The sequence below is a fragment of the Helianthus annuus genome, chromosome 9 (genome assembly GCF_002127325.2).
Source record: "Helianthus annuus cultivar XRQ/B chromosome 9, HanXRQr2.0-SUNRISE, whole genome shotgun sequence".
In the NCBI taxonomy this organism is placed as follows: domain Eukaryota; kingdom Viridiplantae; phylum Streptophyta; class Magnoliopsida; order Asterales; family Asteraceae; genus Helianthus; species Helianthus annuus.
The window spans coordinates 71736600-71808688 of record NC_035441.2 but is presented as its reverse complement, the minus strand read 5'-3'; the positions used below and the strand labels follow the sequence as shown (position 1 = coordinate 71808688).

At 38.7% G+C, this 72089-nt stretch overlaps 4 protein-coding genes and 1 long non-coding RNA gene across 7 annotated transcripts; 2 read left to right on the top strand and 3 right to left on the bottom strand.

The window, feature by feature from the left end:
• Positions 1–15252: 15252 nt before the first annotated feature.
• Positions 15253–15518, bottom strand: LOC118481996. Its single transcript, XR_004866648.1, has 2 exons — positions 15469–15518; positions 15253–15335 (listed from the first exon to the last, which is right to left on the bottom strand). It is a non-coding gene; the product is annotated as an uncharacterized LOC118481996 (long non-coding RNA).
• Positions 15519–26584: 11066 nt separating this feature from the next.
• Positions 26585–32271, top strand: LOC110865983 (beta-xylosidase/alpha-L-arabinofuranosidase 2). The gene is made up of 5 exons (XM_022115328.2): positions 26585–26824; positions 27312–27599; positions 27679–27848; positions 29252–30114; positions 31611–32271. Exons 1-5 carry the CDS (start codon positions 26600–26602, stop codon positions 32162–32164), a joined length of 2100 nt encoding a protein of 699 aa, XP_021971020.1. The 5' UTR covers positions 26585–26599; the 3' UTR covers positions 32165–32271.
• A 466-nt stretch (positions 32272–32737) lies between these two features.
• LOC110945096 (protein mono-ADP-ribosyltransferase PARP4-like) lies at positions 32738–33394 on the top strand. The gene has a single exon (XM_022186733.1). It carries the CDS (start codon positions 32738–32740, stop codon positions 33392–33394), a length of 657 nt encoding a protein of 218 aa, XP_022042425.1.
• Positions 33395–34467: 1073 nt separating this feature from the next.
• On the bottom strand, positions 34468–36638 carry LOC110865985 (F-box/kelch-repeat protein At1g22040). Of its 3 annotated transcripts, none has more exons than XM_022115331.2 (3): positions 36531–36638; positions 34793–36056; positions 34468–34688 (listed from the first exon to the last, which is right to left on the bottom strand). In XM_022115331.2, the coding sequence occupies exon 2, from the start codon at positions 36040–36042 to the stop codon at positions 34822–34824; it is 1221 nt and encodes a 406-aa protein (XP_021971023.1). In that variant the 5' UTR covers positions 36043–36056; positions 36531–36638; the 3' UTR covers positions 34468–34688; positions 34793–34821. The 3 variants fall into 3 exon arrangements, with proteins under 3 accessions (XP_021971023.1, XP_021971024.1, XP_021971022.1); XM_022115332.2 differs by having other exon boundaries at positions 34468–34683; XM_022115330.2 differs by having other exon boundaries at positions 34468–36089.
• Positions 36639–43379: 6741 nt separating this feature from the next.
• On the bottom strand, positions 43380–45704 carry LOC110865986 (pentatricopeptide repeat-containing protein At5g48910). The gene has a single exon (XM_022115334.2). It carries the CDS (start codon positions 45309–45311, stop codon positions 43416–43418), a length of 1896 nt encoding a protein of 631 aa, XP_021971026.1. The 5' UTR covers positions 45312–45704; the 3' UTR covers positions 43380–43415.
• Between the last annotated feature and the right edge of the window lie 26385 nt (positions 45705–72089).

The window sequence follows — 72089 nt, the reverse complement described above, 5'->3', positions numbered from 1 at the left end:
GGTACGTCAGCATAAAAATGCCTGTGAGATACATTGGTTTTGTGAAAACGGAATTCATGACTTATGTTTGAGAAAATGTTTAGTCATGAACCTTGTAATTTGCTTTGTCTTGTAAATCATTTGAAAAACGATAAGATCAGATGATATGTATAAATAAGTGAACACTGTATGGTTAAATGGATAACCATGTAAAATGAGTTTGTATAAGATAAGTCGTTTGTAAATCAATGTCTCGTGAAAAGTGTTTTATTTGTATAAAATGTTATATGTCTCAAATTGAAGTGATTCAAATAACGCTACAATATGTAATACCATACAAACACTTATATATAGGAAGTACCAGCGGAGTATCCACCATGCTTGTATCATATTACACACGCCTCCTTACTTAGATCACTTACTCAAACCAAACCATCAAGATGAAATGTTTAACAATTGTAGAAATGTTTATGTATAGTCAAATGTCTATTGTCAAATGTAAATCATGTCAACAGATACAACCGGTTCACACGGTTCAATGGTTATAAACGGTTCATATAATCAGAGGGATAAGACGGTTCACATAGTCAAATGGTTACAACGGTTCAAAATGTAGTATAATGTGTTCCTATGCCGGATGAGCATATGCAACAGAAATACAATGTAAAGCAATGTACTAAGTATGCACACAATGGGCATACGTAGCATGAAATGTATTGTAAAGTGATGTACTAAGTATGCACACAATGGGCGTACGTAGCATGAGATGTATTGTAAAGTGATGTACTAAGTATGCACATAATGGGCGTACGTAGCATGAGATGTATTGTAAAGTGATGTACTAAGTATGCACACAATGGGCGTACGTAGCATGAGATGTATTGTAAAGTGATGTACTAAGTATGCACACAACGGGCATACGTGGCATATAATCTTTTGAAATCATGTACTATAAATGTACTAATGAACATAGCAAGTATATGATGTGAAAACAGGAAAGCATGAAAGTAACAAGTAGGCACATGTGTTTCACCCCAAAACAGTTTGGAAAACAGTAAAAGAGGGGTTCAATGTACTCACCTGAGATTGCTTTGAAGTCCTTGTGTAATAATCACACAATGCTAGACGTCACGAATATCAAACGGCACCTAGTAGGTGACTATGTTAATATACCGGACCTAAATCGCAGGATCGGATAGGATGCGGGTTCGTAAACCAAACGAGTATGGAGACTCGTGTAATATGGTTTAACAAAGCCCACATACTATAGTGAAACTTAACCTAAGTGCTTACGACCCATTACGACCCGTTTAGGTAGCTTATGCTACCTTAACGCGTCGTTCGCGTAGAACGCGTTTGGAACGCCTAACATCGTGACCATAAGGTATAACCTCGTAAGGTTACAGCTATGATCACCTAATGTGTTTAGTCAGATCCTAATGATCGACCAAATGGGTCGGGTTCGAAAGTATAAGCGATTGTTTAGATCGCTTACCTTACGACCCTATATAAGCACTAAACTAAAAGTGACGAGCTAAGCATGTTAGAACACGCTTAACTAAGTTTAGAAAATAGGTTTGGTATCAAAACAAACGGTTTTGATACTCACGAGTAGTTTGGTTACAAAATACGCAAGAATGCGCATTTTGGCCGAAACTACGACTCGTCACTGAGTCTAGATAACGTGGTAATCAGTAGGTATAGTCACTACGGACTATAACCATCGTGATCACCCTCACGTTATGAAGTTCCAACGAACTTCGTGTTGACCATTGGCTGGTCACGTAGAAAGTCAAAGAAAACTTTGACTTTCGGACTTGAAAAGCGAATAAAAGAACGAAAGAACACTTACGAAGGGTCCCCGAAAGCTAATCTCGATCCAGGAGCTCAGGTATGAAGCAAAGGCCTCAACTTAGAGCTTTAGATCAGATTTTGTGGGTTTTAACACAAATGAGGGGGGGTATTTATAGGAAAAGCAAGACCGTTAGGATCGTTTCTTGAATATCGTGTCACGATCCAAGCCGTACACTTGTCGCAAAGTTGTGGTGGCTCATAATGACCCTTAGCTCCTGAGATTGTGAAAGGGCATTGCCCTTTGGAGTGTTTGAAAGGCCAAGTTCAGCCAAGAAAACAAGTTTCTGCATCTGCAGGGGCCATGCGGCCCGCGTCAGGATATGCACGAAACTCAGGCGGGCCGCCTGGGCATGCCTGATCTGCACAATTTTTCAGAAATGGCAGTTTTGGTCCCTGTTGCATGTTTAAGCCATTTCCGACACTTCTAAGGCCCGTAAGGCCAACTTTAAGGCCCTAAAATGATGCCTAAACATTGTAGACATGAAACATGCTCCAAAATATGTCGGGTGTAGGTTCGTTTGGCCGTACGAATGCGATGTTCGGTTAATTACGACGGAATGCGCATAAGCGCGAAAAACGATCCAAATGACGCAACGAATGGATTGTTCTCATGCCAAACACTAAGGCATAATATAAGGATGCTTACATAAATTTTTGGATGTCCGGATGTATTCAGAACATAAGTTATGCGCGAAAGTGTAAACTTATGCACTTTTAGTCCCTGAATGATCCAAAAGTTTATTTTAGCACACCGAATACCTCAAAGCCTATTTCTAAGCTATGGAGAGGATATTTATGGCATGTTTAACTTATGGAGATGTTCCGGAATGTCTGTTTTAGTACGAATTGGCATACTTTCACAGTTTGTCAAGTTAGTCCCTGTAAGCGAATTAACTTGTTTTTGCCATACCAAAGCCTTCAAAACTTATTTCTAAGTTATGTAAAGGTTATTTAAGGTATGTTAAGTATATGACGGTGTTCCGGAGTGTTTGTCGCATTTAATCTGAGTACGTTTACGCACCAGTTTGCGTATAATTCTCCAGAAAGCGATATAAAGTTTGAAATTGAACAAGAATTGATATGTGCAAAATATACACATATTTATACAAGATCCCAAGTTTGAAATATAATATTTCATCGGCTTGGCATTTTTTTGATGGTCGCGGTGACACAGGTGTCACATAAAATGAGGTTAACGGGCCTTAGACGTGCCTAAAACAACCTTAAAAGCTCACAGGGACCAAATCTGCCATTTCTGAAACTTAGTTTGCTGGTCAGACTTTCAGGCGGGGCGCGTAAGACCTCTTAGGATCTTACGCAGGGCGCGTGAACCTGCCAGACTTGCAAAAAGTTGCTTACATCTTGTTCCAGCTAGTTCCAGGGTTTGCAAATGGTTTTAACAAGTCTATGGGCTTGTTTAAGGGCGCCCATGGTATTCTAAATCAGGGGGTGCACTTGGACGGCTCAGATCAATGCTCGTTTATCGAGGAATGATCTTAACGGTCTTGGAAAAACTGTATAAACCCACAAGCTTTCATTCCAATTCACTCATTGATCAGAATTGTTCTAAGTTGAAGCCTTGGTGCTTCATACCTGAACATCCTAGATCAATTCCATCCTTGCTTGGACCCTTTGTAAGTGTCCTTTCGTGCCTAGTTTAAATTTTTAGCGGTTATAACCGAAAGGTCAATCATTTCGATAAACGCTTTGACTTTTAATCGGTTGAGCCATGGCTCGTAACAACCATGGCTACGTGACCGTAATTAGGTAGATGATTAACCCTTAAAAGAGCGCCTCCTAATTACCACGTTTACTTAGTTTAATTGTCGGGTCAAATTAAAGTCAAACGGGTTAGTTTTAAATAAAATTCATAACTATTAATATAAAAGTTATGAAATCAGTTTTGCCACTCTAATAACTTGGTAAATATTAGTTTAACATGTTTAAACATGATTCAACCCGACAATTCTAAGTATAGGCCAGGTTCGGAGCCGAAAGTCGTGAAAGTTGACTTTTGCTTTGACTTTCAGTTCTGACCCGAATTAGACTTATTTAGATATGCCTTAGGATTCCTTTAGGATCATGTTATAGGATAATGTAACCCTCTGAGGTTATACAACCTGAATCCTTAGTTATCCTATTCATTTGCAAGTTTCCGTTATATGCCGAATTCTTGACCGTTATGCCCTTTGACCTTAAAACGATATTTTTGAAAATGTGAGAGGATAGAAACCTTCACTACTGAATTATAAACTTGTCCATAAAATTTGACATCAGTTTGAGGTCTAGATTAGAAGTTATGCTCAATAGCGTAATTAGAAGCTTCTTTAGTAATTAAATAGCGTAAATTGCATATAGCCTATCTAAACCCAAATTTTATACAAAAATTTGTACCTACTGTATTAAAATAATATTTTAAGATTTTTAGAAATTTTTATTTAATTTTAGGCTGAGCATAACTTAGTGTTCTAAGCTTAATTCGGCTAATGCCGGTTTTTGCCCTTTTGGGCTATAAAATGAGTTTTATAAATCCGATTGACCCCAAACCTTTTTTCTACTGATCTAATATGTTAAATAAATTATTTTGAGCCTTCTGGAATTTTAAAAATATCAGCTTTCTATATAAAACCCGGAAATGGCTCCAAATCGCCTTTTTAAGCGTTTTTAACGCATAAGTATGTGCTAGAACCTATTTAAGCATATGAGGTTGAAACCTACTGATGTATTCAGTAAAATTTTATATTTTAAATAGTAGGAGAATATCTTAATATCAGAATTCCAGTTTTGACCTTTTAAGCATATGTGAAATTACCAAAACACCCCTGCGGTGTCTAGAATGATTAAGATCGATAAATTTCACATAGGATTAATACCCTACTGTTATAACTTAGTAAATTAAGTATATTTACTGATTTAATCAGACCTGTAACTCAGGTTATTATTTAAACCCTTTTTCACCCTTTAAAATGACCAAAATGCCCTTATGAGGCATAAATTGGGTCTAAAACCATTTGGGGCATAATGGAAGGTATCATTCTGATATCACAACATGTTAAAGGCATATTAAATTAGGAAACTTGTTCATGACTCTTATGGTTACTCGTTACGCATGTTTTGCCTTTGGATCGGTTTATGTAACTAGTTTGCATAAAATAACCGAAACGGGTCAAACCTTATCATTTTCACTTCAAAGTCCAGAATGTGTTTAGTTTACCCATATTATACAAGTCTCCAAACTTGTCGGGTCTAAATCACATTCTAATCCGGTCTGCGCTTAAACATGCGTTTTGAACCGTATCCTCCTTTAAAACTAACCGGTCTAAGCATAGGCTTAAATAAGACCCGTTAGGAATCTAATAGGTTAATAAAACCTTCGTTCCTGATTAAGAGCCCCAGTAGAAGTACTTGTGCTTGCTGATTTGATATACGGCTGGGATTGAATTTATATTTAGCTCAGGTAAATAGTTTAACTTATTTTCCCTTATACGGGCTTGGATACGGTATTATAAAAATACTGCTTGGTCGGGTGTAGAAACCTTTTAATCGGAGATGATTAAATTGCATAATCCCGTTTTAATCTGTATTGCTTGATAACAAATAACACTGGGGGTTAAGGACCGTGTCCTGGATATCCTTGGCTCATTTAAAAAGTGAATGGCTGCAACGTAAGCACAAGGTGTAGGCAAAACACCTCCTGTTGCTTATGTAAAACATATACTCACTCGTAAGGGTGTCTTCTTGTGAGATTATATTTGTGGTGTGTCTATTAATTTTGACCGGCTTGTATATGTATAATCACCGACCCTAAATGTTGGACAAACATGTAAATCAGATACAAGATTTTTATTAATAAAATTGTCCCAAGTTATAAAAATGTTTTTGTGCCTTGTGCACTCAAATCAATTTTCTAAACGTTTTCAAAATGAGTCAATTAAATTGTATTTACCAGTGTAAACTGATGTATTTTCCAAAAAGGTTAAGTGACAGGTACTATACGAAATTGGCTGGGAGCTCAGGGCGTTAATAAGGAGTCTTGCCAGTCCTAGATGCCTAAAGTCTGTTGAACAGTTTTTGTTTTCTTTTATTTTGATCCGCCTGTGGATCTTTTACATACCGTTTGTAATACTTTGATATTTTCATTCGGTTGTAATATAATTATCTTTTGCTTCCGCTGTGCATTTAAATTGTGTGGTTTGACTATGATGATATCAACTACGTCACGATACTCCCCACCGGGCTCACCGGTGACACATGGAAATTTGGGGTGTGACATAGCTAGTGTTATGCACAAACACATACCGAATATGCCTTACCTATCGCCTTTTCTGGGCTTAGTGGATATACGAACTCACCTTTCGAGGATGACATACAAGCCTTGAGTCTGAAAATCCTAGAAACTGCTACAACCAAGTCCAAAGGTAGTTGCAAATAAACTGTTTGCACAAGTACAAGTAGTATTTGCTACTCTAATGCAAGACGTATTCAGCATTTTGTGTTTGTGCATAAGACTAGTAGTAGTTGCTAGTAGACTAGCGACTACTACTTGCACTTGTGCAAATGGTTTATGTGCAATACCTCTGGTCTTGCTTGTAGTGGTTTGTAGCGATTTTCAGACTTGAGGATTGTATGACATCCTTGAAAGGTGAGTTGCACTGGCACTTGTGCAAACCGTTAATGTGCCACTACCTTTGGTCTTGCTTAGTATGTGCAATACTATTTGCTAGTCTAATGCAAGTAGTATTTGGTCTTGGTTGTAGCGGTTTCTAGGATATTCAAACTCAAGGCTTGTATGTCATCCTCGAAAGGTGAGTTCGTATATCCACTAAGCCCAAGAAAAGGCGATAGGTAAGGCATATTCGGTATGTGTTTGTGCATAACACTAGCTAACTACTACTTGCACTTGTGGAAACTGTTTATGTGCCACTACCTTTGGTCTTGCTTATAGACGTTTCTAGCGATTTGTAGACTCAAGGCTTGTATGTCATCCTCGAAAGGAGAGCTCGTGTATCCACTAAGCCCAGAAAAGGCGATAGGTAAGACGTATTCGGTACTTTGTGGTTGTGCATATGACTAGTGACTACTACTTGCACTTGTGCAAACGGTTTATGTGCAATACCTCTAGTCTTGCTTGTAGTAGTTTGTAGCGATTTTTAGACTTGAGGTTGTATGTCATGCTTGAATGATGAGCTCGTATATCAACCAAGCCTATATGAGGCGATAGGTGAGGCGTATTTGGTATTTTATGTTTGTGCATAAGACTAGCAAGTTCAGGTAGTAGTTGCTAGTCTTATGCACAACCACAAAATACTGAATACACCTTACCTATCGTCTTTTCTGGGCTTAGTGGATATACGAGCTCACCTTTCGAGGATGACATACAAGCCTTGAGTATGAAAATCGCTACAAACTGTTACAAGCAAGACCAAATGTAGTTGGACATAAACTGTTTGCACAAGTGCAAGTAGTAGTTTCTAGTCTTCTGTACAAACACAAAATACCGAATACGCCTTGCATTAGACTAGCAAATACTACTTGCACTTGTGCGAACAGTTTATGTGCAACTACCTTTGGTCTTGGTTGTAATGGTTTCTATTATTTTCTGACTCAAGGATTGTATGTCATCCTCGAAAGGTGAGTTCGTATACCCACTAAGCCGGTAGGTAAGGCATATATGGTATGTGTTTGTGCATAACACTAGCAACTACTACTTGCACTTCTGCAAACTGTTTATGTGCAACTACCTTTGGTCTTGTGTATAGAGGTTTCTAGCGATTTCCAGACTCCAGGCTTATATGTTATCCTCGAAAGGTGAGCTCGTGTATCCACTAACCCCAGAAAAGGCGATAGGTAAGATGTATTCGGTATTTTGTGTTTGTGCATAAGACTAGCGACTACTACTTGCACTTATGCATACGGTTTATGTGCAATATCTCTGGTCTTACTTGTAGTGGTTGTAGCGATTTTCAGACCTGAGGCTTGTATGATATCCTTGAAAGGTGAGCTCGTATGTCCACCAAGCCCAGAAAAGGCCATAGGTAAGGCGTATTTGGTATTTTGTGTTTGTGCATAAGACAAGCAACTTCAGGTAGTAGTTGGTAGTCTTATACAATAACATAAAATACTGAATACGCCTTACCTATCGCCTTTTCTGGGCTTAGTGGATATACGAGCTCTTTTCGAGCCCCGTGTGGCGTCCCTAAGTCCCTGGGGACAAGCCAAGCCATCCCGCTTCTTTGTGTGGGTCACTGGTTTCGTCCTGCCTTGGACTCATCAGGAGAGCGGCGCCAGCTCTCGACCAGTGGTGCATTCGTCTTTTGCACGACTAGGCACGTACACCTCTTCATTGACACTGACTCAGTCCCCTAATAAAGTCCAGGACTATCCAGTAACCCAAGCGTTCAAGCGCAGCCCATAGCATAGTGATCTTCAAACATTTGGCCCGTGACACTCTCCCACCACCATTTCATGCACGTCCTCGGCGGAGGGTCAACAAAGAAGATGATGACCAACTCTCTGGTCTCTAAGACCAATTCCCTGGTCTCTAAGACCAAACCTCCCTGTCTCTAAGACTAAATTTTTCCCCAGTCTCTAAGACTAACCTCCCTCAGTCTCTAAGACTAAATTATCCCCAGCCTCTAAGACTGTACTCCCTCAGTCTCTAAGACTGAATTATATACATAGCCCTTTTTGAAATGTGTACTTGTGCCTTTTGTTTGTAAAAATGTTTGTTCCTGTAACTGGACGTTTTGTGTATGCAATGTAAGAATGTTTGAAAATGTTTTCGTGAGAGCCCTAGTGATCATAGTCTAGACTCGAGAAAGAATCCTAGTTCGCTATGATCGAGGCTCTGATACCAAGTTGTCACACCCTGGCTTTTGCGGAAGCGTGGTTTGTTTGGTGTGACTTCTTAATACCATAGCAACAATCATAACAATGCTATATGATAAAAACACAAGATGTTCATCCATTAATATAGTTTAGAAAAATACCATAACATGCTTGTCTTGAAACATCAACCCAAAATAAGTTACAAACCATAACTTGTTTAAAACGTGTTCATAAGACACAACAAAAGACTTTAAATAAAACGAGGTTTAGAGACATGTAACCCGTCCAGGAATAGGTTACACCTCTCAAACCCCACAACCCTGGATGACATCTTTTATTCAACGCAGCTAGACACATGCATACCCCGCCAGATCCGCTAGTTCCCTGAAATACATGTAGTTTGAAAAATCAACAAAAAGTTGAGTGAGTTCATGTGTATGTGAGGATGTATAAACCTTTAAAGTATGTCTGTATGTATGAAAATCCCTAGTATATAGCAATTAAGGAAAAAGAGATCACCAATGGGTTGCAAAGCCAATGGTATGTGTGAAAAGGTGCAGGAAGACTCAAACCTAGCAAATTTGTTACCGGGCCTCGGCTGTAAGACACAGTCACCACTATGGGCCGCCCCGGTCTCATGGGTGTGGGCTCGCTACACCCAAATAGATCTATCACTCATGTCCCTCGGTCCTACTACGAGGATTGATGGCCTTAAGTTCCTTAAGCTAATCATACCATGTAATAAACGTTTGTAATAATCGTAACATGTATTTCACACCCGAAGTATAAAACTGCTCGTAACTCAAGCTCTGCCTGCTACACGACAACCTACAACATACTAATATCTATTAGACGAACGGGTCGTGCCTTGGCTTAGGGTTTAATGTTTTTGGGTTGTGTTTCTTGTATCTCCGAATATTATTCCAAGTTATAATTATTTGTTAAAATAATAATTATTTTAACTTTAAATTATATTTAATTTTTGGAATAATTGTGTAAACAATATTTCGCATTAATACTTCTCAAGTATTTTAATTTCCGTATTTCCTTCCCAGGGATGGGGGTATTTATACATGTATATTGTAGTTCCGAAATATTATATTTTTAAGTCTCACTTAAAATATATATAATTTATTTGTCAGAAATAATGTATTCCCAAAATATATATTTTTCCTACAAATAATATATTTTCACTTCTTTTGTTTCCCAAAATAATATTTACCAAAAATTATAGTTGTATAAGTATTTTCCGGAATATTACATAAGTTACGTTTTAGCGTTTGCTTTCACAATATCAAGTGTGTAACTTAAATATTTATTCCTTGTAATTTTTTGGTATTATTTTGGAGTTGTAAATGTCATGGTAATTTGTAAGTTATATTATTTTACCCAAAAATAATATAACTATTCCACAAAGTAAACAAATATTCACACAAGCATCTCGAAATAAAATATATATATATATATATATATATTCTAAATATATATTTATCCATTTTACTTGTAAAAATCAACCTCCGATACTTTGTATTTTTGTAACAAAACCTATGGCGAAGTTTATTTTGAAAAACAAAGTTAAAGCATATTTGTAAACACTTGTTAGAAAAATATTTTCTAAGTGTTGGGATTTTTAGAAAATTTCGCCATATTCTCCTTTGTAAATGGAGGTGTCCATGCTAATAAGCATATCATTTTCTTTTTAAAAATTCATCCAAACAATCAACAACCATACTCTAAACATTATTACACTTACCAAGTGCAAAACTATGCTATTTATAATTCAACATGAACTTGATGTTTTATAAAAACGCGTAGTAACTCGGTGAGATGTTTAGTGGGTTTAGTTACTCTCCAAAATGTGTTTACTTTTGTTAAAATCTCATTCTCGGGATTTTTAGATGTTCACAACTTGTGAACATATTTTACAAAAATATCTATTTACAACATTTTCATGTTTCACTAGTATGATACTTATTTTATTTCCAAAAATAATGTAAGTGCAAGAAAAGTTATGATCTTTCAAAATCTGTCTTTTTAACTTGGTTTATTTAGAAAAACCATTTGTAAACCTTGGATCCATACGTTCATCAACTGACTTTGTTTACTAATATTTCAAGAAATCACATTGTTATCAAGTTCATGTCTAAATATGAAGGTGATCTTTTTATGTAAACCCCTAATCACCTCCTAACTTGTTAACTCATGTTTTCAACCATAATTTAACAAGTTTCATATGATGACTAACATCACACTACCAAGAAATCACCAATTAATCATCAACATAACCAAGACAATATCATTCTAGTAATATTTCATTATGTTTCATCCATTTTTCATTTTATGTTCAAGACTTATGTGCATGATCTTTAGTGTTCTTGTAAATTTCAACATATTATATCTATTAACCACCAAAATATGAAGTAAACATGGTTTAGCAAGAACCTTACAACTAGCTTATAGCTAGGGAAGATCAATGGGGAAAATGAGTGGATAAAAGCTTGTGGTAGAGGTCCTTCAAGATCCGAGTGCTCCACACCTTCTAAATCACCTTGTAGCACCTTGAAGTACACTTGGATTGGTTGAAATTGCAACAAAAAGAATGGTGGTAGTGGGACTATGTTTGGTCGTGACTTTGTAAGAGAGGAAGAGAGTGAGTTTGTTGGTGAATGATGATGAAAATGATGAGTTCTTAGAATCCAAGAGAAGATTGCATGGGGATTATGGAAGGTATTAGAGGATTGTTGTGATCTTGCTGGGGCCATGCTTGACCGTGAACATCCAAAAGGGGGGGGGTTAAATGTAAATTAAAATGATAAGTAGGTGATTTTAGTGGAGGGTGCTAGGTGAAAGTCTTGTGTTTATGTATTATTTGAATTATGTAATATGTTATAATGCTCGGGGACCATGACTAGCTCAGAAAAAGTGAAGCAATGGTTCTAGCAATATTTTAGTGTTCCGGGTAATGTCCGGTTGTCCGGTTAGATACTGTTCCGTTAAAGTGTCTACTTATTCCGTATAGTGTCTTTTATGTACCCTTTTGTGACACTTTTAATTCCCGGCACTTAGGAAAGCATACAGGACTATTTTGCCATATTTTTGCACATTACTAGCATGTTAAAATGCTGAATTTTTGTTAATTAAATGCAGAATTCTGCACTTAGAGTGGGTTTTAGGCACTTTCCGGCACTTAAACTATCACCTAGTGATGCAGTTTTATGGTCCTTACTTCCCTACACTCCATACTAGTGTAGTACCTTGACTCTGGCTCATACTGGGCCTCAAAACATTGTCTGTCTATGTGCTGGTATTGTCAGCATGTTTCTGAGTTATCCGCTCACTGTGCTAACTGTGCTTTGTGCATCAAGTATGTCACTAAAGTTTGTATCTAATAAGTAGTGTGACAGTATGAAATGTGATGCACATGTATGTATGATGCAGAAATCATAAAGCAGTTTATATCAACAGTTGTAATTAAGCACAGTCATTAAGCACAAATTTAATATTACTTAATTGTACGGATACCTGTAATTTTGAGGGTTGTCACACATCTGGGGATTGGCACCCCAGATTATGAGCATGGTTACATCGTCAAAACCGGCAACGATTACTGAGGCAATAGATCTGAGCGTGTCGCTGACCGAGGAAGCCATTAGACTAAACAAGTTTTTAAATTCTGATCAGAAAAAGAAAAAAAACCCATGTTGAGTCATCAGGAGAGAACAAACGGAAATTCTCCAATTTTAAAAAGGGTACCAGCAGCGCCAGCAGGAAGAAGGAGGCAAACCCACCAGTTGAAGCTAAAACTGGTGCTGAAGTTAAGGGAAGAGGATATCTGGGCGTTCTGCCCAAGTGTGATGTATGCCAGCGTCACCATTCCGGCCAGTGCAGATTAAGAAAATGTGAGTCTTGTGGGAAGACTCGTCACTCAAGAGATACATGCTGGGCTGGTGCTGGTGCTGGTCGTGGCAGTTAAAGGGATTATGGAAATGGGAATGGAAACCGTCCGCAAGGAAATGGCGGAAATGGAAATCGTGGAAATGTTGGGAGTCAAGCGGGTAACCGGGGAGCAAAAAACAATCGACGTGGCAATGGGAATGGAAACGGTCGAGGACCAGGATGTTTTAACTGTGGAGACGTGGGGCACTTCAAGCGAGAGTGCCCGAAACTCAACCAAGCTCAGGGAAGAGTCTTCAACATAGGTGCAAGGGAAGCACGCCAGGATCCCAATGTAGTCATTGGTACATTTCCTATCAACCAACGTTATGCATCTGTTCTATTTGACACTGGTGCCGATTATAGTTTCGTATCGCTAGAATTTAAAAGTATGCTTGGATTAACTGCTAGTAATTTAGTTATTCCGTACTCAATTGAACTGGCTAATGGAAAGCTAGTTGAGACGAACGAAGTCATCAGAGGATGCGTAATAGAGCTAGGAGAACACGAGTTTTCGCTGGATCTACTGCCAGTCGACTTTGGAAGCTTCGACGTGGTAGTAGGGATGGATTGGTTGTCCAGCAACCGGGCCGAGATTGTATGTCACGAGAAGACCATTCGCATCCCAATGGCGGATCCCAATGGCGGATGGAGAAACGATTGTGGTACACGGGGAGAAGCGCGATACACCCTTAAGGGTCATTAGCTGTTTGAAGGCTCGAAAATGTTTGAAGAAGGGATGTGTTGCCTTCTTGGCGCACATCGTGGATAACGAGGCCGTTGAGCCAAAGATAGAAGACATTCCAGTCATAAAGGAATATCCTGAAGTCTTTCCAGAAGACTTGCCAGAATTGTCGCCACAAAGACAAGTCGAGTTTCATATTAACTTAGTCCCAGGTGCCGCACCTGTGGCTAAGGCACCCTATCAACTTGCACCGTCAGAGATGCAGGAGTTGTCAACACAACTCCAGGAGCTTTTCGATAAGGGGTTTATCAGACCAAGCTTCTCACCTTGGGGAGCTCCAGTTCTGTTCGTTAAAAAGAAAGATGGTAGTTTTCGCATGTGTATCGACTACCGGGAGCTGAACAAGTTGACAATCAAGAATAGATATCCTTTACTAAGGATTGAACGCCAAAGAGGCAGTGCAGAACGATAACGTTATAACAGTTACTTTCCTCATAAATGACGTTTATGCTAGAGTTTTATTTGATTATGGTGCAGATAAGTCCTTAGAAACCGCTTCGACAATTCTAGATGGATGTTTCATATCCATTAGGAATCACTCTTTTCCGTTGTCCTTGTTACCGATGAAATTGGCTGGGTTTGATATAGTTATAGGCATGGATTGGTTATCTCTTAACCAAGCTCAAATTGCCTGTGATAAGAAGCAAGTTACTATCAAAACCCCTTATGTGAATCAATTACTATTCAAGGAGATACGCAGTATGGATTGCCTGATCAAGTATCTATGCTTAAGGCATCTAAGTGTTTGAAGAAAGGTTGTGTCATTTACATGGCACAGGTGACAGTGGATGTGTCACTAATAAAATAATTAATAAATATTAGTGTAGCATATGTTATTTAAATTATTTAATAAATATTAGACTAGTATACAATGGGTAGATCTACGTAATTTGTGATGAAAGATAGCGATTTTATTCAAAATTTAATGCATGTTCCTTTTTGTTATGTTCATTTGTGTGTTCCTGTTCGTTTGGGCATATTTATGTTCATGAAGGTTCGTTTGCGTTCATTACCTATATTAATGAACGAACACAAATGTACACGTTCATTTCCTTAACGAATAAACACGAGCAGAAAATCTCGTTCGGTAAGTGTTTATGAATAGTTTGTGAACACATAATTTCCTTAACAAACGAACACGAACAAGGTGTTATCCATGATCGGTTGGTTCATTTGTAGCCTAGTAATCACATTTGACACGTTAATTGTTTGAATAAAATATATTTTAGACAAAAGGGTTATACCCGTTTTGACCCTAACCAAGATTTACTCGTCTTGACGACTTGACCCAACCCCATTTTGACCCGTTATCCAACCCGCCCATAGTGCTGCCTATATTAGTTAACAAGGATACAAAGGAAGATAATAAAAAAAAATTGTACCTTAAGTTGCCGTATAACTTCACGCAGTGATTTCACATCTTGCATCTGTTCATTGACAACTACTTTGTTTTTTATGGCTTTGGCACGCTGAGCAAATCTCAATGTACTAAGAGTCTCACTCTTACAGCTGTATCGTAAAAAATTTAAAGATACCAGTTCATGTTAAAGCGCAAATTTGCTTAGGAATTTAAGACGTACAGTTTAATAAAAAGAATAAAAAGAAACTTTCATGATACCTTTGTGCAGGAGATACGGCACATACCATGGCAAGATTTGCATTACCACTAAGAGATTCTTGTAGTAAAAAAGTCAACTTCGAGTCTCGATAAGGAATGTGCCTCTGTTTTCCACTTTGAGAAACCTCAGCTAGAATGTTAATTAAATTTCTGCAAAGGAAACACATAATTTTATTCAGTTATAAGTATATAATCGATTTGAAAATAAAAAAAAAACAAATGTCAGATTCCGTACCCAAGTTGTGAGAGTGAACGATTAATATTCCCGACTTATTTTAACCGCTCTCCGACTGCCCCGGTCAACTTTTGTCTTTCTGACCCGGCAAGGTCAACAAGATTAATTCTACTTGTTTTCAAGGAACTCAAGCCATCCATACTCTATAAAGTTTAAATTTTGATTTTTGAAATCAGAACACACAATACATTAAGGCATCAACAGTTTTTTCATGTATCATACCAAGGTAAATAACTTGAATATTAACTATCGTTAACCATAGTTTTATTGTATTACCTTGCATCTTGATTCGACAACACAAGTGAAAACACTATGTGAACGCGAACGCTCCATTAGGAATCACTCTTTTCCGTTGTCCTTGTTACCAATGAAATTGGCAGGGTTTGATATAGTTATAGGCGTGGATTGGTTATCTCTTAACCAAGCTCAAATTGCCTGTGATAAGAAGCAAGTTACTATTAAAACCCCTTATGGTGAATCAATTACTATTCAAGGAGATACGCAGTATGGATTGCCGATCAAGTATATATGCTTAAGGCATCCAAGTGTTTGAAGAAAGGTTGTGTCATTTACATGGCACAGGTGACAGTGGATGTGTCAAAGCCCAAGATAGAAGACATTTCTGTTATTTCAGAATACTCAGACGTTTTTCCTGAAGAACTACCTGGGTTACCTCCCGACAGACAAGTGGAATTCAGAATTGATATTATACCAGGATCAGCACCAGTCGCACGAGCTCCTTGTCGTTTAGCACCGACCGAAATGAAGGAATTAAGAACTCAGTTAGATGATTTATTGGAAAAAGGTTTTATTCAACCAAGCTCGTCCCCTTGGGGAGTGCCCCTTCTGTTTGTAAAGAAGAAAGATGGTTCAATGCGTCTGTGCATTGATTATCGTGAGCTAAACAAAGTTATAATCAAGAACCACTATCCATTGCCCGTAATCGATGATCTGTTCGATCAGCTGCAAGAGGCAAGTTTCTTCTCAAAGATCGATCTAAGGTCGGGGTATCATCAATTGAAGGTCAGGACCGAAGATGTACACAAGACCGCGTTCAGAACAAGATATGGCCACTACGAGTTATTAGTTTCGGACTTATTAACGCACCTGCAGCATTCATGGATCTCATGAATCGAGTCTGCAAGCTGTATCTAGACAAGTTTGTCATTGTCTTTATCGATGACATACTTATTTACTCCAAGAGTCAAGCTGATCACCAGAAATGTCTCTGGTGCATCCTTAAACTTCTGCAACAAGAGAAGCTCTACGCAAAATTTTCCAAATGTGATTTCTGGCTTCGAGAAGTCCAATTTCTTAGACATGTGGTAAGTGAGCATGGCATCCAGGTGGAGGCTAAAATAGAAGCAATTATGAATTGGCAAGCACCTAAGACGCCCACTAAAATTCGCAGCTTCCTAGGGTTGGCAGGTTATTACAGGCGTTTTATCAAAAACTTTTCAAGGATAGTTGCACGTGTAACTTCCTTAACTCGCAAGAATGTGAAGTTTGATTGGGGTCCCAAACAATAAGAATCTTTCGAGATTCTCAAACAAAAATTGAGCAATGCTCCTGTGGTGACATTGCCTGAAGGAATAGATGAGTTCGTTGTTGTTTGCGATGGCACACATGTATGGGCAGTGTGCTTATGCAAAGAGGTAAGGTGATTGCCTATGCATCACGACAACTAAAGGTACATGAAAAGAACTACACCACCCATGACTTGGAATTGGGTGCTGTTGTATTTACACTCAAATTATGGAGGCACTACCTTTATGGAACTAAGTGTGTAATATACCAGATCACAAAAGCCTCCAACACTTGTTTAACCAGAAAGATCTCAACATGAGGCAACATCGTTGGATGGAAACATTGAACGATTATGATTGTGAAATTCGCTACCATCCGGGCAAAGCGAATGTGGTCGCTGACGCATTAAGCAGGAAAGAAAGGGTCAAACCTATTAGGATCAATGCTAAAAGCATTGAACTAAAGAACAGTTTAAATAAGAAGTTGTTGTCAGCATAAAAAGAAGCCGTAATGGAAGAAAAACTTTCCAGCAAAAAGATTAGGTGCAACTGTTGATCAGTTGTCACCTGGGAATGATGGAATCCTTAGATTGAATGGTCGAATCTGGGTTCCAATTCGTGGAGGACTTAGAGATGTAATCCTCCAAGAACCTCATAATTCTAAATATTCGATTCATCCGGGCAGTGATAAAATGTATCAAGATTTGAAGGCAAACTATTGGTGGATGAGTTTGAAGAAATCTATAGCCACATATATGTGGCTAAATGTCTAACGTGCGCACAGGTTAAAGCCGAGCATCAAAAGTCGTCAGGTTTACTGCAACAACCTGAACTTCCCACTTGGAAATGGGAAATGGTAACTATGGATTTCATCACCAAGTTACCAAAGACGAAACATGGGAATGATATAATATGGGTTATAGTTGACAGACAGACAAAGTCAGCTCATTCATACCCATCAAGGAGACGCATAGCTCTGATAAACTAGCCCAGCTGTATGTGGATGAAATTGTATCTCTCCATGGAGTGACAGTATCTATTATATCTGATAGGGATACTAGATACACTTCTCATTTTTGGAAAAGCTTCCAACAATCTCTAGGCATTCGTTTGAATTTCAGTACTGCTTATCATCCTCAGACGGATGGGCAAAGTGAGTGTACGATTCAAACACTGGAAGACATGCTCCGGGCTTGTGTTATTGACTTAGGTGGAAGCTGGGATGACCATCTTCCCTTGATTGAATTTTCATACAACAACAGTTATCATTCGAGCATCCAAGCTGCGCCTTTCGAGGCATTGTATGGAAGAAAATGCAGAATGCCTGTTTATTGGGCGGAAGTTGGAGAAACCCAACTATCAGGACCTGAGATAGTCCTGGAGATGATGGACAAGATTGTTTAGATCCGTGATCATTTAAAAGCTGCCAGGGATAGGCAGAAGAGCTACGCAGATAAGAGGCGCAAACCTCTAAAATTCGAAGTAGGTGATAAAGTATTACTCAAAGTATCGCCTTGGAAAGGAGTAATGAGATTTGGTAAAAATGGCAAGCTAAGCCCTAGATACATTGGAAAGGAGTAATGAGATTTGGTAAAAACGGGAGTGTGGCCTATAAGCTGAATCTACCTGAAGAGCTTAGTGGAATTCACGATGTGTTCTACATTTGCAATTTAAAGAAATGTCTAGCTGATGAGTCATTAGTAATGTCTCATAAAGACGTGCAAATTGATGAAAGCTTGAAGTTTGTTGAGAAACCTTTATCGATCGAGGATCGACAGGTTAAAAAGCTTCAGAGAAAACATGTGCTAATTGTAAAGGTGAAATGGGATGCCCGTAGAGGTCCTGAATATACATGGGAAGTTGAATCCACGATGTGACAAAAGTACCCTCATTTGTTTTAGTAAATCTCGGGGTTGAGATTTCTTTTAAGGGGGTGAGGATGTAACACCTCGCAAAATCATATACAATATAGTGATGACACGTGTCATAAACCCTAAACGTGTAATAAGTTGACATTAAAGGACTAAAATTGATAAACAGTGAAAAGATGTATGTGGAAGGACTAAAAGTGTCAACATGCCAAACTTGTGCCTCTGATTGACCTCACATAATCTTCGTATTCTTTATTGAGTAAATTGTCGGACGCAAGAAGACGTTTGTGATTAAAATCGAAAGTTTATAAAACACAGGGGTTAAACATGTCAACATGTTAATTCTTACCTCTGAGTAACCTTTTAGCGAACCTGGGGCTTTGTAATGTTTTATTATACTCTCACAAATATCGGATATTGATTTCATGAGGTTTCGGTACATTTATATGGTTAAAATTTCAAATTCCAAGAAGAAGGGTTAAAGTGTCAATATGATAATTCTACTCCTGGGAGACTGTTTTATCGAATTCAGAACTTAACGGTATTTGATTTTATTCCAAGAATAATTGAAACCTGAATTTAAGGGCCTCTAATGCTGAAAATGAAAGATATACGAGTTATGGAAGTACAGGGACTGAACATGTAACATTTAAAACAAAATTTGAATTGGGTTGCCTCGCGTGGCGCGCCAGGATTTCCCTTACCTGGCACGTGGCGCGACGGGGGAGCTTTTCCAGCCAAAACTGGTTGTTGCCAGCATGCAATCTTGCCACCCACACAAGGATCTCTGCAACTTGATACGAAAACAGCAACATGTAAATGGTTTTATAATACCTCTTGGACACTTGGAAGCATCCTAAAACAACACATAACACCTGCCTTGATCTTGTGAGATTGGTTTCCCTATAAATAGAGCTCACTTTGAGCTTTTAGAACATGCACATTCAATTTTCACAAACTCTCTCTCTAAAAGCTTTGTTCTCTAGAATTCCTGGTCAAGAAGGAAGCCCTTCTCAGTTCAAACTTCGTGATAGGACCTTGTGTAAGTGTTCTTAGCCTCTGTAGTTCGGTTTTTATACGTTTAAGGACCGAAAGTAAAAGTTGTCGTAATAACGCTTTAACTTTTAGTTTAAACCTTAACGGTCCAGCCATGGTTCTAAACGAATGTGGCTTTGTGATGGTAAATAAGTAGGTGTTAATCCCTCAAAAGGGCACCTCCTAATTATCACATTTACTTAGTTAATTATCGGGTCAAAGTAATTAACATAAAAAGTCAAACGGTCAGTTTTTAAATAAATTCATATCTGATAATGTAAAAGCTATAAAATAGGTTTTATCACTTTAATAACTTGGTAAATATTATTAGAACATGTCTAGACATGTTCAACCCGATAATTCTGAGTTTAGGCTCGGTTCGCAACCGAAAGTTGCAAAAGTTGACTTTTGCTTTGACTTTTAGTTCTGACCCGAATTAGCTTAGTTTCTTTATGCTTAAGGTTCCTTTGTAACCATATTATATGTTAGTATAACCCTCTGAGATTATATTACATGGTCCCTTAGTAATCTGAGTCTATTTGCTTGTTTCCGTTATTATGCTTAATTTTGACCATTATGCCCTTATAGTCTAAAAATGAGATTTTTAAATATGTAAGCATACAAATAGGTTAAGTACTGATATATTAACATATCTAAATTATTTTGACATAACTTTCTGGTCTCAAGTTAATGTTATGCAAGATATCGTAAAATTTAACTTTTATAAAATTAAATTACGCTTTTATGCATAAATCATGTTTAAACATAAATTTTGACACAAAACTCATTACCTACTGTTAAGATATCATTTTTAGGAATTTTTGGAATATTGGATCAGATATACTGACCTTAACTTAGAGTTCTTATATAAATTCTATAATTGACGATTATGCCCTTTTGCTAATAAAATATGATTTACATATAATTAACATGCCAAACCTTTTCCTACTGATTTAATATGTAAAATAAAATATCTTAACCATTCAAGGCTGGTCAAAAATCTCATAATCACATAAACATCGCAAATATCATCAATTATCGATTTTTACGCTAATTAGGTACATAGTATGGTTTAAAACCATATTTAACACCTAAGACTTGTTACCTACTGAAATTATAAATAAATTTTAATACTTTTACAGTAGGTATAAGTCATGAACTCAGACTTCCAGTTTTGTCCTTAAAAACATATGTGAAATGACCAAAATGCCCCTACGGTGCATAGTTTGGCCATAAATGGTAAACCACACATATGTATGATATCCCACTGATTTAAAATCATAAAATAAATATTTTTACAGAATGCTTTAGACTAGAACATCAGTTTACTTTAAAACCTCTTTTATAAATCTTAAAATGACCAAAATGCCCTTACGAGACTTAATTTGGTTTTAAAATCTTTTTGGGCATATTTGCTGATATCCTACTGATATCATATTATATGTTAAGCATAATAACTTATGGAACTTGTACATGATTCATCCGGCTACCCGTTATGCATATACGCGTATGGTACGGTTTATGTAACTAGTTTGCATAAATTAGCCGAAACGTGTCAAACCTTATCATTTTAACTTCAAAATCCAGAATGTATTTAGTTTACCTATTTTATACAAGTCTCCATACTTGTTGGGTCTAAATCACATTCCAATCTGGTCATCGCTTAATCTAGCGTTTCGTGCCGTAAATCTTTCTTTAAACTAACCGGTCTAAGTTTACAACTTAAATAAGACCCGTTAGTAATCTAATAGGTTAGTAAAACCTTCGTTCCAGATTAGGAGCCCCGGTAAAAGCTACTTGCAATAGTTTGAATAGATTATACGACTGAGTAGACAAAACTTGCATTTTAAGCTCAGGTAAATACTTTTAACTTAGTTTCCCTTATACGGGCTTGGGATATGGCAAAATATTACCGCTTGGTCGGGTGTAAAATCATTTAATCGAATAGTGGTTAAATTTCATAATCCCGTTTTAATCAGTGTTGCTTGATAATAATAAACATTGGGGGTTAACGGCCGTGTCCTGGATATCCTCGGCTCATTTCAATTGTAAATGGCCACGACTTAAGCACGGGGTGTAGGTATACACCTGACAGTTGCATATGTAAAAAGATATACCCACTGGTTGGGGATAACTCTATGTGGGTTTATATTAGTGGTGTGTCGGTTAATCTTGTCCCTGCTTCTATCCCGGGCCCTAAATGTATGACAAACATGTAAATCTGATACAAGATTATCTTTATTTAATTGTCCCAAGTTATAAAAGAATATTTGTGCCTTGTGCATTTAAATCAATTTTCGTAAATACTTTCAAAAGAGTCGGTTAATTGTATTTACTAGTATAAACTGACGTATTTATCAAAAAGGATAAGTGACAGGTGTCACACCCCCAAATTCCACCTGCAGAGTATCACCGCTTGGGAGCGTGACATGACCAGGATCAAGCCACCAATCATATTGAAAATGTAATTAATAAGTAAAAGTAAATGTCATTCAACCCAACCAATATGAAAGGTGCTCAAAACATAAGTATAATAACACTGTTTAGTGGAAGCGTATAAATAAAACCCAACATAAATAAAGTATGAAATGTCATAAAAGTGTTTAGCGAAACATCCACAATCCGTGCCCACAACGACCGCGCCTCCCGTGTAAGCTCCCATAGTACCTAAGGTCCTGCAAGGCATGTAACACAGAGTCAACAACTAGTTGAGCGAGTTCACAGTTGGTAGTTCAGTAATCGTAATAGTATAGTAAGCCTTATGTTCGTTCATTAAACCATGTATCGTATTAGTTCGTATTAGTTCGTATCGCGGCCCTCTAGGCATGTATGCGAAGATTAGGGGAAGTTTCCCAAGTATTCTAGACTAGGTATATTTGTATCGCATCCCACCCGGCATGTGTGCGAAGTTTAGTGTACAGTTCGCAGCCATTCCAGGCATGTGTGCGAAGTTTAGTTCTATTATCGCAGCCAATCCCGGCGTGTGTGCGAAGAGAAGTATATGTATCACTAGTCTAGCAGTATCTTATCAATAACCTTCCTCTCCCGAGGACAATATCACTATGTTCCATTAACTAGGTAAGTACAAGTAAATCATCCAATCCCATTCCCAACCCCGGGAATCCCATGCCTTGGTAAGAGTGTGAACTTACCTTGGTTTGCTCGGTATGCTAAACATAAACCTAAGCATACCACAAGCAAAGTTCTATGTAATTCTAGCATGTAGGCAATAAACATAAACCTTATTACCTAGGATGTTGAGTCTTACACGTGGAGCGATGCGTCGTTGTGGATCGTTGAGAGCACTGTTCTGGTTATAGTCTGGTTTTAATAAAAACGTTTTCCCCTTATTAAACCAAGTTCTCTATAACCAATGGCTCTGATACCAATCTGTCACACCCCCAAATTCCACCTGCGGAGTATCACCGCTTGGGAGCGTGACATAACCAGGATCAAGCCACCATTCATATTGAACATATAATTAATAAGTAAAACTAAATGTCATTCAACCCAACCAATATGAAAGGTGTTCAAAACATAAGTATAATAACACTGTTTAGCGGAAGCGTATAAATAAAACCCAACATAAATAAAGTATGAAATGTCATAAAAGTGTCTAGCGAAACATCCACAATTCATGCCCACAACGACCGCGCCTCCCGTGCAAGCTCCCATAGTACCTAAGGTCCTGCAAGGCATGTAACAGAGAGTCAACAACTAGTTGAGCGAGTTCACAGTTGGTAGTTCAGTAATCGTAATAGTATAGTAAGCCTTATGTTCGTTCATTAAACCATGTATCGTATTAGTTCGTATCGCGGCCCTCTAGGCATGTATGCGAAGATTAGGGGAAGTTTCCCAAGTATTCTAGACTAGGTATATTTGTATCGCAGCCCACCCGGCATGTGTGCGAAGTTTAGTGTACAGTTCGCAGCCATTCCAGGCATGTGTGCGAAGTTTAGTTCTATTATCGCAGCCAATCCCGGCGTGTGTGCGAAGAGAAGTATATGTATCACTAGTCTAGCAGTATCTTATCAATAACCTTCCTCTCCCGAGGACAATATCACTATGTTCCATTAACTAGGTAAGTACAAGTAAATCATCCAATCCCATTCCCAACCCCGGGAATCCCATGCCTTGGTAAGAGTGTGAACCCACCTTGGTTTGCTCGGTATGCTAAGTATGTGCTCACAGTTAATCAATCACGTCCTAAAGTACGTAAGTGTACGAATCAGTTTGCATTCATGAGGATCACGTAATAGCACAATCAATGTTCACAAAGTAGTACATATCACGAAATCAACATCGTACAAGTCATGCAAAGCATCTAACAACAGTTAGTTAACTCAGTTAAGTTTTAACATAAATGGTTTAGTTACAGTGCAGGTTATCCAATCGGCGAAACGCCCCTCCCTGTTTCGTCGTGAACCCTTGTCGACGAAACACCTTTGTTTCGTCGGGTTTGTTTCGTCGCCCAAGGTCTCGGCGAAACACTTTTTGTTTCGCCGTGTTCGTTTCGTCCGGGCCTATTTCGTGGATATATCAGTTACGTCATGAATCAGTTACAATTTACAGAAAACCCTAATCAGCCATCACAACAGGTAGCAATCATACAGGAAACGTTTAGTGTATAATCATCATCTAGTCAACACATGATTCGCAAGTTACCAAAACGTAGGTAGATTCATGACAGTTAACACGTATTTGATCCGTATTACATCAACAAGATTAACAAACATCAAACCGACATGAGCATCATTAAATCTAGTTCCACCCGTCACATAATCACATCAATCTGATCAGTTTATTAGGATCCCCAAATCAATCATCATGTTTCGCATAAAGTTACGTAATCTATCATGCATAACGAATCAAGATTATCCTACACATCTACTCACATCCGATCAGAAATCAAGCATACACAACATGTATAAAGAAATCAAAGAATCGAGAAACCGATTTAACAAGCATGCAACTAACCGAGATGGATGATACGAATGTTTGATCGCTAAAGAGGCTGAGAGGATCACACAGTTGCCGTCACACGGTAGGGAGAGTTCTAGGGTTCTAACTTGCCAAAAAGTGTTACGAATGAAAGTAGAATACTGGGTAAATACCCCGTGTAACGAGTTGGGCCCTTACTAGGCTTCGGCGAGATTGGGCCGGTGAAACACTTTTTGTTTCGTCGAGGAGGTTGTGACGAAACAACCTCTGTTTCGTCGTGGTGAACTTGGCGAGATACACTTGTTTCGTTGAGTTGATTCGTGAAGATTATACAGGACTTAACTAGTTCAAGTGTTTACTAACAGGTTCACATTATATCATTAACACATATACATATAACCATCACAATACGTTTTATCAAATAGCACATAACATATCCGACAATCATAATACGTTCCATTATAACCCAACGTGTATAGTTACAAGTCAAACAAGTCAACAACTAACAGTCAAAGTCAACGTGCAATAAATGCGAAAGTGAAAGTCGGAAACTCGAGTTGTCACATTATCCCCAACTTGAAAGAAATTTCGTCCCGAAATTTAGCGTGCGGTTACTGAGGAAGCTAGGTGTGCGATTACTGAGGAAGCTAGGTAAGTAGTATCGTTTACTGGTTTTCCTGGGGTGTCACAACAGGTACTACTCGTAATTGGCTGGGAGCTTCTGGGCGTTAATTAGAGAATCTTGCAAGTTCTTAATGCCTTAAGTCTGTTGAACAATGTTTTATATTATCTTTTAGATCCGCCTCTGGATCCTATCTTACAACCGTCTGTATATTATTTTATTCGTACTTTACATTTCGGTTTGTAATAGTAATTTCTACCAAGACTTCCGCTGTGCTATAAACTGTGTATATTTGACTATGATGATATCAACTACGTCACGATACTCCCCGCCGTTACCGCGTCTAAAAACAAGGTTGAACCCCGTCTAATGCTTACTCGTGTACTAGCGACTCCACTATCTAATAAACTATTAAAATTGACTCTAGGGCCGGCCCTTTACGCTTTCCACCCTAAGCACGGGCCTAGGGCCACCAAAGAATAATGGCCTTTGTTTTTTAGTAAGTTTTATTATGTAGTACATGTGTTAAGGTTCAAATTAACAAATTAATTGCAAAATAAAACCAGTTTTCTATTTAAAATACGGCTCACTTTATAATTAAAAATTCCAGCTAAGCTAATATGCATAATTGCATACATCGACGTATTAGTTATTCATTATAAAATCCCTCAATTAGAGCCAACATTATCGTTCTTATTTCTCATATGTCTGCTGGCAACGAATTGTTGTCCGTTACGACTTACGGTGATTTTAGTTTATATTCTTAGATGCATGTTCACTTTATTTGTGAAATTATACAAATTTAAAGGCTCCCACTTTTTATTTCGTTTAGAGCCTTCAAAAACAACCTTGATTGACTCCATCTTCATAATAAAGTTTAGTATATCTTTTATCTCGTCTCTACAAACCCGATTAGTTTCATAAATAAATGTTGAAAAACAATTAAAGTATGACATACTATTTACCAATGTCAAAATTGCTATATATATATATATATATTTCAATATTAATGTGTTTTTTCACGCAACATGAATTAGTCAATCCACAAACACTCATGCTAACACGTAACACCACTCCTTACTGCTTAAGATCCCCGATAACATTGGTCTAGCTAGAGGTACAACTCTACCCAACATGCATCAAACACTTCTACAATTCTACCTATATAAATCCAGTTCAACAGCTTCTTGTTATAATCTTCTCCTTTTCTTTTGATCATGGCTTTTCAAGAAAGACCACACCTCTTTATTTTACTTGTAGTTTGCATTTTTCTCTCAAGTTTCTTGTCGGTTTCGGCTCAATATACGCCTAGTTATGCCTGCGATATTGATAGAAATCCGAAGCTAAAGGAATTCGCGTTTTGTAATACTTCGCTCGATGTGAGAACGAGGGTACATGATTTGGTAAAGAGGATGACATTGCACGAAAAGGCGGGGAGTATAGTGAGTGCAGCGGATAAGATTGACCGCCTTGGGATACCGTCCTACGGGTGGTGGTCAGAGGCTTTGCATGGTGTTTCGGACACCGGACCGGCTACTTGGTTCGATAAAAATGTTGTTCCGGGAGCCACTAGTTACCCTCAAGTCATCCTCACTGCAGCCTCATTCAATGAATCTCTATTTTATACCATAGCAAAGGTACATACATACAATTAACTTTCGTTTCATACATCTAAACAGTAGCCAAGTTAATTTCAATACTATTTTATTTAGTTGAACTATTTAACAAGGTTTAGTTGCATATTTGCATCCAAGTTTCACTCTATAGTTGTTGACGAATCGTTCAAACAACCATGTTGACCAATAAAACTGACAATATATAAAAGTAAAAAAAAAAAGTTAATAGCCAATTTTCATTTTTATTAGTGGTTTTTTAAGGTTTCCATAGTTTTTATGATGTTTTCGCATAAGGGGCATGAAGAAATTAAAAGGAGATGTACGTTTAGTCAACCTCTTTACATTATTAACACCGTCACGTCATTAAAAACACACTCAAATAAATTTGTAACCGAAGTTACAGTTTAACCTGTTGAAAAGAGTGTAAAAATCGGCATTTTTCCATGTTTTAAATATGTTTTATTTGCTTGAATATGCTTATGGGTCATCTTAAACTTGATGAACATAGGTTGTTTCGGATGAAGCTAGAGCAATGTACAACACTGGTGTAGCAGGACTAACATATTGGTCACCAAATGTGAACATATACCGAGATCCAAGATGGGGAAGAGGGCAAGAAACACCCGGAGAAGATCCAGTGCTAACGAGCCGATTTGGAGTAGCTTATGTTAAAGGTTTACAAGAAACCGGTGACCACGATAAAGATCGACTCAAACTTGGAGCTTGTTGTAAACATTACACGGCCTATGATCTTGATAACTGGACTAGTGTCGACAGGTTCCATTTCAATGCAATTGTATGTTTATTTTTATAAAGATTATTGATATAATTTCAAAATGTGACATCTCTTTAAATTCTTGTATTATGTCTTGAAGGTGACAAAGCAAGATTTGGAGGATACATATAACCCTCCATTCAAAAGCTGTGTTTTTGATGCAAATGTTGCAAGTATTATGTGTTCTTTCAATAAACTTAATGGCAAACCGACTTGTGGTGATAAAGAGCTTTTGCAAGATACCGTTCGAGGCAAATGGAAGTTAAACGGGTAAACATGGCCGGCCCTGGGGTGGGTGGGAAGGACCACCGGTCAGGGCCCGATATTTTGAGGGGCACATTTTTTTATGAAAAAACCCGATATTTATATGTAAAATAATTTTTTAATCGGGTACATCCATACAAACACCAACATAGGCCCTCTTACAAAACTAGGGAGAGGATCATGAGAAAACTAGATATAAATGAGAAAACTAGAAAACTAACTAAAATTCACTAAAAAGGAAGGGGAGGGAGACTTTTAATGAAGGAGGGGTAAAATTGGAAAAAAAATATATAACTTTTCAAATATTTCCCATTTCTCCATACGTTATCATTTTAAAACAAAAATGGCACCATAAGATCACAAATTTTCTTATCTTTCATTCAAGTATATTCGAGCATATTTTTTATGACATAAAAAAAGATTTAGGTTTTTTTCGGGTTTATGTTTAGGGTTTAGTTTTAGGTTTTTTTTTTTTTTTTTTTTTTTGGGGGGGGGGGGGGGGGTTAGGTTTTTGGGGGGTGTCGGTGGGGGGTGGGTTAAGTGGTTTAGGCTTTCCGTATTAGTGCACATGTGCAGTACAACAAAAAATTAAAAAAAAAAATTTTGAAAATTTTTTTCCATACATAAAAAGTAGCGATTTTTCTTTAAAAATTGTAAAAAAAAAAAAAAAAAATTGGTATTTTTTTAGGTTTTTTAGTTAGTTTTTTTGTTTTCTCATTTAAACTAGTTTTCTCATGATCCATCCCCTACAAAACTATTCTTATAGTTTGGATTAGTTATTAACCCCTTTGGCATTAGGTTTAGACCTTTAGTGAGCCAAATACCCAATTTCGTTAAGGCCTAAGGGCACATTTTTTCGAGGTCGAATAGGGTACATGAATTCTCAGGGCCGGCCTTGCGGGTAAATTTTTTATTCTAGAGATCATGTTTGTAGGAAGTAGGTTGATTAGGACGAGACTAGTGGTGTTTTTAAAACTTCTTGTACTTCAGACAAACTGCTACTCTTGTAGTCTTATAGGCGAACTCGGCAAATTCGTTTGTGTGAACGGATAAGGTGCGGCTGCACCCCATAAACTCTATGGAGTTCTCTTATGGGGGTAGTGAATTGTTTAGAAATTCAAGTTCCAAAAACCACCTAGGGATATTGGTATAGTTCTAAGCCACCTACTAATCTAAATAATTCTTCAATAGAAACAATGTACACTATGTGCAATTAATAAACAAGTAACACATGTTTTGTTATTAACAGATACATTAATTCTGATTGTGATTCATTAGAAGTCATGTTCAAAGACCAAAAATGGGCTAAACACCTAGAAATACCAGTCACTAGTACAAATACTTTTTCATAAGTGCATTGTATACTATATGCATTTATAGACATGTGACACATGCTTTTGTTGTTACAGATACATTAGTTCTGATTGTGATTCATTAGAAGTCATGTTCAATGACCAAAAATGGGAGAAAACACCGGAGCAAGTTGCAGCTGATGCGCTGAACGCAGGGTTGGATCTCAACTGTGGGGATTCACTAAAGAAGTTCACTGAAAAAGCTGTTAAAGACGGTCTAGTGAACGAATCAGCAGTGGATCGGGCTGTTACAAATAACTTTGTGACACTGATGAGGCTCGGCTTCTTTGATGGTAACCCGAGCAAACAAATATTTGGGAAGTTAGGCAAGAAAGACATATGCACCAAGGCTAACCAAGACCTAGCCCGTGAAGCGGCCCGACAAGGCATTGTGTTGCTTAAGAATAGTTTAGGGTCCTTACCCCTTGTTCCTAGTTACATCAAGACTCTAGCGGTAATTGGGCCGAATGCAAATGCAACAAAAACCATGATTGGAAACTATGCAGGAGTTCCATGTAAATACACAACTCCTCTACAAGGGCTATCGGATTCGGTTAAAACCATGTACGAACCTGGGTGCACTGATGTGAAGTGTACATCGACTCACATGTTTGAAAACGCAACGAAGGCGGCTGCAACGGCTGATGCAGTGGTTTTAGTCATGGGAACTGACCTTTCCATAGAGCATGAGGCTTTAGATAGGATCGAAATCGATCTTCCAGGACAACAAAACCTTCTTGTTTCTGAGGTCGCGTATGCTGCTAGAGGACCAGTGATTCTTGTTATAATGTCGGGTGGCGGAATTGATGTCACATTCGCTAAATGTAACCCGAAAATCACTAGCATTTTGTGGGTCGGGTTCCCTGGGCAAGAAGGTGGTGGTGCTCTAGCCGATGTCATTTATGGTCGATATAATCCTGGTAAGTTTGAACACCTTATAATAACACAAAAAAAATATAATGGTAATAATATGAACATCTTATAATAACACAAAAAAATATAATGGTAAGTTTGATAATATGAACACCATTAGCCTGTAAATAAACCGAACGAACACGAACATATGCTTGTTCGTGTTCATTCATTTAACTTTAACCGAACGTGAATACGAACACGGACATATAATCAAACATATTTTTTTGTTCGTGTTCGTTCATTAAGAAATTGGGCATGTTCGTGTTCGTTTATGTTTGTTCATTTAAAGCCTATACGAACAGTTCACGAACATAAACGAACACAAACGCACATAAACAAAAAAGAAAATTTAACTGAACATATATGAATCAACATAAACAAACATAAATTAACATGATTGAACAAACAAAAACGAATACAAATGAACGTAATTGAACAAATATAGGCAAACACAATTTAACATTAGTGAACACAAACAAACAAGTCTAATATATTACAATTCGTCCAAAAACACATCTAAATTAGGGTTCATATATGTAGTTTTTTTTATATAAATATTAAATAAGTGATCAGTTACGATCTAAGAAAAATTCTAAAATTTCATTTTTTATTATTAGAAAACTCAATACTAATTAATTATATTTACATAATAGTTAGAAAACCTAATATTTATATAAATATAATTATTTATGTATTAACTAAAATTTAAACGAACGTAAATAAACGAACATAAATGAACGTTCACGAACATAAACGGGTGTTCATGAAGATAAATGAACGAACACAAGATGTATTCATGTTCGTTCATTTAATTAAACGAACAAAATACTTTGTTCGTGTTTGTTCGTTTATTAAATAAACGAACATAAACGAACTTTCCACCGAACAAGTTCACGAACATTTCATGAACGTTCGGTTTTTACAGACCAAAACACCATATAATAACTGACCAGAACGAAAACACAAAAAAATATAATAAAAGAATTGTCAATAAAAAGTGATATATTATTGATCGCCTAAAAGCTTACGTTACGCCCTTTATACACGTGGATATCTAAGTTTGGTAGGTATTGTTGAGTTTTCGAAATTGAGAACGATAATTAAAAACAGAAATTAAAAACATAAATAAAAGCATAATTAAGATTTATGTGTTTTACACCAAAAAGAAAAAACAACTATCCGGGTGGGGAGTTGAGTAAATGGCAAAGCCATTTGAGTTAAAATGTTATTCCTCTTGAGATGAAGGATTCAAATCTTACTGAAGACGGATTTGATGTAAACTAAGCCGTTAAAAAAAAGAAAAAAAAAAGCCTATTTCAAACGGGCTAAAATTTAGGAACAGGCTTCAATACTAAATTAGAGCCCTAAATGATGGTCAGGCACAGCATTTGGGTTATGCTCTTTTATATGTTTGGGCCTGCTCTACTATGTTTTTTCCGATTTAACTAGGAATCTGCTAACTCTTTTTTACTCGTCGGTTGTTTTTCATGCACTTTTGTAGGTGGAAGATTACCGATGACATGGTACCCACGATCGTACGCAGACAACGTTGCCATGACCAACATGAACATGCGAGCAGACCCATCAACCAGCTATCCAGGCCGAAGCTACCGATTCTATCGAGGTGAGACCGTTTACCCCTTCGGCTACGGGCTAAGCTACTCATTATACGTGCATCACCTTATCAAAGCACCTACACACTTACAAATTCCAATAAACAAAGCCCACACATCCTTTAGCGCGACCGACGGCGTTTGTAACAAGTTAACATTCGACGTCGATATCATTGTAACCAACATTGGAAAAATGAACGGAAGCCATACGGTCTTGCTTTACTCATACCCGCCTCAAGTGATCCACAACTCACCTCATAAACAACTCTTGGATTTCAAGAAAGTGCAATTAGGGCCTTGGAATCACACTTCGGTTAGCTTCAAGATCGATGTTTGCAAGCAGATGAGTGTGGTTGATAAAGATGGGAATAGGAAGGTTGCATTAGGGAGACATGTGCTTCAAATAGGAGACCTTAAACATAACATAAGTCTTAAGGTTTGATGTGATTAAGGGTATGGGATTTTGTTTCAGACGGTGTCGTTTTAGTGGAATGACACCCTTAGCCACAGGATCATGGGTACACGAGAAAATAAGGTTGGTGAATGGTTTATGTGGAAATTGATGATAATCTGTTTATTTATTCGTGACAGTTATACCTATTAACCTGTGTTTATTCATGGGTCACCATTCCAAATAAAACTACCGTCTTTTGTTATTCACGGGTCAAAGTTTATCAACTCCACTTTAATTACTTACTTGGTAGTTAAATAGGTAAAGAGAATATATATTTTTTTTTAAATTAAACTTCAATAAAAAGAGAATAATTGGTAGCTTGTAATGTAAATCGAAGAATAGTAGAAATCACTTATTACAGCAAACACCCACAATATTATTAACAAGGAAACTCTTTTAAAACCTTAATTACAATTCCTACCAGTTAACCTAGACGTGTTAGACTATAACTAGAACACTAATGAAGTAATTACATAACACTTATCTAAACACACTTTCTAACCTAACACGTTTAGGAACCTTAGGTAGTGTTTGGTTAGCAGGAATGAGAGCTTGAATGGAATGGATCATTCCGAAGGAATGAAGAAAAGTGTGTTTGGTTGGTCAATGAAATGGAATAACTCATTACATAAGACATTTCATTTCCTCAAAATCATTCCATCCGCCCCCTATGTTTTCTTTTTATTCCATCCACTCTTACAACCTTCATTAAGAACAGCACAACCTAGTACCGTTGCCACCATCCACCACCGATGCCCACCACTGCCGCCACCACCCGCCACTGTTATCGGTCACATCCGCCTCTGCTTCCACCACCGCTCGTCGCCCACCACCGTTGCTGCCACCACCACTCACCGTCGCCGTCGCCGTCACCAACCACCACCGTTGTCGCCACCGCCACCCACCTCCGACGCCCACCACTTTCGCCACCCACCAGTCACTGCCACATGCCATCGCCTCCGCCGCCACCAACCACCGCCGCTGCCGTCACCCACCCGCCGTCGTTGCCACCCATCGCTGCCTCTACCGCCACCAACCACCACTGATGGTCGCCGCCACCCACCCGTCACCGCCACCCATCGCCGCTGCCACCACCTATCAACACCCACAATCACCGCCACCCATCGTCGCCACCACCACCTATCACCACCCACAGTAACCCCCACCGACCACCACCCACCACCATCACTCACCGCCGTTGTTGGTTGTGTTTTATAACTTTCTTGCTAGCATGTTCTTAAAGGCCCAATCATGTTTAATTGTGCTATACAATATGTTTCTTCACTTTATAAACTATTTGCATTTAACCATTATGTCTTTCTGATTTCATCAGGCCTGGTAATGAATACAGACACACTTTATGTTGATGTACTTTACCACACATGCCTTTAGGGAACCGTTTATTTAATGTCACAATTTCATGTTTCAACACTCTTATCATTTCGACTTTTTTTCGTTTTTTGGTTGTAAACTTTTAGTGTTCGTTTTCTTTTGATAACTTAAAGAATGGTTCTTTTGTTTGTCATGTTGATCAATTTTGTGTGTGCTTAGTACATGGTATCTTTGTTTCTCATGTTGCTTAGTTTTGTGTACTGTTCTTTATGTTTATAGGTTCATTCGGGTTATTAATATATAGTATATAAACGTAACTCGTCCATCGGACGGGTATTAAACTAGTTTAGGTTGTCATGGGTCAGTAACATAGTGGGTAGTTTGGTTGTATGTTAATTGTTTCCCTTATTTACGTTGGAGTTTGTAGTTGGTTTTAGTTATAAAAAATTGTCCTAATCTCCATTCTTTTACCATATTATCCATCAGTGGCGGATTCATTAAGGGAGTATGGTGGGCAATAGCTTTTGTATAATGGTGATTTAACGCTATCATGAAGTAGATAAGTATGAATTAATTTTACAGAAACCAGTTTGACCCGACTTGTCTTGACCCACCTATTTTTAATCCAACCAAGTTGTGCCCCCATCAAACAAATTTCTGCTTTGTTAACCTCAAGTGTCACAATCTAATTCAACGATCTAAGTTGCTTAACCTATGTTTTACCCGACCCATTTTGACCCGCCACTGTATCTCTACCACAGTATAGCAGCTCATTTATCCAAACGGGTCAGCGGAGTTAATAGGTTTACTAGTTGTAAATAGGTTGTATTTAAATTGTAAATAGGTTACAAAATGTATATTTTATTTTATTTTATTTTTAAAGGGTCAACCAGTTTAGTTGAACAAGGTCAACAAGTTAAATTAAACAGGCTCAACAAGTCAGCCATAACAAGAATACACAGGTTAGAAATGACGCTCGTCGACTTAATTCACAAGCCACAGAATGTACCATCCATTTTACAAGTCAAACAAAAGCTTGTGAACTAGTAGTAATATAAGGAAGCTAACAGAAAATAAGTAGTTACTGTTTCCATCATCTTAAATCCCCAATTATAAAGATCATACTGAAGATTTCAAACACTACTCACATGGTGAACTTCTATATAAGAGGCAACCTTCGCTTCAAAAACCAACCACAAGAACCGCATATTAGATTTGTTGTACGTAGGACATAAAATATAGTAGAAGGTAGCTAGAAAGAGAGATGCATTTTGCGGTTCTCACCATACTTATTGGTTTAGAAACGAATCCACTTATATATCAAGACTTTGACAGCCCTCAAGAATGCCAAAACCAAAATTCCGGGAAGCAATCACATTCCAGATATATGACTCAGAAGTCGTCACTGATTCAGAATCTCTTTCATCTAATGATGCAGTCGAATCATCTCGTTTATCAGCCCGCATTACTATAATGTTATCATTATCGTCTTCAGTGACCACATGAAGCTTCCCAAGTAAACCCATGAGCATATATCGTGATTTGTCATGTAAAGGCACGTATCCTACAACCACTTTCCAAGAAGCATCGTGATGATTATAAAGATATACTTTTGCATCTTCAGAAGAAAGTCCACGATAAAGTGCATACAGATCACCATCAACAATCACACTCTGATTGGTGCCGAAGCAGGGGGGCCAACCTTCAGCCATGCCCGTTGGCATATCCATCCATAAATTTGTTTCAGGATCATAAACTTCACCACCACCAACAGAGGAAAACCTCTGAGGAACATATAGTTTTCCTCTGTAAGAAGCCAATCCTATTCTAACCAAGTCATGCGAACCTTCTAAAAACGCAGTTGGGTTTGCTTTTGAACATGGCATGCTTGGTATATCCGACCACAACCCGATTTCGGGATCAAAAACCTCTGCTGACTGTAGCGGGGTTTCACTATAAAGATTATCACCACCAACACGACTAAAGCTAATGCCGCCAACGACAAACAGTTTATTGTTTAACACTCCGGTTTCAAAATAAGCTCTACCAACAGACATGGGGTTTGCTGCACTCCAAGAATTTGAAACCGGGTCGTATTTCCAGACACTGGTCAAACTAGAACATCCAGACACCCCTCCTAGCATGTATAGGCAGCCATCAACAGCTGCAAAAGCACAAGTACGATGCTCGATCTTACAACTTCGATTAGGAATAACAGGTGGCAATCTTTGCCATGTTTTAGAAATGGGGTCCAACGCGTGCAAGAAACGTCCATCAAGCCCCTTATTCATCACAATGTAGACCCATTCCTCCGTGGTGCCTAATTGTTTCCTGATGTTGTATATTTCAGGGCTTGTTACTGCAGCTTTCCAGGAGCGCGATACGGCCTTCAAACTCAAATATCGAATTCTGGGAATTCTAGCAAGAATCTGAAGAGAGGTTTCATCAGGAAGGCCGGGAATCAATCGAGGGTCATCATCCCAAACACGTGATGATGTCTTACGTGGAACATGAAATGATTCAGAGCGTCTCATGAAGATAGCCAGTCCTATGTGTTTATGAACATTGATTTAGTTTGAATCTTCACCAACACAAAAGCAGAGCAAGTAAATCATGATAACTTAACAACAACAGTATGATTAAAATAATTCCAAATTATGAAAAAACCCTAAGAATTCAACCAGATATGATATGCCTGAATCATCAGCAACATAAAAGCAACTAATTCATGATACGAGTAAGATTAACATAAGTCCAATCTGAACCAAATTGTGAGTTTGCAACTAAAAACCCTAGGAATTAATAAACACGAATTGTCACAAAGGCAACTAATTTATGATACATAATAGCAGCAGTAAGATCAACATGAGTCTAAATCATGAGTTCGCAACTAAAACCCTAGAAATTAGACAACATTGCTCAAATCAAGATTCAACAAAAATCAACGACAATTGAAACGTCTGGAGCTATGAAAACGAACTCAAATAAACAATTAAATCGGAAAATAAAGCAACACAATTACCTGGTTTTCAGAGATAAATCGGAGATGTATGGTTCCTCAAAAAGAGATAGTTAGGTACTTACAGAAATAGTCCTTCAAAAGTGATGGTTTAGAAGAATAGTCTTTTGAGTGTTTTTTAGGAGAAAAATATTCGGATAGTCCCTGTGGATTGTCTATTTTTCACCTTTAGTCTCTAACTTTCTAAAATTACACTTGTAGTCCCAAAGGTTTTGAATTTTGTTCCCGGATAGTCCCTGACGTGAATGGGGGTTAGTTTTTTATGTTAGGTGCGTTTGAAATGACAAAAATACCCTTACAGTCAAATTAATACCTAAAAAATAAAAAAAATATAATTAATATTTTAAAATTTATGTGGGACTCACCACCCACCCTCCCAATTCATCAACAGAATGTTCTCTCACCAACCAACCAAAGTGAAAAATAAGATTCATATGCCCTTCTCAACAGAATGGATGTGACCATCTAGCAGTAATAATAATAATTGTTAAAGCAATAAGTTAAATTTTGAGATTATATTATTTGAATTGAATGGAAAGGATGCATTTTTTTCATAAAACCGACAACCATCACTTTGGTTGGTTGGTGACAGAACAAACTGGGCAGAGAACATTCAATTCAAATATGGCTCCAGATCCACGGCTCATCTTGCTCCTGAACCAGAAACAAACAATTAAAAGATCGATTGGGTCATGGGGATAGAAAAGATCAGTTAACATCAAAAGATTCTAAACAATTTTGTTGCAACTGTGGGGACGAAAGGTGAATTGCTCCAATTGGATTTTGGAATGTCATGAGTTGTTGGAATTGTAATGAGCTCTCACCTTCACTATAGGCCGGGTACAGTGGCGGACCCAGGATTTTATTTCAATGGGGTCCATATTCGGGTCGGTCCTCGTTCGGGTCGAGTTAAAGTGAGGTTTGAACTAGATTTTTTAAAAAAATAAGAAAAATGGGCTTATCAAGGATTGAACCTATGACCTCTTGGTGGAAAAGAGGGAGATTTACCACCACACCAGCTTTCTTTTTATTTTTATGGTGTCCACCTAATTGTATTTATGGGGTCCATATACAATTTAATATACCGAATCTACTATATTTTTTAAAAAGATTGGGGTCCGGGGATCCCGGTGGCACCAATGTAGGTCCGCCCCTGGCCGGGGATGGTTGTGGCAGTTGAAGGTGGTGGTGGTGGGGTGGAGTGGGGAAGATGAAGTGGGTAGGGCGGGTGGTGGGTCCCACATAAATTTTAAAATATTAATTATATTTTTTTTAACTTTTTAGGTATTAATTTGACTGTAATGGTATTTTTGTCATTTCACAAGCACCTAACATAAAAAAACTAACCCCATCCCATGTCAGGGACTATCCGGGAACAAAATTCAAAAATTTGGGGACTATAGGTGTAATTTTAGAAAGTTAGGGACTAAAGGTGAAAAATAGGCAAACCACAAGGACTATCCGAGCATTTTTCTCTTTTTTTAGAGTTAAATGTTATTTTAGTCCCTGTGGTTTGGGTCAATTTATTACCTTAGTCTAAATGTTTTATTTTTGGAAAAATTACAAGTTTTGTTGGTGCAGTTGTCTGTCGACTTCATCTTCGTTCGAGTCTTAGTGTAGAACTGATTGTATAATGCACGGAAATCGAGAAAGTGAGATTTAGGTGTGATTCTGCTTGAAATGACACTAGGTCATGTTCAAGCGAAATCACTTATCTTTTTGATTCCGCTACAAATGTAATGTCTGATTCCGTTCCAAATGAAGGTTGAGATTCCGCTTGAAACATGTTCAAGCGGAATCAGCAAGTGTATATATAGGGGTAGTTCGAGCGGAATCAAGGAGTTAGTAGTTCAGTTCTTGTTTCCGACGCCGAGGTGCTGTCGAGGTGCTGTCGAGGTGTCTCCGAGTCTGTAATTGCTTCCAGATCAATATAAGAGACGTTAAATAGTAATTCCAGTGTTTTACAAGCTAAACAAAGACATAATCAATGAATTCCGCCTCTGATTCTGTCTGAGCACTCTTCTGATCGACTCGTTAGGTCGTTTCACGATCCTACAAGTTTTGTCCTTTATCTTTATACCACTTTTCAGGCGGTGTCCTTTTTAACGAATGTTGACAGGCGGTGTCCTTTACTAGGTATTTTGTTGCAAGATTAGTCCTTTACACCCAACCCAGTTAAAAACTCTGTTAATTGTTGGGTGTAAAGGACTAAACTTGCAACAAAATACCTAGGTAAAGGACTAAACTTGCAACAAAATACCTAGTAAAGGACACCGCCTGTCAACAATTAACAGGGTTTTTTAACTGAGTTGGGTGTAAAGGATTAAACTTGCAACAAAATACCTAGTAAAGGACACTGTCTGTCAACATTCGTTAAAAATGACACCGCCTGAAAAGTGGTATAAAGATAAAGGACAAAACTTGTAATTTTCCTTTATTTTTTACTGTGGGTCCAAAAAAGTTTCACTATTGCCATTTTAGTCCACTGGGTTAACTTCATCCATTTTTTCTATTAACGAAAAGGGCAATTCGGTCATTTTATATGTAATTCTGTTAACTAGAAGGGCAATTCGGCCATATAAAATGACCGAATTGCCCTTCCCGTTAACAGAAAAATGGATGAAGTTAACCCAGTGGACTAAAATGGCAACGGTGAAACCTTTTTGGACGTAGAGGCGAAAAATGATACCTTTGGACTAAATTGGCAAATGGCTCAAACCACAGGGACTAAAATGACATTTAACATTTTTTTTCTCTTTGAACAACAACAAAAAGAAAAGTCTATCGGGGTAAGCCAATGGCAAAAGGCGTCTTCATATGCTCGCAACCGCAGTGAGCGTTGGGTAGCCCAAGCCCGCCATCTCTAATCACGGGGAAAATCAGCCGCTCAAAGGCCCAATACGGTAAAACTCAGATAGGATAGGATTCAAAATTGAGACCTATGGCCTCAAACCCAAATCTTCACTTCTCGTATAATACCAATTGAGCTATGGCCTATGGCTCATTGCCGGTCTTTGAGTTGATTAAACAAACAGTCCCTCAAAGGGTATTTTAGTCATTTTAGTCGGATCTAACACAAAAACTAACATGTGTTAGCCTTAGACCATAAACTTGTTACAAAATCGAAACTCCAATTTGCAACTTAAAACCCTTGTTATTTTGGCTAAACCACAAGGACTAACTGTGTATTTAACATAGCGCAATAAAAGAACCGAACGTTCAGCGAACAGTTCATGAACCGTTCGGCAAGAAGTTCGCTTATGTTCATTCGTTTAATAAATGAAAAAACACTAACAAAAATTTCCGTTCGATAAGTTAAAGAAACGAAACATGAACAAAAGTTGCGTTCATTCGTTTATGTTCGTGAACGTTCGGTAATGTGTTCGTTTATGTTCGCTCGTTTATGTTCATTTCTGTTTATTCATATAAAGGTATTTTTATGTTATAATTTTATTTTATTGGTTTTAGTTTTTAAAAAGTTGAAACCGTAGATATCCCCATTCTTAATATACTTCTTAATTTTTGTATTAATTATGTTCGGATAGCTATTTTAAGTACTTATTTATTTTTTGGTGGATTCTTCCTAATCTTCTTTCTGATGAAAAATGCAAATTTTATTTTAAAATGAATATATAACGTTCGTTTGTATTTATTTATGTTCATGAACATTTGTTTTTGTTCGTTTGCATTTGGTACGTGTTTATGAACATGTTTGTTTCCTTAATGAACAAACACAGACAAGAAATCATTTTCCGTAAGCATTCGTGAACTGTTCATGAACATGTTCATTTTCGTTCGGTTCGTTTACAGCCAAAGTTATTGTGAAACCATAGTTGTTTCTTGTGTTGTGAGAGTGGTTCTGGTTGCATTGTTTGGTCAACTTCTCAGTTCTTACTTCTTGTTTCATAGCAGGTTCCTTCAACTGTTTGCCTGACATACGTCAACTACCTGTCTGTCGTGTGAATACTTGGAAAGGGTTCTACTTCACTTGACAGTGTCCTTTATCAAAGGTTGCATTTGCTCGTTTGTTATTCTTGTTATAATGTGTTTGCAATGGATGATCTTCACTTATTTTACAAATCATGTGTGACACTTTAATAAGTAGGCAAAAGATCAAATACAAATAATTTTAACATACTAAACATACAAATTGAAGGAAAACCCAAAAAGATAAGGTGGCATTTTTGTAATTACCACCAACTATCAAAGTTACAACCAAAAATACCTAAAAAAACACAAATTTTTTTTTTAACATTTTTTTATCAAAAAATCGCTACATTTCGTTACCAAAAAAAAAAAAAATTTTTTTTTTTGGCTGCTACTAAAAGTAGCGATTTTTTAATAAAAAATGTTAAAAAAATAAAATAAAATAAAATAAAATAAAATAATTTGTGTGTTTTTTTTTTATTTTTTAAGATTTTTTTAAGTTTTTTGGGGGGTTTAGTTTTTAGCATTTTAGCTTGGGGGGGGGGGGGTTAGGTTTTTTTAGGTTTTTGGGGGTGGGGTGGGGGGTTAGGTTTTTTTTTTAGGTTTTTGGGGGGTGGGGGGGGGGTTAGGTTTTTTTAGGTTTTTGGGGGGTGGGGGGGTAGGTTTTTTTTAGGTTTTTTTTGGGGGGGGGGGGGGTGGGGGGGTTAGTTTTTTTTTGGGGGTGGGGGGAGTGGTTAGGTTTTTTTAGGTATATTTGTAGAGTAACTTTGATAGTTATTGATAATTACAAAAATGTCACCTTGTCTTTTTGAGTTTTCCTTCAATTTGTATGTTTAGTATGTTAAGATTATTTGTACAAGAACTTTACCCTTAATAAGTAAACTAGATTCTATTTTTACTTGGTCTTCGCATTTGTTTCTAACATCACGATGACTTGTCTTCATGACTCAGTCACGCAACTTGAATAATGAAAGTTTTACTCTTCATTATATAATAGTAACTAGAATTGAGACCCGCCGCAATGCGGCGGGGATTCTTTAGTTATGACTAAGTCGATCTAGGACACGCACGTTATGTTAAACCTGTCAAACGGGGAAAAATAGACGATGTAAAAACATTCACCCACACACGCATGTTGCGTCATGTTAACTCGCAAAATTTAGAACGAAACGTAAAAAAGTTAAACCAAAGACGCACGTTGCGATGTGTTAAGTCACGAAATTTAGAACCAAGCATAAAGCGAAAAATTTGCGGAAAATGAAAACTGTAAAGGACCAAAGTTGAAAGTTAAAAAAGTTGTGAGGATAGATTGCAAAAGATAAAAAGTTTTGGGTTAAAAGTAAAAAAAAAAACAAATAGTTTTGGGTTAAAAGTAATTTATGGAATACTTTTGGGTGAAAAGTAAAAAAAAATCAATTTTTTTTGGAAACCCCCAAAGCCAAGGTTATGATAACTATATGCATAACGATTTTTTCTTTGGAAAACCCCCAAAGCACACGCCGCGTTGCGACGGGGCGTAAAACGATGTCAAATAGTACTAATATCACACAACCGTTATCGACCACCAACACTGACTCGACCTAGGGTTAAAAGTAATTTATGAAATAATTTTGGGTGAAAAGTTAAAAAAAAATCATTTTTTTTGAAACCCCTAAAGCCAAGGTTACGATAATCATATGCATAACGATTTTTTCTTTGGAAAACCCCCAAAGCACACGCCGCGTCGCGGCGGGGCGTAAAACGGTGTCAAATACTACTAATGTCACACAACCGTTATCGATCACCAACACTGACTCGACCTAGGGTCTGCGTGTTGCGACAAACCTGTCAAACATGAAAAAATAGAGGTAAAAACATTGAAACACACATGTACGTGGCGTCGTATCAACTTGTAAAATTTGAAACAAAACACAAAAAAGTTGAACCACACTTGTACGTTGCGTCGTATTAACTCGAAAATTTAAGAACTATACGTAAACCGAAAATTTGCCAAAGATGAAAAGTATAAGTGACAAAAATTGTGAAGTTAAATTACAAATAATGAAAAGTTTTGGGTTAAAGTTAAAAAAACAAATTATGTAGGGTTAAAATTGCAAAAGGTAAAAACTTTAGGTTAAAAGTATGAAAAGTTTGGGTTAAAGTTAAAAAAACAAATTATGTAGGGTTAAAATTGTAAAAGGTAAAAACCTTTGGGTTAAAATTAAAAAAATCAAGTTTTTTTTTTTGAAAAATTCTCAAAGCACATGTTACAAGTGGTTATGCACAAAAGGTATTTTGGGTGAAAAGTAAAAAAAATCTTTTTTTTTTGAAACCCCCAAAGCCAAGGTTACGATAATCATATGCATAACGATTTTTTCTTTGGAAAACCCCCAAAGCACACGTCGCGTCGCGGCGGGGCGTAAAACGATGTCAAATAGTACTAATGTCACACAACCGTTATCGACCACCAACACTGACTCGACCTAGGGTCTGCGTGTTGCGACAAACCTGTCAAACATGAAAAAATAGAGGTAAAAACATTGAACCACACATGTACGTCGCGTCGTATCAACTTGCAAAATTTGAAACAAAACACAAAAAAGTTGAACCAGACTTGTACGTTGCGTCGTATTAACTCGAAAAATTAAGAACTATACGTAAATCGAAAATTTGCAAAAGATGAAAAGTATAAGTGACAAAAATTGTGAAGTTAAATTACAAATAATGAAAAGTTTTGTGTTAAAGTTAAAAAAACAAATTATGTAGGGTTAAAATTGCAAAAGGTAAAAACTTTGGGTTAAAAGTAATGAAAAGTTTGGGTTAAAGTTAAAAATACAAATTATATAGGGTTAAAATTGTAAAAGGTATAAACTTTTGGGTTAAAATTAAAAAATCAAGTTTTTTTTGAAAAACTCTCAAAACACATGTTACAAGTAGTTATGCACAAAAAATTTGCTTATTTATATATAGAATAATTAGTAATTACCAGTAATCCATACAAGAACATGACCCGTTTTCAAAATGATGAAATCGTTTCCGATCTCTCACAACGATTCTACGCCTGTATAACCTAGAAACAAGTTTAATCGTCGAGTGACAGTCATCGCATATTCGAAGATTCTTAACTACCCTAATTGTTGTTTCACGCGTCGTGCTGATCAAACCAAAAGCAACCGCGATCTTCTCACTATGATGTTGTAAAGCCGATTCTTTATCGCGATCATCCATCCTAAGGTGAACTTGACTTGTGTCGGGCTTGTACCCAACCAACCTCAACTTCTCCTTTATTTCGTCCAACATCATATAAATATAGTTTGTTTTCGCGTGCGATTCATCTGCAACAACAAACTCATGAATCGCACCATTAACCTCAATCCAACTACACCCGGGGTCCTTTTTAGCCTCGTTTTGCCTCATCATCAACCTCGTGTCCATAACCCCGTCCCAGTCCGCCAAAGAGGCGTACATGTTGGACAGGGCTACATACGGGGCACCGTCTTCTGGATCTTTCTCAAGAAGACGCTTCGCTACACGTTCACCAATCTCGATGTTTCCATGCTTCTTACAAGCACCAAGTAATGCCTTTAGAACCACGTCATCCGGTTCATCAAGCATTTTGAGCATGAGCTCTTCGGCCTCTTGTAGTCGGCCCGCCCGCCCAAGTAGATCAACCATACATCCATAATGCTCGATCCTTGGTGTCAGTCCATCAGTTTGAACCATTTTGTTGAATATCGACAACCCTTTGTCCACCAAACCGGCATGGCTACATGCGGTCAACACACTAATATACGTTACATCACTCGGTGAAATTCCACTTTCCTGCATCTTTTCGAAATAACAAAGAGCTTCATCGGCTCGACCATGGATCGCGAGCCCGTTAATTATCGAATTCCAAGTGATCACATTCTTTTCCAACAATGAATCAAACAGTTGAACCGCCTCGTCAATACTCCCACACTTAGAATACATATCAATCAACGCAGACCCAAGCACCGAATCAACCTTAACCCCATTCCTCCCGGCGTAAAAATGCACCCACCTCCCAATCTCAAGCGCACCAAGCCTCGAAACCGCCGGGAGCACACTAACCAAAGTAACATAATTCGGCGCCACACTGCATTCCCTTTGCATCTCCCTAAACAACTCCAACGCCTCCACAAACAACCCGTGTTGCGCATACCCCGAAATCATCGAATTCCAAGACACCACACTTCGTTGAGGCATTTCATCAAACATCTTACGTGCATTCCCAACATCCCCGACTCTAACATACCCATCCACCATCACATTCCACAAAACCACTTCACCCATCACATCACTCATCTTACTCAAATCAAACGCCACAACAGCATCATTAAAAGCCCCACACATGACATACATTCTAACCAAATTACTCAACACAAACCCATCGTTATCCAACCCATATTTCAACAAAAGCCCATGAACCTGCTTCCCTTGTTTCAAACAACCCAATTTCGCACACGCTTTAAGAACCGATGGGAATGTATATTTATTGGGCTTGACCAACACGTCGTCGTATTGGGTCATGTGGGTAAACAGAAATAAAGATTGTAATGGGTCGTTGCTGTCGGAAAAGGCTCTGATGAGGGTGTTAAAAGAGAAGCAGTTTGGTTGGGGCATTTGGTCGAACACTTGGAGGGCGTATTGGAGGTCTTGGTGAGGTGGGTTAGAGAGTGCGCAGAAGCGGATGAGTTCGGCTGCTGCAAGTGGGTCGCGAATGCGTCCAGTTTTGATGAGTTTGGCGTGGAGTTGAGTCAAGTGTTGCTTTGTTTTGCAGTGTTTGAAGTCTGGGAAGAAGGTGGATGGGTGTGATGCGTGGGTAGTGGTGGTGGGTTGCAGAACCGTCGAGTTCATGGTGGAGGTTCAGTGATAAAAGTAGTTAGTTTTCAACATTAAAAACTATTCGGTTTCAATCAAATCCTATTGGTTCTAATTAAAGCTGGTTTAGATCCGAACCGGTTTAGGTTAAATCTAGTTTTAACTTCGTTGCGATGAGAATTCAGTTGCTATCAGTTCGATTTATTACAGTATTTGTATGATACCAGCGCTTGATATAGCAATCGAAAGAGATAAAATGGAAGACTGGTACTAGTAGTGACATTGTTCGGACGGTATAAGTTCGGGTCGTCACGGTACCAGTACAATGCTAACACTTGTTATAGCTTACAATACTAAAAGGTACTCTACTGCGAATACAACTCTATCCTCATTAAATTTATATGGGATGCAATAAAAATGAGTAATGGTATCGGTACTAAAGTTGTTCGGACGATACCAGTTTAGTTTATCATAGTAAAGAACAAAAAAAATTAGTTATGTTCGATTTGTTCAATTTTAAAAATAAAAAACCTTTGTTTGAAAGTAGATAAAGTTAAACACGTCGCAATGATATATTTAGAATTTTATAAAGCATTACATTTAACTATTATAATAAAGAAAAGGGTAAAGGTTGTCGGTTTATATAAAAAAGTTAATGTAAGGTAGCTTTGATAATATATACATTTGTGCTTCGAGCACTTATACATTACTTATCATAATCCGTTTCAAAAAAAATATATATAATAGATAAAAATAGACACATTGAAAAGGTATCCTCAACATATAATGTAATGAATGATTTATAGACCAATAATAAAATTATATTATATTAGGGCGGACGAGGCATCCTTGAGTAGTGTACCCTTGTCCGAGTACTATACAAGACTCGGGTACACCATCGTCGATAGGAATGGATTTCGGCGAGTAGTTACATAATTGCAGATGTTACACTCGGTTTGTGGTGATTATACGGGCTACGCCCCATCCACCTTTAGCTTTCAAAATTTCAAGAATTATTTTATATATCTGCGATGTTGTCTCAGGCCCTATATAATCTATTTTTTAATGCGAGTGATATGTTTTGTGAGATTCCAAGCTCCTTGCAAGCCTCTTATACTATATATATATATATAGAGAGAGAGAGAGAGAGGGGTTCATTGAGAAAAATCAAAAAGAGTGAGGAATCGGGGAACGGTGTATTAAACATGTTAAATATGTCTTAAAAATTCAATTTAAAATTGTAACGTTCTGTGTTCTCGTACTTTCTATTTTTAGAAAACTTGTATTCGTACTCAATTTCAATCGTTGTAATCCGAGACTTTTGATCATAATGGAAATACATTTTACATCACACTTGCTTGATCATACTTATGCAATAAGTCAACAACCACCAAGATACATGTTTTATACGAATCATACGACTTATATACTTGATTATACGTTATACATACTTGTGCACACCTTGAAACATTCAAGACATGCTAACATTTCGTTCACTGCATAACATAACCAAACAACCAAACTCGGGAGACCAAGTTGACATACATGAGCCTACACTAACCTTGGAGTAGTATGGATACATGATCACACGTTACATGTACTTGCACATACCTTAAAATACCTAAAATCATGTTTCAATATAAAGTTTTAGCTTGAAATAGAAATTAAATCAAGTTCATGGGTGTAAATTTAACAAAACCCAAAAACATGGAAAACCCACCCTCGCGTCACGCGAGAGCCAAGGGTCTCCTTTGTCGCGTCGCGTGAGACCCCCAAAATCATAGAACCTTCGTTTTGAGTCCGGATCTTGCTTGTTTTAACCGAGTTCCAACTCCTAACCATCAACTACTTCACTAAAACACCTAACGCTAAACCTCACCTATAAACCAAGCCTTCCACCACTTCATTTCACTTTCCATACTCTTTAATCACTCTCAAAACGCCTCAAAAAATTTTGGGCAGAATAATTCTTAGTGCAAAAGTGAGTTTCAACTCACTTTCTTCTCTCTTTTTCATGAATTCTTGTTTCTCCTTCTTTGGATAACTTCTAGGAGTGTTACCACAAGTTTATCATGGTAAACCAAGTTGGTACATCACCATTTTGTGGTCAAAAGTTAGGTTTATTTTCTGGTTTCTTTAAATTTTTCAAACAATGTTCATCCTACTTCACCTCGAACATCTTCAAGTTGCCAACAATCCCTTTTGTGGGATAGATTTGGATTGGTATTTGTTCCAGAAATGATAGGGCATTTTAGCTTATAATCTATACTATTTAAGTCACCAAACAACTTTCAAGTAAACAAAGTGAACAAACTACACCAAGTCTCTAAATACAATCAATGTTTGGAATGTACTCGTTTAGTTTAAACAATGAACCCCACACTATATATATATATATTACAAAATGACTTAATGTACATTGCGTATGCGATTGTATTTTTAACGTGCGATTTAGTTCTTCAACGTGTGATTTGTAAAACTAAATATAACATGCGAAACTTACACATGCGATTTCAATAAAATACACACACATGCGATTTCATTAAAAGTACAATACAACCACTTTTTTTTTACATGAACATGCGATTTCCATAAACAAAAGAACACTTTTATGCACATGCAATTTTAATTTTTAACATTTAGTACATGTGATTTGCCATCGCGTACGCAATGTACGATAAGCCCTATTGTACGTTATACGTTTTCTATATATATGAGAGATGATCAAGAGAAAACTACGTAAATGTGATAAAACTAAAAAAATCAACACAGTGTGTAGTAATAAATAGTTGTATTGAAAAAAGAACGCCATCTTAAATCTTTTTTTATGTCAAAAAAATATGCTCGAATATACTCGAATGAAAGATAAAAAATTTGGAGTGCCATTATATTAAAAAATGATAACGTATGGAGAAATTAGAAATGTCTAAATATATATATATATATATATATATGTATAGAATTGCGCTAAAATAAGAACCACCTCCAGTTGTAAGAACCGCGAGAACCACACCATCCGGGTCGCCGTTTACCATGATTTTTTTTTACAACTAGATGTGTGTATTATAAACACATCCGTAAAAAAAAAATTTAAACGCCGCGGCCGATGGGGTAGTTTTTTACACCACAAGTTTGGTGTAAAAAAAAAGAAAAAAGAAAAAAGAAAAAAAAATAAAACACCAAACTTGTGGTGTAAAAAACTACCCCCTCGGCCGCGGCGTTTAAATTTTTTTTTTTACGGATGTGTTTATAATACACACATCTAGGTGTAAAAAAAATCATGGTAAACGGCGACCCGGATGGTGTGGTTCTCGCGGTTCTTACAACTCGGAGTGGTTCTCATTCTAGCAGCCCCCTGTATGTATGTATGTATATATATATATATATACATATATATAGGGAAAGGTTCATTTTTGAAGAAAATTTAATTGAGAAGAAAAAGAACAAAGGGTAATTTTGTAAAACATTAATAGTTTTTTCACTTATCTCATTTATTATCCTTTTTGACTAATTAATTAGTCATAAAGACTATTATCCTTCACACTAACTTTTTTTTGCCTACACACATCAAAAGTTATCTTTCATATATCGAAATTCATCCTACACGTTGAAATTTATCCTACACAACTCGTAATTTATCCTACACAAGTCGTAATTTATCCTACACTTTAAATTATTTTATTTTATTTTTTTGAAAAATATATATTTTGAAGATAGGTTACAAAAAAATTTAATGTAGTTAGCTATTAAAGAGGATTACTACAAATTAATGACCTATATAGATTTACCAATGTACCCTTATAGTAACATTAAATACTTATATTAAATGAAGTAAAATAAAATATTTTTATTGGTTGAAATTTCTTCTTTTTTTTTCTTATAAAAAATTTCTTCTCATTTGAACTCTCTACTATATATATATATAGGAACAGGATCAGGAGAGAACGCCTCAAAGTGTGAGAACAGTGAGAACGATTCTCAGCCACAAGATCTTAGTGGTTTGTGGCTGAGATTGATGCGGTGACATTTTTGTAAATAATAGGGGCCTTGGAACTACCAGGAGGGGTAAAATAGGAAGATCCCAACAAAGGTGCACATGCTAATCACATGCCATTTTCCCCCATCGTATTTAAACGACAATAACTTTTTTATACGTGATTATTTTTCGAAAAAAATTACACCATAAAACTCAGCGTTCTTTTATCTTTCCAACGAGTATACTATTGATATACTTTTCGAAAAAAATTGACTGGGTTTTATGGAGTTTTTCTGAACTAGGTGTTTTATGGCGTTTTAGACTATGTATTTTCATGGCGTTTTTCTGAACTAGGTGTTTTTATGGCGTTTTAACTAGGTATTTCCATGGCGTTTTTTTGAACTGAATGTTTTATGGCGTTTTCAACTGAGTTTTTTCATGGCGTTTTTATGAACTAGGTGTTTTATGGCGTTTTTAACTGGGTATTTTCATGGCGTTTTTCTGAATTGGGTGTTTTAATGGCGTTTTATTTGAACACCCAGTTCATGTGAGTGGTTTTTAATTACAATATTACCCCTTAGTGTAATTTAGCATCAATGCCACATGTCACTACCAAAATCGTTCTCACTGTTCTCACACTTTTCACCGTTCTCTCTAAATCCTGGCCCTATATATATATATATATATATATATATATATATATATATATATATATATATATATTCAATTTTACCCCCCCCCCCATCATTAAAGTCCCCTTCCCCTACTTTTTAGTGGTTTTGATGAAGTTTTTCAGTTTTCTCATTAACATGAGTTTTCTCGTTATCCATCCCCATATATATATTGGAGGTTCACTGGGGAACACTAAAAAGTGGGCAACCGACCCAAACGAACTTCGATTTAACTTGTTCCAGCGGCATTAGAACCAGCTCGTCGAACCTTATCTAGGATCTCTTAATCCTAAACCCTAAAGCTAAATAATAAGGCTAACAGGTAAGCTAAACTGTAAATCTAAATTATAAACCCTAAAGCTAAAGTTAAAGCTAAACCTCAAATACTAATGACTGACCCTAAAACTAAACTCTAATGCAAAATCCTAATATAATACCCTAAAAGCCAAACCCTAATATATTTGGGGTTTATGGGTTAGGTTTTAGGGTTAAGAGATCATAGTTGGGGTTTGACAAGTCGGTTCCAACACTCTTGAATGAGCCAATTGGAGTTCTGAAGGGGTATGGTCCTAGATCTCGCGCCAGCTAACCGTAAGTGACCATTACCCTTATCAAAAACCCCCACCAGCAAAGAACTTACCTGCGTCCGTGCGGGCATGCGCGAACGCATCCTTCGAATCCAATCGGTCCAGTGATAAGAAGAAGCCTTACCTTGTGCATGAAAACGGGTATACAAAGTGATGCGGCTGGCACCGCATCATGTGAACATTTTCGTCACGACAAGGGATCTGCGCAACAGCAACAGTCACCACGGGCGGCGATGCGGCTTGGCACCGCATCCCGCATATGTCTTCATCAGAGCATGAAACGCGGGAACGTCAAAGGTTACCGCAGGCAGCGATGCGGCCTGCACCGCATCCTGCCCACAAGGCAAGTGGAACTGACACCACAGAGCAAGTGGCACCACTGGCAGTAGCCTGTCAGGCCATACGTAACCGACAGACTGACACTGCAGTAGGACGTGGCTTCACCTCCACAACCGACAAGCCTGACACACCTGCATAAGGGCTGCATGTCGTCAAGTCGTCCATTCAACTCCTCCTTCACTCCTCGGCTATAAATACCAACCCCAAACCAGGTTTAAGGTATCTCTTCACAACTCTCTCACTACTACTACTATCACACTTTGCTTCCCAAGCAAACTACCGATTCTAACGCAGGAGAGTGGTAACAAGGAGCACCCCCACCCCATCCTCCTTGTTACGAGTCACGGCTTATTTCCTTGTGCAGGAGATCAACCAGCGGACGATCCAGCCAGCGATCCTCGAGAGGAAGGGATTAACCCTTCTTGACGAGACCAGTGAGTTAACCCTGCCCGGTTAACCATTGTTTCATCATTGGCGCCCACCGCTACTCTTAGCACCTTTTTTTTAAACCATCCCCCTCTCTCTCAAAAGATCATGTCTGATCATCTAAATAATACTACCGGGGATAACCTACACCCCGCAAAACCAGGGCCCATGGGGACCACTCCCCCAGCCCCAAATCCTGGCCACATTGGCACATCAACGCAAGGGGGCGCATTCCTTATGTTTGGACACGACCTTTCACAGTACGCATCTGTGATCCCTCCAGACATGAACCCTCATGCCTGATACGACCAGCAAACAGCCCTGCTGGCCGCAACATACAACAGAGCTTGCGCAGAAGAGCAAGTATCGGTCGGTCCTACCTCGGCACCACATACCCCTGCGGGTCGTATTTTACAATACGATGGCAGGGCCCCCACACGCCCAGCCTCCCAGAGTAGGCGTGAAGACCGCGGATCCTCTTACTGTGAGGTCCGCACAATTGATGAGGATGATTCCTCATACGAATCTCGTGCCAGAGGCCCAGTACATAGCCGTCTGGGCCCTCATGGCGAAAACAGGCGACAATCCACAGCCCACCGCGGCTCCGGCATTCAAAGCCGGCTGGGACCGCAGTCCCATAAAGAAGGGTATGGCCGTACTGATCCGGACGATGATACATACTGATGGGAGTCCCACGCTTCTAGCAGTAGACCGGGAGGACGCAACTATGTTCCTCCAATCCAACCCCGCAACACATACCTCCGCGCTGCAAAGCGCCCCCAGAGCCAACCCTACAGGCCAAAATCTGCTGCCAAAAACTTCAAGTTCGTCCCGGAAATCGCCCACGCCGATGTCACCACAACTAAATTCCCATTAAACATTGGGAAATACAATGGTTCGTCCGACTCGGACGACCACATGAACATCTTCACCGGCGCAGGGTGCAACGGCAGGTGGGACGAGCCCACCTGGTGCCATTTTTTCCCCAGACCCTCACGGGTCTGGCGAGGGCTTGGTTCGATTCTTTGCCAGTGGGATCACTGGCCTCATTTAAGGACTTGGAATCCAAGTTCCTCGCGCACTTTAGCCAGCAGCGACGCCATGAACGTGATTCTATGGACGTCATGAACATCTGGCGCAGGGACAATGAATCGCTTGAGGCGTTCGTTGTCCGTTACAACAAAGAGTGCTTGGAGATAGGTGGCGTGGCAGACCAGATGGCATGCAACCACTTTATCGTAGCCGTTAGAGACGAACAAATGGTTATGACTATCTCCGGCAAGGAAGGCTTGCCAAAGAAGTGGGAAGACATCATGGCTGCGGTCAAGACGTACGCCTAGACTCAGCGGTCCCTCAAAACGCACATCGCAAAGGCACAGCCCCATGCAGAAGGCCAGTCCTCCCGCCAAGAGCCCAGGCGCAATAATAAGCGCAACCGAGACACTTGGAATCGCGGCAGCGATCCAAAACCTTATGTCCCGCAGAGTCACCAGCCCGATGCAAGGGCAACAATTAACGCCCAGCGTGAGAACCGGGCGTCGAAGAAAGAATCTCGGGACCGTAACTGGACCGAGATCAACCAGTCGCCAAGCGACATCCTCCTTATGGATGCACAATTTCTGCGACCGGCCAACCGATGAAGTCCAAGAAGAATCAGGATCGGACACTCTATTGTGAGTACCACAAGGACTCGGGCCACACAACAAACAACTGCATCAGTCTCCGACTGGAGATTGAGCGAGCCCTAAAGGAGGGGAAGCTGCAAGATCTGTTGCCAGGCGCGCAAAAACCAACCAAGCGCATCACCCCCCACAACGAGGGCACCTCCGCGGGTAAGAGGACCATGTACGTGGCCTCAACCCATATGATCAACGGAGGCAAAGGAAGGCCGCGCAAGATGGTAAGAAGACCGGACAATGACCAGAAAGATGAGCAAGTTGTCTTTCCAAAAGTCCGAGGCGGCCCACACGACAGGCGCGCCGTCATTATTACAGGCCACCTAGCTCACTACTGCACCGGGCGATTATTCATTGACCCGGGCAGTACTTCTGACATCATATACGAGCAGTGCTTCAACTAGTTCGATCAGGAGGACAAGGATCGGTTGCAAGCGGTGGACTACCCTTTGGCCGGGTTCGCAGGGGAAACTGTTTTCCCCTGGGCGAAATTACCTTTCCTGTGCGCCTCACCAACGGAAGGCACACACAAACGGAGGAGGTGAACTTCATGGTTTTACCTCACACCTCCAAATATGACGTGCTTCTCGGGAGAGAATCCCAAGGCGACTGATGTGTGTAAAATGCAACATATAAATTACATCAAATGAGGCATAAAACTAACCCTTTTTAAGTACTAATGTTGGAAAAAGTGTGCTTTTGTCTTCCTTTTGTATTTTCAGGGTTAAAAGAGCTTAAATGAACAAAAGAAGCAAAAATGCAGCCAAATCCAACATAAATACAAAGAAAAGGAAGAAACGTGGCATGCCCGACTCCTCGACAGCATCTCCCAAAGCAAAAACAAGAAGAAAGCTGAACATGGGGCTGTGCCCAGCTGAGCATGGGGCTGTGCCCAGCTGAACACGGGGCTGTGTCCAGCGGACACGGGGCGTGTCCAGCTCAACACGGGGCCGTGCTCAGCGAACACGGGGCAGTGTCCAGAATGGTCAGCCCTGGCACAAAAGACAAAGTGGTAGAAGCTTCTATTGCCCACCACGGGGCCGTGCCCAGCGGACACGGGGGCGTGGTCAGAGTGCTGCAGGTGCATTTATTGTAATTGCGAATTACAATTAATGAAGAGAGAGAGTGTCAGACGGGCACGGGGCCGTGTCCAGCAGACACGGGGCCGTGCCGAGGCTTCTGTTCAGCCTATAAATAGGAGTGCTTGGAGCCATTTCAACTCATCCCTTGGCACACCACCTCTCTCACACTTCATCCACCACCCACCACCACCATAACACCATCATCCACCACCATCATCCATTGTCCATCGTAGAGTGTGTGTGAGTCGTCTCGGGATCCAAGATTGATCGTAAGAGTTCTTGACAATCAAGGCCATGTTTGCCTAAGTCTCTTACATCACTTGGTGAAGACAAGTGTTTAGTATAATACATTTTATTTTTAATCTTTTGCACTTTTTATTTGGTTTTGTATTAATGACTTTAATAACTAGTTGCTTATGTTGAAGGTGATCTTTCCTTATCGTTTGTCCGTGGTGTCTTGGCATTATTTTACTGTCTATATAAAATAAAAGATTTTCACCATTCATATCTCCACGGTCTATATGGAGGTATGTTGGCTACCTGGTCGGGGGTTAAGGGAACGGTTTGGTAAGGGTCTTGCCCTTGTTCAGCGTTTAGAGGTCCTGCTTGGGACCTGGGTCAAATTTAGTAGGATCTCCTTTAATGCCCATAGGTATTGGATGGCGGGGATCCAAACTCTTTGACCCCCTCATAAGTTAACTACTATTAATACTATAACCCGGCTATTTAGGACTGTATCCCTGCTGACTCAGACTACTTAGCCGAGGGTAACGTCACCGCCAAAAGCGGGGCCTACCATAATTTGCATTAATAACTTAATTCATTATCTTCCAATAATCCGACCCTTTAGGATTGTATCCTTGCTGACTCAAACTACTGGGTTGAGGGTAACGTCGCCTTCAAAAGAGGGGCCTACTACAATAACTAAGATAATCTCTTAAACAAGTGCAAAAGTGCGAAAATAATCAAAGGTTATACTAATACACGAGTCGGATCCAAGTGATTCATCTTGTCTATCTGTTTTTATTTTTATTTTATTTTTCAGCATTTAGTTAGTTTTTATTTTCTTAGTTTAAAAACGTTTTTCTCACTTTTTGATTTGATTAGACGTTGAGGATAAACCAGTATTAAAAGCTCTGTGTCCTTGGACGACCTCGGTATCTTACCAACACTATACTACGTCCACGATGGGTGCACTTGCCCATATGTGTGTTTAGTGTTAGTGAATATCGTGTTTTTATAAATTTAAAACTTGGCTAAAGGTGTAAAAGGGCTTAATTATATATCTAAATTATATACACACCAACACACATCAGCGACTTTAACATGATTACGTCCGTACCCTCTGCTGTTGGTTTCCCAACCGAAACGGGGGTCGCGATAATCTACGCACGCAGGGAAGTCATGTCGTCGGACGAGCTGCGTCCGACAAAGATGGCAAGGCCTACCCTCAACACCCAACCAGAAAAATGGGTTCTCAACGCGAGACACCCGGAGCAAACAGTCACGTTGGGCCATGCATTGTCCCCCAACATCAGAGCGCACCTGAAGCAGCTCCTCTTCAGGAACAAGGGTATTTTTGCGTGGACACCCGCAGACATGACACGGGTGCCACGCGAAATTGCGCAACATTTCTTGAATACCTTGTCAGGTATCAAGCCGGTGATCCAAGGGCAACGCCACCTTGGGTCCACAAAGAACGAGGCGATGCATGAGTAGGTCAAAGAACTGCTCTCCGCAGGCATCCTGCGGGAAGTCCAGTACCAGACTTGGTTGTCCAACCCAGTCATGGTAGAAAAACCAACCGGGGGCTGGCGCATGTGCGTCGATTATAAAGATCTCAACAAAGCTTGCCCCAAGGATTGTTACGCACTTCCGGAGATCGACGAAAAAGTCGATAACCTCGCACCATTTCGATGGAAGTGTTTCCTCGATTGTTACAAGGGCTACCACCAGGTACAAATGGCAATCGAGGACGATGACAAAATGGCATTCCGTACGCCCACCGGAAACTACTGCTACACAAAAATGCGGTTCGGGTTGCGCAACGCAGGCGCAACCTATCAAAAATTGATGAACGACACTTTTCGCGGTCAAATCAGCAAAAGTGTCAAAATCTATATGGACGACCTGGTCGTCATGAGCATGGAAGAAGATACCATGCTCACCGATATTGAAAGAACATTTCAAACTCTGCGAAGCGTCGATATGAAGCTCAATCCAGGGAAATGCTCGTTTGGAATGGAGGAAGGCAAGTTCCTTGGATTCATCGTAACCAAAGATGGATTCAGGGTTAACCTAAAAAAAGTTCAGGCGATCAAGCGCATGCCTTCGCCTTCCACGATGAAAGAAATGCAACGACTAGCCGGCAGGCTAGCCGCACTGAATAGGTTCTTAGCCAATCATGCAGCTAAGTCCTATCCTTTCATCAAAACCCTAATGAACTGTTTAAAAAATGTTAGGAAACTTTATTTGTAAGTATTGAAGAAAATCTCAATCAACTGGATCTCTGAAGAAGATAACAGTCCTGAAGAACACAACAAGATAAAGAAAAACAGTTGGGACAACTAAAAAGCAAAGTATCTACTACAAAGAATCTCAAGTTGATAAAGAGTTGATTTGGATTATCAGAGAAGGTCATTTCTGATGGATCTGATGATATTTCTGATGAAATATCATCAGTTTCTGACAAATTCTGATCATCAAACTTTCTGATGATTTGTTCACCAGAATTTCTGATGAAGTGGCTTATCAGAAATTCTGATGAAAGACCCACTTGTCTAAAATCACAACTCTATCCTGCCACCCATGACCGAAGCATGACATTATTGGTTTTCATGATTACAAATGCAACTTGAATGATGGATTCAATGAATATGTCAAATTGCTACTTTATGCAGGACTTATTGCATGAATAAACAATTTTTTATTCATGTCCACAGCCGTCTATAAATAGAAGGCTCGAGAGGCAGAAGATATTTGAGTTTGAAGCTTAGCAGTCACATACAAACACTCAAACTCCACTGCTCTTCTCACCCACAGATCAAGATTCATTTGTATTAGATAATAATCTTACAATCACCTTGTTAAACTAATTTGTTTCAAAGTGATATAAACTTGATAATTCTGTAGGTCTTGTTTCTTGAAAGTCTGATTTCCATTTCCGCACATCTTTTTCACATATACTGAAATCACTTGCCATATTACGTAAAAAGAAGTTGTTAAGGCCATACTGGGTCCAACAATTGGTATCAGAGCAGATTGAATAAATTATTTTCAAACGATCAATCGCTCTTCTTCTTTTTTCTAAATATGGCCAGCTTTCAAACCTGGAATAATGCTTTCAATATTGGTTCTATGTCAAAACCTCCGACTCTGGTCAGGGAGGAATACCCCCAATGGAAAATCAGGATGGTCAAATTCCTTAATGGTCATGACCGAGCTCTGTTTAGATCCATTGAAAGGGGTCCACATATACTAATGACTGAAATACCTGCAATTCCAGCAACTGACCAACTACCTGCTATCCCTGCCTCCCGAGCTCCCAAAAGTGAAATACTTTGGAGTGAGGAAGACAAGGAACTGGTAGCAGGGGATGAAAGAGCAAAATCACTCTTAATAATGGCCATCCCCAATGACATATTTTCACAAGTTGATGCTTGTGCATCAGCCAAGGAAATATGGGACCAGTTGGAAAATCTTTGTGAAGGAGGAGAAAGGATGAAAAGAAACAAGAGAACAAACAACGTCTCATCCTATGAAAGGTTTAAAAGTTTACCCAATGAAAAGTTAAATGACACATATCAAAGGTTCACAAAACTTTTAAACGAGCTAAAGAAATTTGGAATAACTAAATCAAATGATGAAAGAAACATAAAATTTCTTGATGCTTTGCTTAGAGAATGGAGAAGTCTTACAATGACTTTGTCCTCAACCTTAGAACTAGGAAACATAAGTCTTCATGACTTATATAGCATCTTGATCCTCAGAGAGGAAGAAATATTTGAAGAAACCATTCAGAGAGGGGGATCTTTAGCTCTTATCTCTAACTCACAAAGACAAACAACTTCCAATGATCCACAACCATCAAACAGCCACGCCTTTGAAACTTCTGATTCATCATCAGATTTTTCAGCCTTTGCTGATGCAATAGCACTACTCACCAAAACATTTGAGCAAAGGTTGAGGGGAGGAGGCCAGAGGTACCAGAGGAGTGATAGAAGGAGGATGGATGATAGATCTAAAGAAGATATTAGATCTAAGGATAAAGGAAAGGCTGAGGTGGTGTGTTACAAGTGCAAGCAAAAAGGTCATTATGCATCTGAGTGTAAGACCAAGAAGCTGAAAGATGTTGCTTACTATGAAAAGAAGCTTGAGGAAGCTAAGAAGCAACAACAACAAGTCAGCTTAATTGCTGGAACAGATACATGGCCATCTGATGATTCTTCTGATGAAGAAGAAGAAGAAATGGCCAACTTCTGTCTCATGGCACTTTCTGATGACATACTAGAGACTTCAGGACAACAGGTAAGTTTAGACAATCTTGATCTTGAACACAAGCTAAATGAGCTCATGTCAGATTTTTTAAACTTGCAAGTTAAACACCAATCAGATGAAAAAAAATCTGATGAGTTGCAGAGGACCTTGAACAAAATCATTCTTGAAAACCAATTACTGATAGAACAAAGTTTAGATCAAAGAGCTAAAATTGAGTTCTATGAAAATGAAAGAAGAGATCTTTACAAGAAAATCAATGATAAAGAAATTAATGTAAGAGGTTTTCAAGAAGCAAAAGAATTCATAAATTTATAGAGTCCACTCCAAAGAACAAAGGAGAAGGGTTGGGTTATGTAAGAACAAACAATAACAAACCTACTGTCTTTGTAAAAGCTACTCAACAGACTTCTGATAAATACTTATCAGAATCTGATTCTGAAACTTGCAAATCAACATGTTCTGAATACTCCTTTGACAAGCCAAATTTTGAACCAAAAAGAAGTGAATGCAGTCAAGAGTTTGTAAAAACTCCAGAAGCAGTTCACTCATCTTTTCAAAACTATCCCTTCATTCCATCATAAGAAGGAAAATCAGAAATTTCTGATGACTCCTGTATGTGTGTTGAAATACTGAAGCTTGTTCAACACCATCTCCAAAAGAAAAACAAAAATTCTGTTAATGGCTCAGCATTCAACAGAAATTCTGATGAAAGGTCATCTAGAAGAAATAATAGAACCAGAATATCATCAGAAAGTGTACCCAAGCATGCCTGGGTACCTAAAACCCTCTAATCATTTCATTCTAGGACCATCATGTGCAGCAGATCTGGTACTGCGACTCAGGAAGCTCCAAGCACATGACTGGAGATAGGAGCTTACTCAACAACTTTGTCTCAAAGCTGGGTAAAATGGTGAACTTTGGAAACGGAGTGAAAGGAAGGATAATGGGATACAGATGTATCAGGTATGGATGTCTGACCATTGAAGAAAGTAGCCTATAGATGCTTAAGGTACACTCTGCTAGATCATGGTCAAAATTATGATAAAGTTCTCCATGATTTGTAACTTGTCTGAATAAAAAAACATAAGAAGAAAAAGTACTTTTCTGATAAAACACCAGGAGATCTGATAAATTTTAAGAAAATCTGATACATCATCAGAAGAATCTAACAAATTATTAGAATTTCTGGTAACAAATCAAAAAGCTTCTTAAAACAAAATTGTCGAAATGATTATTTGAACAAGTTCATACATTTCATCACCTTTATTCATAACTCAAAATTGACAAATTCATAATTTAAATTTTTTTTGTTTATTGTTTATTTTATTCTCTTTGGCAAACGTCACATGACAGAAGATTTTCTGGAAATTGTTAATAGATGTAGAGATTTTTTTTCTTCTTCATTAAATACACTGATATGACAACGGTAGGCAATCATGATAGAAAACTGAAAAATAGCCGCCTAAATCATTTAATGACGAAGGGTTCAATCTGGGTTATTCTTAAGATCACCTGATAAAACAATAAAATAACCAAGATTGTGGTAGACAAGATTCAGTGGGTAGATAACATTTATGGCAGTTCTTAAATTTACTATATATGTCTACCACATTAAGCAAAGACAATCACCTTCATCTAGAAATTCAGAAAATCTCTTCATTTCCTTCTTCATAGATACAGATCTTCAACCTAAAAAACATGCTTACCATACGAGCTGATCGTTTTCCACTTCTTTTACATCCATACCACAACCTCAAACTCAGAACCAGTTTTGAGGGTCCTCTCTGGGATGGATGTCAAACTGTGGTAAACATGCTTATGGCAAGTAACCTAGGAAATGCTCTCACTGCCAACATAACGATATTCCCTGAAATCCTTCAAAAATTCTGGCAAAATGCAACATTGTCAGAAAGTCAAGATAGAGGGTGGATATATGTTGAAAGTAAAGTTCTCAATTAAACTATCAGAATAACTAAAAATACCATCAGAACAGCTCTTCAACTCAATGATGACAACAATGTTCTGATGTTTTCAGACGATGAGATTGAAGAAACTTTGGAGCACATGGGGTACAATCCTGAAAATGATCCCAAAGCAATCAACAAAAATGGCTTCATCAAACCATGGCAGTTTCTGATCACTGAACTGGGTGCATGCTTCTCGAGGAAGACCATAAATCATCATGAAGCATCTAATAAGTTGTTAGAAATTTGTCGAGCTGTCACATTGAAAGTTCCTTACAACTTCTCTTATTATTTAATGAGAGACTTTGCAAGCAACATGTGGTCAAGCAGGCCATTTTTGATGTATCCTCGCTTTTTGATGAAGATAATCACAAGTCAACTGGGCTTTGGTGGAATTCCTGCTGGATATCAAAGAGCAGAGCTGGTTCTTCTACAAAATACATGCATAGCTTTACTTAGACCAACAAATAAAAATTTTGGTTTAATAACCGAACAATGGGTACTTCTTGAGATTGAATATGGAGATGGAATAGATATTGATTAAAACCCTTCATAAATAGATCTTATATGTGTAGATGGTATGTAGTATATATATGTTTATATAATATGCTACATGTTTTGCTTTAAATCTTGCTTTATAAGTAAATATTTTTTTTTAAAAAAAAAGGGAAGGAGGGGTGACAAATTTAGGGGGAAAACATATCAAATTTTGTTGTCTTCTGTTGACTTTATTTGATAAAAAAAAAAGAATGAAGATGAAGAAAGCTAATTGGACCTCCTCAAAAGAGTAGAGTCCACAAAGAAGGAAAGGTGTCATACAACCGATAATGATTTTCAAATCTAAATTCAGATGAAGCACTTCAGTGAAACTACAAAAAGAACAAGTTGAAAGGGCACAACCACGATTACACGATTAATCATCATTAAAGTCTTGATACCCACGATCTAACGGTTATATCATGAATCAAAAACCGACATCCCATGATCAAACGGTATAAAAGACAATTAATGATCCTTTAACCGCCACTACATGACACGATCCATATACTCTCAACTCCATAAACCCACAACACTCTGCTAAAAATCTTCACTATATAGCCCTTAGCAGAAAATTCAAAAATCATACCTACCTCACAAGTTCCAAACCAAAGCAAAACTTTGTTCCTCACTCAAAAATCCCTAAATTTCAAACCTTAATTCACAAACTTCAAAAAAAATGGCCGAAGTAAACCTCAACATCCCAATTGTTCAACATGATGTACCTTTCATTGAAGACGATGAATTTCTGCCAACGAAGGAAAACAATTTGCTGATGAATACAGAGCATTCAGAATATGATGTGAGATGTCAACTTCTGATAGAATATCTCATGAACTGTCTAATTACAGGAGCTCTAACAAAAGAGAAAGAAGTACCAGAAAAGCTGCTACAACAATTTGTTCACACCTTTGATGAAGTCGAAGAAAACCAACTCTCTGCCCATGTATGGGAAAATGTTTCCGTAACATTAACTCCTGCAAGGGTAAGAGAATGGCTTGAACTACCTATTCTTAATAACTATGTTGAAGCACCAAGCAGGAAAGAGCTATTAAGCTTTATTGTTGGGCTTGGTTACAAGAACAAGAAGATCAACAAAATTGGTTCAATCAGAAGAAATGAACTACCAGTAATATGGCAAGTGATGATGGAAGTATTAAACAAATGTCTCACTTCAAAAATTGGAGGAACTGATCAGATTAATCAAGCTATTCTAACAATCATGTATGGACTCATAACTGGGTTCAGAATTGATTATGGATTAGAAATTTTTAACCTGATCAAAAGGTCAATCATCACCAAAAATGGAAAAATAATCTCACATTTGCCATATCCAAGATTAATTTCTATTTTTATTTCTGAAACATTTGCTGCAAGGGAAATGGAAATTCCAATTCTGGAAAATCTGTGGAGATCAAACATAATGAAGGCCTAGAGTTCTAATCATGGATGGGAATCTGACAAAGATATTCCTATATTACCAGAAAGCATGCTATGTTTCATTTCACAAGATTCACAGTTCAGAATACAGCATGAGACTCTTCTAACCAAATCAGACTCCACAACAGAAAGAGCCAGCAGAGAAGTTTTCAAATGCTCTTCATCACTGGAAGGAGATGAAGAACAAAAGTCAAAATCATCAAAAGAAGCAGGAGGAGAAAGAATTCTGATGATTACCAACACACCAAATGATGCTGAAAATGATCAAATTCATGAAGGAAGAATTCATCCAGATTTTGATATACTACAAGAGACAGCATAAGAACATCATGCAGAATCACAAATTGCTGGAAGAATTCATGAAGAAGCTCAATTTGGTGGCACTGAAATTGAAACAACGAAAGCAATACATCATGATGAATCTCATATTGCGTGTACATCTTTCTCAAGAACTATTTTAGTTAATACCCACTCAAAACAAACTAACTCAGAAAGTTCGGTAAATGTTTCTTACAACTTAGAACACAAAGAAACTGATATTGATAAAGAGGTTACTAGTGCTTTTAATCTCAACTCTGAATCAGAAAATGAGGAGGAGTATGAGGTCTCAACAGATAGAGATCAGGAAACTGATCAAGTAAATCTGGAAAAAGGTAATATGTTTACCTTAAAAACTTATGGAGAATCACATCTTGATGTGATTCAAGGACATAAGGAAATCCAGGATGAGAGTATGTCACTCACCTCTGGTGGAGATGATACGGGTAAACTTAATGCTGCACCAAATTCTGGTAAAGAAAAAAGTGACCCTATCATTTCCAAAACAGCAGCAAATGTGTTTGCAGCTGGAATGTTAGCAGGAACATCTGTTGTTCTAAATATCCCTGAAAAACCCATGAATCAAGAAAATCTGGAAACAATGTTGGAAAAAGTTTACAAAATCTGCAAAAGAAATCCAGTGGAAGAAAAACTTGATATGTTGCTGTCAGAGATACAAGGTCAAAGGGCTGAAATGAAGACATTATCAGAATCAGTGGAAGCAATAAAGAAACAGACTGATGATAACACTGAAGCACTAAAATCCCTTCAGAAGATGAAAGAAAAAGCTCCAGAACTCAACATTTCTGCATCAGAAATTCAAATGATTCTCATAGAAATAGAAAAGATCAAAACACAAGTTGTGAATGTGATGGAGTCAAGACAGCCAAGCAGTGGAAATAAAGTTTTGGAAGAAGAAATTACCATTCTAAGGGCAAGTAATAACAGCATCACAGATGCCCTTGAGAAGCTGTCAAAAGAATGGGCTGAAAATCAGAAGAAAACACAAGCTGAATTCAACCAAGTTCAGAAAAACCTGGCCAGCAACTCTAAACTGGTAAGAGAAACACAACAACTAATGGAGAAAATGCAATTCAATGTTGCAAGTTTAGCCAAAGTGGATCCTCAAAGACTCATAAAGGAAATTCCGGTTTCAAGCTCACATCAGAAAGCTCCAAAGTCAACTCCTCAACACTCATCAACTACACCAATCACCAAAGCTGATACCACAATGATGGGACCACCTCCAAATATTCCAAAAGAAGAAATGCTGAAAAGACTAGCAGCTGCAAAACCTCAAGTCATTACAAATTTGAAAATGCTAGCTGCTGTTCCAAATCCAACAATATCTGATGACTCAGCAATAAGCAAATATATGAATATACAAACAATGAAGGAATGGGAACAAGAAGGTGAGTCAGAGGCAAAGTCAAAGATTGTTAAGAGAAAAATCTCAGAAACCAAGTCTATCATGGTCAAAGAAATTGCCAGAGATGTAATGATGTTTCCTGAATACAATCTGGTAAGTTACTACTTGACAAAAGAAGATGAAATACCAAGATCACTATCTCCTACCAGACTGGGGTTAAGAGAAGAAAGAATGAAAAGAGGGCCATACAGCATTCACAAACACAATGAGAATCCGGTAAGGAGAATTTTAAAGGTGGATGAAGTGAAAGTTGCAACTGATGATATAGGAGGAACTTATGTACAAAACAGATACACACTTCAAAGAGAAAAGGGGGATGAACAGAAGGCGACTGATAAAGAAATAGCTGACCAGTTGCATCCTTTGGACATTTTGTTCATGAAGGATCACTATGAAAAGGAAAAGAAAAATAACCAAGAGGTCAGAAGGGCACTAAATGGCATATCAAAGGTTGGAATATCACTATTTGAAAGAATGGCTTTTTCAGACTTTGATCTATGCATCAATTATGAGCATGTGCACAACAAAAAGGTGTACTTTAGATCACCTAAGACAAAAGTTCCCTCAGAAATACTGGATGATGCAAGATCTGGAGACATCATTATGCAGACAAGCAAAGATGGAGAACAAGAATATGGTGTAATCTTCAGAGATCAAGACAATAAAAAAGCTCTGTTCAGAAGTATTGATATCTGTAAGTACTCAAATCAAACTCTGAGGTACATCTTAAAAACCATGAACAAAAGACAGGAACATCTTCAGAAGATAGAAAAGAACTTAGAAGGAAGCAAGAAAGAAATTGAGCAAATGATTGAAGAATGGATTCAAGCAAGAGAATGGTACAAAGACATGTATGACAGCTGCAACAAATACATCTCCTACAAAAAGAAGATAAAGAAAGGAGATATGCATAAGAGAGTGAAGCTGAATTAAAACTTGTTTATTTTCATCTTTTATGTAATTTGTTTTTCAAAAACTTTAGCAACTGGTTTAAATTTTGCAAGTATTAAGTTTCCACTGTTTGGAAATTTTATATTCATGAGATAGTTCATTTTCTTACAATACTTAGGGGGAAACTGTTAGGAAACTTTATTTGTAAGTATTAAAGAAAATCTCAATCAACTGGATCTCTGAAGAAGATAACAGTCCTGAAGAACACAACAAGATGAAGAAAAACAGTTGGGACAACAAAAAAGCAAAGTATCTACTACAAAGAATCTCAAGTTGATAGAGTTGATTTGGATTATCAGGGAAGGTCGTTTCTGATGGATCTGATGATATTTCTGATGAAATATCATCAGTTTCTGACAAATTCTGATCATCAAACTTTCTGATGATTTGTTCACCAGAATTTCTAATGAAGTGGCTTATCAGAAATTCTGATGAAAGACCCACTTGTCTAAAATCACAACTCTATCCTGCCACCCATGACCGAAGCATGAAATTATTGGTTTTCATGATTACAAATGCAACTTGAACGATGGATTCAATGAATATGTTAAATTGCTACTTTATGCAGGACTTATTGCATGAATAAACAATTGTTTATTCATGTCCATAGCCGTCTATAAATAGAAGGCTCGAGAGGCAGAAGATATTTGAGTTTTGAAGCTTAGCATTCACATATAAACACTCAAACTCCACTGCTCTTCTCACCCACAGAAATCAAGATTCATTTGTATTAGATAATAATCTTACAATCACCTTGTTAAACTAATTTGTTTCAAAGTGATATAAACTTGATAATTCTGTAGGTCTTGTTTCTTGAAAGTCTGATTTCCATTTCCGCACATCTTTTTCACATATACTGAAATCACTTGCCATATTACGTAAAAAGAAGTTGTTAAGGCCATACTGTGTAACACCCCCAAAATACCACCTGCGGAAACCCCGCGAGGCGTGGTACACATCAGAGTCTGAGCCACCAATCACATTGAACCAATAGTAAATACTTAAATAAAACATGTCATTAATGGCCAAGATTAAATGTCAAACACAACATTAATTCATAAAAGTCGTGTAGCGGAAGCATATGATAAGTCGTTTAGCATTCGTTTCAAAATAAACTTAAAACCAATGTATCAATATAAGTAAACCAATAGCTTCGATCCATGACCACTCCAGCACTCCCAGATAGCAAGTCCATGTTCCAAGGTTAACGACCTACAAGCATGCAAACAAGTGTGTCAGACTACGCTGGTGAGTTCAAGGTTTTGTTAACGTGTTGAGTTACCAGATGTATGTTAATGCGATTCAATGTTGCGTTACGATGTTGCTCATGTTAGATACCCTAGGGAGTGTGCCCATGTGTATCCGGGGAGTGGGTACCCCTTAACGACTGATTGCTATGTTGCCATCGTTAGATACCCTAGGGAGTGTGCCCATATGTATCCGAGGAGTGTGCCTCTAACAACCATAGCCCTACTCAGATAATTAGTTCACGCCCGTCCTTACGGCCCGGTGTGAGGTTTCCCACCTAATAGCGCTATCAACTAATTACCCCCATTGCCCTCCAGGCAATAACCAAAACCGATTAAGTTGTTTACCCAATGTTTCCCTTCCAAATGTTTACCAGTTGTCCCAAACCACCGGGACGCATGCTTGAGAAAATGCAATGAACTCACCTTGGTTTGCTCGGCAGATTATACCAAAGTTACTTGAATTAAAAGTGATCAAACACGTCCTAACAGGATTACCATACAAGTCAGGTTTGGTTCAAGTAATGCACGTATGTTTCACATAAGTTACACGTTTTCAAACACGTATAGATCATAGCAACAGTTTCCAGTTAATCAGGTGTTTAACATATTCAAACATGTGCGACTAAACAATTGGGCTCATTAACAATCGGCCCAACCCCTTGTGCGATCCGCAAGGCTTGTGCGATCCACAATGGGTTGTGCGATTGGTCACTAACCCGGCCCAAATAACATCAGTAATCAAATAGCCTGTTCGGCCCCATAAGTATACCCGGCCCAACATAAAAAGCCCAAAACATATTGGCCCAAGGATAAACATAACGTAGAAGCGACTTGTGCGGTCCGGCCGAGTTGTGCGATCGCAATTGGGTTGTGCGATCGAGCTAATCCAGCCCAAACTGTTCATCCGGCCCAACGTTACACTTGTGCGATCCTAGTGGTCTTGTGCGACTGACTTTGTGTGATCGGCTTGTGCGATCAGATCAGGTCTTGCATGACCTGATCTTGTGCGACTGAGTTGCCTTGTGCGTTCGGCCTCTTGTGCGCTCGGGATCGGATTTGTGGGATTGTTTAACTAATATCCCATAATTCAAGCAATTGGTTACAATTATTCTTAAAGTTTCCAAGTTTACAATCAATTAACAAAATCAAAGATTTTATTCCAACCCTTAATCGATCAAGCTAACCAAATTATCATTCCATCCAACAGAACCCTAGTATGATCATATGAACAATATCTATCAATATGCAATCGAATCAAACCTTAAAATATAACCACATACCGGCCGATTACATGCATAACCCGATTCACTAGCACAACAACAAGTTATCAATCCGGAACGCATATCATAACAACAATTTAATCAAGCATCATTGAATCGGTTTGAAGTTATTCTCATGCAATTCGATCCACAAGAACATCTATACACGGTTCATATTGTTTATCATAACAATCAATCCTAATGGTTTTAATACAATCATGTAATCACAACATCATTTAACAACATATCAATATCAACCACTAACCGATTGAAATCAAACAAGGGGAGGTGAGCCGAGTGAAAGACAAGATCTTCGATCCCAAAGGTTGTTCGCCGTCGAGTTTGAGAGGAGGGGAGAGAGCACTAGGGTTTTGTAACTTGTGTTTTTGTGTAACCAAATGAGAACAACCTCCTAAAGTTGTGTGTATGTACGTATAAGAGAAGTGGGCCGAAACCCTTAATGGGCTGCCCATTGGTTCCGGTTACAAGGAATACGGCCCAAGACCTTGTGCGTTCAAGTAGGTGTTGTGCGTTCTAGAGTCTTGTGCGGTCGGGTCACTTGTATAAATATACATTCACATAAAATAACATAACATTCACATAAAATAAACATAACATTCAACCAACATAGTTCACGTGAGCACGTAACGTTACACAAAGTGGGTTTAAATTACGAGTTGTCACAGTATCCCCAACTAAAAAGAAATTTCGTCCCGAAATTTGGTACGCACTCACTGAGAAAGCTAAATAAGTTAAAGCAGCTAGATAAGTTAAAACTAGGTAAGTTATATCGTTTGCTGGTTTTCCTGGGGTGTCACATCATCCCCCACTTGAATGGGAATTTCGTCCCGAAATTCACTATTTGCATCAACATTAGATTTGCTAGGTTTCGCCTGGTCGTTGGGGAACAGATGTGGATACTTCTGTTTCATCTGGTCCTCGCGTTCCCACGTGAACTCTGGACCACGTCTTGAGTTCCAACGAACTCTCACAATTGGTATACGGCTGTGTTTACGAACTTTAACCTCCCGATCCATAATCTCAATTGGTTCTTCGACAAACTGCAATTTGTCGTCTATCTTCAGCTCTTGAAATGGTACTACTAGTGTTTCATCAACCAAACACTTCTTTAGCTGCGATACGTGAAATACATCATGGACATTACCCAACTCAGCAGGTAATTCCAACCTGTAGGCCACCTTTCCAATTCGTTCCAAAATTTTGAACGGTCCCTCATAACGAGGGTTTAGTTTGCCGCGTTTCCCAAAACGCACCACACCCTTCCAGGGTGAAACCTTTAACATAACGCGATCATTAACTTCAAATTCCAGCGGTTTACTACGCTTGTCAGCGTAGCTTTTCTGACGGTCGTGAGCTGCGGCCATACGGTTTCGGATCTGCCCAATGCTTTCTGATGCCTCAAGAACAAACTCAGGGCCTGTGATCTGACTATCACCCACCTCATGCCAACAGAGAGGTGAACGGCATTTCCGTCCGTACAGTGCTTCGAACGGAGCTGCCTTAATACTTGAATGGTAGCTGTTGTTGTAGGAGAATTCTATCAACGGTAGGTGCTTCTCCCATCCTTTTCCAAAGTCGAGTACGCATGCCCGAAGCATATCTTCAAGTGTTTGGATGGTGCGTTCGCTTTGACCATCCGTCTGCGGGTGATAAGCGGTACTCATGTCGAGTTGGGAACCAAACGATTTATGCATAGACTGCCATAACTCTGAAGTGAAACGCGGATCACGGTCTGAAATGATAGAAGTTGGCACTCCATGCCTAGAAACCACTTCCTTAAGATACACTGCTGCCAGCTGAGAAAACTTGTCTGTTTCCTTGATTGCTAGGAAGTGTGCTGATTTCGTGAGGCGATCAACAATCACCCAAATAGTGTCATTCCCAGCCTGAGTTCTTGGTAGTCCTGTCACGAAATCCATAGCGATCTGTTCCCACTTCCATGTGGGTATCTCTGGTTGCTGCAGTAGACCCGAGGGCTTTTGATGTTCTGCTTTGACTTTAGCACAAGTCAAACATTTGCTGACGTAGGTTGCTATATGAGCCTTCATGCTGGGCCACCAGTAGGTAGTTTTCAGGTCGTGGTACATCTTATCTGATCCCGGATGTACAGAGTAGCGTGACTTATGTGCCTCTTCCATTACAAGTTCTCGTAAGTTGCCAAAGAATGGGACCCAAATGCGTCCGGTTACGTAGTAAGCACCGTCTCCCTTTCGTTCTAGTCGTTGTCTCGAGCCACGCAAAGCTTCAGCTCGAACGTTCTCTGGTTTCAACGCTTCTAACTGAGCGTCGCATATCTGGGAAGGAAGGTTGGACTGGATCGTGAGTTGCAATGCTCGTACACGCCTAGGTGCATTATCCTTTCTGCTGAGGGCGTCAGCTACAACGTTCGCCTTGCCCGGATGATACTTGATGGCACATTCATAATCGTTCAATAATTCCACCCATCGTCGCTGTCGCATATTCAATTCTTTCTGGTCGAAGATGTGCTGGAGACTCCTATGGTCGGTGTAAATGGTGCATTTGGTACCGTACAGATAGTGCCTCCAAATCTTCAACGCAAATACCACCGCTCCTAACTCCAAGTCGTGTGTCGTGTAGTTCTTCTCGTGCACCTTCAGCTGACGAGAAGCATAAGCTATTACCTTCTCGCGTTGCATCAACACGCAACCGAGACCCTGAATTGACGCGTCACAATATACCACAAAATCTTCGGTGCCCTCTGGTAAAGACAAGATCGGTGCACTGCAAAGCTTCTGCTTTAACAACTGGAAGGCCTCTTCCTGCTTCGTCCCCCAAGAATATGTTGTGTTCTTCTGTGTCAGCGAGGTGAGAGGTTGCGCGATTTTCGAGAAATCTTTAATGAACCTACGATAATACCCTGCGAGACCAAGAAATTGTCGCACCTCAGACGGAGTCTTTGGTGCCGCCCAATTCTTAACTGCATCCACCTTCGCAGGATCCACATGTATCCCTTTCTCGTTAACAACGTGCCCAAGGAAGTGCACTTCTCGAATCCAAAAGTCGCACTTTGAAAATTTCGCATACAACTGTTCTCCTCTCAAAAGTTCCAAGATGAGACGTAGGTGGCGCTCGTGATCTTCCTTGTTCTTCGAATAGACTAAGATGTCGTCAATAAATACTATAACAAACTCGTCGAGATATGGCTTGCATACGCGGTTCATGAGATCCATGAAAACCGCTGGTGCATTGGTCAATCCAAACGGCATGACCAAAAACTCATAATGTCCGTAGCGCGTTCGAAAGGCTGTCTTGGGAACATCCTCTTCCCTAACCCTTACCTGGTGATAACCCGACCTTAAGTCGATCTTTGAATAGAAGCTTGACCCTTGCAACTGGTCAAACAAGTCGTCGATGCATGGTAACGGATAGCGGTTCTTAATGGTCACCTTGTTGAGCTCTCGATAGTCGATACACATACGGAATGACCCGTCTTTCTTCTTTACGAACAAAAATGGGGCTACCCAAGGTGACGAACTGGGTCGAATGAAACCCCTATCCAACAACTCCTGTAGTTGGTTGGACGACTCCTGTAACTCTCCAGGTGCTAACCGGTAAGGGGCTCGAGCAATCGGAGCCGCTCCTGGCGCAAGATCAATTTGGAATTCTACTTGATGATGAGGAGGTAACCCTGGTAGCTCCTCTGGGAATACATCAACGAATTCTCGCACCACTGGTAGATCCTCGATCTTACTTTCTTCAGACTGAGCGTTGGTAACTAACGCTAACAGTGCAGGATACCCCTTTTGTAGATACTGCTGTGCACGCATGGCCGTGATAATCCCAGCCATCGTCCCACTACGATGCCCTTGAACTAACAGTGACTCCCCATCAGGGAGAGGAATGCGCACGATCTTCTCTTTACACAAAATTTCTGCTTGGTGCTTAGACAACCAATCCATGCCTATCACTAAGTCAAAACTACCGAGCATAACGGGTAGGAGGTCAATATCAAACACCTGACCCACGAGATCTAGTTTGCACCCGAAAAGGACATTCGAGGCTTCTATCGTCTTACCATCCGCTAGTTCTACTACTTGTTTAACCTCTAAAGGTGTTGGGGTTATCCCTAATCGTTGACTAAACTCTAGGGACACGTAACTCCAATCGGCACCCGAATCAAATAATACAGAAGCAATACGATTGTTAACAGGAAACGTACCAGTTACAACATTGCCGTCATTCCTGGCATCCCCTGCTCCAAGCTGAAACACTCTGCCCCGAGCACCATTACCCCCGTTGTTGCCGTTGTTGTTGTTGTTGTTGTTTCCAGCATTGTTGTTATTCGGACGGTTGTTGTCGTTAGCGTTCTGGTTTAACTGAGGGCAATCCCGCTTAAAGTGGCCCTCATCACCACACTGATAGCACCCCTT

Coding starts and splice junctions, on each gene's coding strand:
- LOC110865983 (XM_022115328.2), top strand. CDS start 26,600: ATGACATTGCACGAAAAGGCGGGGAGTATAGTGAGTGCAGCGGATAAG. Junction 27,600..27,678: donor GGTTCCATTTCAATGCAATT/GTATGTTTATTT, acceptor TATGTCTTGAAG/GTGACAAAGCAAGATTTGGA. Junction 30,115..31,610: donor TTATGGTCGATATAATCCTG/GTAAGTTTGAAC, acceptor GCACTTTTGTAG/GTGGAAGATTACCGATGACA.
- LOC110945096 (XM_022186733.1), top strand. CDS start 32,738: ATGGATCATTCCGAAGGAATGAAGAAAAGTGTGTTTGGTTGGTCAATG.
- LOC110865985 (XM_022115330.2), bottom strand. CDS start 36,042: ATGAGACGCTCTGAATCATTTCATGTTCCACGTAAGACATCATCACGT.
- LOC110865986 (XM_022115334.2), bottom strand. CDS start 45,311: ATGAACTCGACGGTTCTGCAACCCACCACCACTACCCACGCATCACAC.